This window comes from Styela clava, chromosome 12 (genome assembly GCF_964204865.1).
Source record: "Styela clava chromosome 12, kaStyClav1.hap1.2, whole genome shotgun sequence".
In the NCBI taxonomy this organism is placed as follows: Eukaryota; Metazoa; Chordata; class Ascidiacea; order Stolidobranchia; family Styelidae; genus Styela; species Styela clava.
The window spans coordinates 3,979,371-4,051,459 of NC_135261.1; the positions used below are offsets into that span (position 1 = coordinate 3,979,371).

Sequence of the window (72,089 nt, forward strand, 5' to 3'; positions counted from 1 at the left end):
TTATAGATTTTATTGCACAAATTATCTATCAATCTGAATTAAAAAATCAATGCTGATTTCACGAATGCTGTGACTGATCTCGATGCTTTTTCGGCAATATAGATCAAACCTGCGTTGCGATGTCATTGTTTTGATTCCTTTTTTTTATTACGTTTGGGTGCACAGTGATCAAAAGTTGGTCAATACTTTGAATTTTCTTACAACGACATCAATTTGCTACTTCAAGAAAAACACAATGAACTATAACTATTGGCAGAATGAAATATGGCTTCATGTTCAAATTTAGTGTGCTTGAAAAACATGTTATAAAAAGAGTCAAACTGGATTTTGGATATCTGTATCAGTTATGTTTCAGGTTTTTGAGTAATCTGCTCGAAGTCTTTTGAATACAAACTCGAATGCTTAAATTTTGCTAAATCATAACATTGAAACATTTGAATTTTAAGTTCCTTTCAAACCCCGAATTGTCAAGTCTCCAATGACAAGCTTTCTTCTGTATGGCATGAAAATAAAAGTCAAATCCATCTTCAAAAAGTTGAGCATTAGTGTAGAATTATGAGAATAAGTTGAGTGTGGTAGAATCCATGTTTTGCGATCCCCATAGGTAAAGTTACCGGGATATCCCGAAGAAGTTATGTTTCCGTGTCTTGAAGATAAAATTTCAACGTTGGCTTGCTCTAATATTACCTCATCAACAACCAGTGCTGAAATAAAAGTTAGGTCAATATAATGAAACTGGTAAACAATATAATTATGTGGCCACTTTATTCGAGGTTGGGCGTCACACCGACTATCTTGTAATAGTATTATTTGGAATGCAGTATATAAATTGTAAAAAGTCGAAGATATCCAGAAATACGTACAGTCAAGAGAACACGATGAAAATATTCTGAAAACTTACCGATGGTAAAGGATAAGAAGACAAACTTCAGAAAGGTATTCATCATCAAAGCTAGGTTACATCAAGCATATGGTGCCAAAGATTGACAGTTAAGTAATAAAGCAACCCATCTCAAAAGTAAACTAAATTTGACTGTTAAATGTAAAAATAAGTTAGAAATACAATTAGTCAAATATTGCAAAACTTCAATTTAAAACAACTTCAAAATGTCTGAGCAGGTCAAAGCTACAAATTCCGATCACTGCTTTGTCGCAATTATGTGCAAATGAGCAATGAATATTGCCTACTGTTCCCAAAGTTTTACCAAGTATACCAACATTGTTAAATGAAGTATATTAGATAAAATATCACACAGTTAAAATAATATGTAATAAAAATTTAATATGCATAAGATGAGTACTGATGCAACTTCTGGTACAATACACAAGGAGCTATATTTGGCTGGAATTAATATAAGACGACTTCGTTTGTCCTGCTCTGCACTGTGCTTGCGACATATGGATATGACAAATGCCTGTACCTAATACACGGCATTGCTTACTGCTAATAAAACACGTTAATTTACTGTGAGCCTATATGTCTACGACTTCCTTGTTTAAATGCTTATTAGACGGCTCTAGGTCTAGTGTTTTCCTAACTTTATTATACCCCGCATTACGTCAAGGGAAACATTGATGGGGTTGGGTATGTGCGAAGGCTTATAATAAAAACATTTTTACATAACTCGGTTTCCTTGTTCAGAGATTGGTCCCAACTTCATGTATGTCGTTTTCAAATATTGTAATTTTTCAAAATTTATATTTTATTTATACGAGGCCTATTCACCCCGTTTATTCCGAAAAAGTGTGGAAAGAGTCATTGATGTCTACAATAGGAACTATCATTTATTAAAAGGGAGCTAGGATTTGAATCAGAGGTAGCTAATGAGAGAACTATTACGTTTAACCACTGGGTCATCGGACCTACATTTATAGGTATAGGAACATTGATAATGTCACAATAATCATATCACTGCTAGACCAACTATGTTCCACATATTCACTTAGATTTAATTCCATTATGAATTTTAGTATCTATATTAACTTACTAAAATTGTTGCTTTTAGCATGTGTATGTGTGTGCAGTGTAAAATGTGTGTGATGAAGGACAGAACGCCAGTTCAATAATGGCTCTTCCTCATATGACTATGCTCAAGATGTGCAACAATTAATCAGGAACATTGCTTACAAAAAGCATGTCACGAATGCATTACTAAAAAGAAGTTGCCCACTCAAAACACGCTGACGCCGATATCGACTGCAGTCATACCAATCGAAATAGTATTAAAATATGTGATGTGAAAGGCATAAATTGATTAGATTATAGGAGTATTAGTGGGGACAATCAGTAACAAACCTATGAATAGACCTTATTCATTAAAAACCCATCCTACGCGCAAAAAGAAAAGTGATGTAAAAAAAACAATTTTAACATTAGCTCTTATGGGGATTGTGATCACCAGAGCAGAAATTTGCATTTTTTGTAATTTTCTAGATTTCTTTCATTGTATACGTGAGCAGTTTTGAAGATAGAATATTTTTTACATCTTTTTTGATATTTTTATCATGATAGACATGGTCAAGATTTTTGATAATCGTTCATTGAAATTTTAATGAGCGTTGTGTTTCCGATGACGTCATTCTCACTAGACCATGAGATTCTGCCAACGCGCCGTGCTCTGTGGGATATGCGCTCCAACTGCTTGTGATAACAGAATACTGGAATACCGCTACCGGGACCACAACTGGCGTTCAACGAAAGACCTATTTTGGTTTTTATCGGATGTTATATATTTCATGAATTCCATGTAACTATGTACATTTCTGGTACACCTTTCAAAATCCAATGGCCTAACTCAGTTCATATGTTGACACCATGTACCTATCTCAAAATTGGTGATGTTGAGGGCTGTATTTAGACTATGAGAGGCCCCTTCATATTTTTGAGCTCATAATTTCTCTCTAAACAACACTACATGTCATTGCTTAAAATTTAAAAATATGAGTGCATTAAATTTTTCATTCTTCCCAAAAGAATAAAAATTTACTTGAGACAGTTTTGCTTTCAATTTCTTTGATCAAACAACTGCTTCAGCCATACTTTAACACAGAAACTTCCAGCAGAATGCGCATAATAATAATTTCCTTCATTATGATGCAAACGACGCAATAATGGCTGTTTACAATGTGGTTGAAACCAGTTGTGTACAGAATTTTCTACTCTGAAAAGCTTGATATATATATACTTGTCGTAGGGTTTAAACTTGTCATGTTTTCAAAAGAATTACAAAATTCGAAACCGAATTTCGAGGTTCTAGGTTTCAACCTGCCTAGCCTGTTGGTAAACCCAGCCCTGGTGATGGTCCCAACTGCAAATTTCTGGCCCTAATCACTCAGCAGATTGAAATAAATGGTTTTCAACATTTATTAGCAAAGATAGATATTTTAATTAAAACTCTCTTCCAGCGGCTAAACTCATATGAGAGAATATTCATACTTAATTTTGTGATCGGCAAACTACTGTTAATATCGCTCTTAGCTCTTTGTTGACGTTATGCCCTGATATGAGAGAAGTACGGTGGCCCATCGTTGTCACGCGTAAAATTTAAAAATAAATGAAAACATAAAATGAAAAAGCGAAAATAAAAAAATAGTTGTGAAAAAACATAAAACTATTTGAAAAAAAGAAATAAAAAAAAAATTGAAATTAAAAAAAAAATTAAAAAAAAAAAAAAAAAAAAAAAAATTAAATAAAAAATTAAAAAAAAAAAAAAAAAGATTAAAAAAAAAAAAATTAATAAAAAATTTGGATAAAAATAAAATAAAAAGGTTGACAACGATGGTCCGCCTCGTGGCCCATCGTTGTCACGCGTTTTTATTTTTGAAAAATCTGATGCTGCTTGGGACCAACGTTGTCAGGCTTAATCCTACACGCACAAATGTGTTTCCTGGGTTTCTAACTCACTACTGATTTTTATGAGCAATATCCAATAAATTCAACATGAAAATGTTCTATAAATTCTCCATGCTACAAGTTCAACCACAAGCAATATATTTATAATAATGATAATATAATAATGAATATAGAATTGGATACGAAAATTTGTTTTTACGTGTAGAAGGTAATTTAATTGGAAAATGCTGCTTAACTGCTCAGTTGTCTAGACACTCGTGCGATGCCGGTACGGTACCGTCTGACCGTACCGGTACCCATGCAATCACTCGTGAAAGACTGGGAGATACGGATAGTCTCGTAGAATATAGTCTACTGAAACACTCTCTGCGCCTGCCCCATACCGTACAGCCGTAACGTACCGATCCAGACAAATGATAAATCGACCGTGCTCAACCATTTATTTCAATTCATACCTTGACTCACTATATTCTACTAGGATAGGAGATTTTTTGTATGTAAAAAAACGTAAAATTAATGGCAATTTTAACGCGTAAATGCGCGTATGGAATTGTTTACGTCGTTCTACGCGCATTTCCGTCAAAAACATTTAATTTTTTTGCATTGGGGGTGGTCTGTGCAGTAATAATAAGAGCTGTGACGTCATCAAAATCGGTAATTTTAGCGTTGAACTTGATACAACTGTAATACAATTGGGAAATTCAGAGTAATAACCATTTACGCTATAATAGTCTTTCGGTGCTGTTGTGTTAGGAAAAACTTGACGAAAACGTTGAAGAAAAAATTAATTAATTAGTAATTAATTATTAACCCCCTACTGTACACAGAATTTCTCAAGGTCCAATTTTTGTTTAGAAATTTTTTAGATTTTTTTTGCACAAAAATTTTCTTTTTCGGAGGAGTGTGTTTTAAAGATATATTGCTGAATAGAACTCTAGCACACGCTTTTAAAAAGCCATGAGTGAAGCTTTAGGGCTTAATGGTTGACAAAAAAAAACAATTTTAAAAATACCCATGTCAAATAAAATGGTCCACAGCTGGAAGAGAGACAATGATAATATAAATATATGTCCCATTATTACTGCATTGTGAGAAGGCTTTCCACACTATCAAGCCTATAAGGTTTTAGCGTCTTCCAATGTCTCAAATGGAAACTTCAGTCTTCATTTCACATATTCTTTTCATTAATGCCATTAGCATTTGAAGCTTGACTGATTCCAATGTACCTTTTCCATTGTTGTTTAATGTAATATCCTAAACGTGACTTCAAATTTTTTTCTGACTTCAATCATCACATGTTTGAATACCCGAGCTGACTTACTCCTACTGATTTGTTATTAATTTACAATTTTTTTTATAAATTAAATGTCGTACTCGCTAAGTGTCCACTAAGTGAAAATCTACAAAAAAGCAGTGGTTTAATAATGGACTACATTTTTAACCGAATCCAAAAATATTCCGTAACTTATAGTACCGGTACCGTACCCAAAGCGACATTAGAGCCACATTTGCAGCGCATATCCCACTCCCACAGAGCACGGCGCGTTGGCAGAATCTCATGGTCTAGTGAGAATGACGTCATCGGAAACACCACGCTCATTAAAATTTCAATGAACGATTATCAAAAATCTTGACCATGTTTATCATGATAAAAATTTCAGAAAAGGATGTGGAAAATATTCTGTCTTCAAAACTGCTCACGTATACAATGAAAGATATCTAGAAAATTACAAAAAATGCAAATTTCTGCTCTGGTGATCACAATCCCCATAAGAGCTAATGTTAAAATTGTTTTTTTTACATCACTTTTCTTTTTGCGCGTAGGATGGGTTTTTAATGAATAAGGGGTATTATTGCAACTTTCTGATAATATGCAATAGTAATCATGTATTATCCTTCCATATCGTTTCTTATCGCACATATACTTTAAGTGCACATACGGTTTCAGTGCGCCAATTAAAGTAATAAAAAAACAATGAATTTTGTGTTAATTGTGTTAAAACGCAAAGCGCGACGACGCTGAAACAAACAAATTTAATTCTTCAAATATTCTCCCGTAGTCCATTATTTGACGATTGACATCCAGAACACAAAAATTTTGTAAAAGCAATGAAACATTTATTGGAGATTCACGAATCTTATTGAAATAACATTAACTTCATTGTTTCTGAATCCATATGAGCTCATATGAGTATTCTTTGTACAGTTACAGATTGGAATGAATAATTATGAAACTATGAAATTATGAAGCTGGGTCAGTTTTTGATGTCATTGTAATTTGAATTTTAACATTTTCCCATCGACACAAATTTGCAGATAATCTGTGCAGTAATTTCTTGTTTACCAATGAGTTCGCTATATTTACAAGTACAGATCACCGTATAAATGCTCCTATTCAGCTCTAATATAGGCAATAATATTAAAAAAAAAGTATATATAATGAATTTGAACGCATATAAAATCTACATTGTGCTCGACATGTCGTGAGGTACTTGCCTAAGATGACCGTGTTGTGAGCATTTACTTCATTTCATTTACTTCAAAATCAGTTCTGGATTTACACGACGTCGCCAAATGATTAATAATATGACGTTGCAAATTTTACGCGGTTTCGAAAATATGTTTTATTACACTAGTTCGCCGGTTTCGATGTTATCAATGTGGACAGCTGCAGAGGTTTTGAATTGTGTGAAGGTTCGTAACTTACCTTTTTTACATCACATCATGTGTACTGATAAATATTGCATTAGGCTGCTTCATAATTTTAATCCCAATATGGCCTTACCTAACCATAAACATTTTTGTTTCGTTTAGAAATCTGAAAAGCACTTGTATATGTCCTACTTCCTGCACATTCTACTTAATTTATTACTCTCTGGTCAAGGGTATGAAATAGATTTTAAACTAGCGACCTGAATTAGGTCGTGGTGTTAATCACATATTCACATAACTAATCACATAACTCGACGAACAACGACTTTATTTGTATTTTTGGTTAGGTCACGGATAAAAGATCTTAGTGAAAGTGAAATAGTGAAATAAAAGTGAAATAAAAATGGGAAAAGACAACGCCGGCAAAAATAGCAATAAAGTAATATAAAGAAGTAAATATGAACTTGGATTACGTCAATGCCAACTGAAAAGTAGGGAGTCATAAATTAATATTTCGGTAAACATTGCTTTCGAAAACAACAAGGTATGCTGGATAAACTACACTGCGGTTGAATGTAATTGTAATGAATTTAAAAAATGATTAAGTGTTATACAATTATGGCTAATCACAATTATGTCAAGAAAATTTCCCGCGTGATTATTAATTGAAAGAATAACCTTGAAACATTTCTCACCAGAGTATGACGTCATTTACCCCTGCTGCATATCGACGGGCATCTACAATGAAATTTTAATCGCTCGTAATGTATATATACGCTCGTAATGACCAAAAGTTATAGAGTTATCAGGCACATTTAGAACATAGTTTACTGTTCTCAGAGATGAATCAAATAACGAAAGGAAAATATATGAAAGCGAATATAATACTGAGAACACTAGTTTCGAAAACAACTAGATCTGCTAGATAAACTACACTGCGTTCAGGAGTAATTGCAGAAAAGATAAAGAAAGATTCGGTGTTATCGGGTTCTTATGACTAAGCACAATTTCGCCAAGAAAATTCCCCGCGTGATTTTTAATTGAACGAATGACCTTGAAACGAATGATCACTTCTCAACAGGTTATGACGTCATTTACCTTGCGGTCATATCGACCGACATCTTTATATCCCTAACACGAACATTGTTGTGAAAGCACTAAAACATTTTTTGGAAATTCACGAAGGATATTGAAAGAATAGTTTTCAGCGCCAATTTAGGCAATAACATATATAAATATAATTAATATAATAATAAATAAAATCTATTTTGTGCTCTGCACGTCGTAAGGTTGTCGTAACTTGTATCATATGGTCGTTTTGTGAGCATTTTTTCTCATGGCCACATCCGCTTGAACATATGTTTTTTAAGAATGAGAGCGAACTCTTCGCATTTACTATACTGCGGGATAAAAATAGACGGACGACTGGGCCGAAGGCGACATCAACCTAGATTAGAAATTTGTTATTAGTCGAAAAAATGACGTATTGTACACGCATTACGTAAGCTGTGGAAATCAGTTCTGGATTTGCACGACGTCACCAAATGGCCGTGGTCCTACACGACCATAAACGTACGTGTTTTGTATCGAAATCTGGGAAACACCTGTATATATTATACTTCCACTTTCTGCTTCCACACTCTAGCCGATTTATTACACACTGGTCAAGAATGTGGGTAGGAAATAGATTTTAAACCAGCGATGCCAACTTGGCCATGGTCCTACATGACCATAAACGCACGTGTTTTTCACAGAAATCTGGAAAGCACCTGTATATATTATACTTCCACTTTCTACTTCCACACTCTACCCGATTTATTATACACTAGCAAAGAATGTGGGTATGAAATAGATTTTAAACCAGCGATTCTAATTTGGCCGTGGTGCTAATACGTTTGACCAAATAAATACTTTGAATTTTTGGTGGTACGACTTAGTGGTCATTGACTAACGAACTTATGTTTCATACCATGTCCAGGTTCATACCTACCCCATCACCAGGGTGAAATAAAAATTGAAAAATGCAACGCCGGCAAATATTGTTTCAAAGTAATATAAAGAGGTAAATATGAACTTGAACAACGTTAATGCCAACTGAAAAGTAGGGAGTCATAAATCATTATTTCGGTGAATATTGGTTTCGAAAACAATAAGGTATGCTGGATAAACTACACTGCGGTTGATTGTAACTGAAATCAATTTAAAAAAGGATTATCTGTTATACAATTATTTCTAATCACGATTATGTCAAGAAAATTCCCCGCGTGATTTTTAATAGTAAAAATGACCTTGAAACATGTGATCATTTCTCAACAGACTGTGACGCCATTTACCCCTGCGGTCATATCCACAATGAAATTTTAATCGCTAGAAATGTATATATAATGACCAAAAGTTATAGAGTTATCAGGTAGATTTAGAACAATATTTACTGAAAATTGGATGAAAGCGAATATAAGACTAAGATCTATAGATGGTATCACTTTTATGTTTGCAACAGTATACTATATTTTTATAAATGAATAGCAGAAATTTACCTTAATGGAACTGCAAACTATCAGCGCTTCAAGAGTGTAAAAATATCGGTCAATGTCCCTATTCGAGCAATTTTTAAAAAGATCTTGCGCTATTTATTTTCTAGGTAAATGATTATAAATAATATTTTATGCAACAAATCGTCGTTTTTTTTTGTAAAATTACATTTTACTCCTTTTTTGTTTTCAGAAAATATAACCGTTTTCATTTAATAAATACTTACGCCAAGATGAAATCGATAACTGCATGCGTTACTCTACTTTTATACATCATATTCTTTTTTTCACAAGTTAGTTCCTTCAAAGATTGTAAGTATACTTAATTCATGTTATTCTTTTATATATATCGAAGCTTAAGGATGTCATCAACGTTTTCCGAATTACACTAGTAGAATAATAAAAGTAAAATGAAAAATTGGCAAATGGGGAGAACATTGTACATTGATCATCACCGAATAATATAGATCCTTGGAGTTTTTAAACATCTTCAAAACTAATATTGTAATAGGATTTTTTCGTGTGATTTTGCCCCTACATACCTTTCTATAACTTGTTGTGATTAAGCGTAATAATTTCTTCAATTGAATGCGGTACGTAGTTGTCTTGTGGCACGTTTGCAGTTTGTCGGGTTGCGTTTTTGTGCTAAGCACGTTTGCTTACGTTGGGGTTTATATGTTTGGTCGATTTTTGCTGTTTTTATAATGTAGTTGCGATCGTGCCTTGAGATTTACTGATTTCATCGTATTAGACTGTGTTTGAAATGTGAAGAGGGAAAAAAACGCGGAAATGTTAATAAAAATTATACAAATATATCTGAAAAAATTAATAAGAAATCTTTTTTACTTATACTTACTTATATTATTTGTGTATGAGAAATTAAATTTTTACTCATTCTGTATTTCAGATGTACTTCGAGATCTTGGCTGTTGGCAAGACAAAGGTGCCAGAGCGATTCCCAGCATTGAAACAAAATTACACGGTTCTTATAAATCACGTTTGAATGCCATTCAGCAATGCGCGTACGCAGCTAAAATTTTAGGATATTCTGTATTTGCTATCCAAGACGGAGGATGGTGTGCTTCAGGACCAGCTGCCTTTGAAAATTACACAAAGTATGGACCTTCGGATAAATGTAAAAGCGACGGAAAAGGAGGACCATGGGCCAATCAAGTTTACGAAATTGATACTGTTTTAAAAGGTTAGTTATGTTAAAAAAAAAATTTGTTACATTAAACCAGGGTTTTCCAATCGGGGATGAATGTAATTGGATTACGAGTGGAAATTCAAACTGCTATTTATTAAACGCTTATGTATACACATTATTAACTATTCAAACTCTACAACAGCGAGATTGCGAGTTGTGCCTGTTACTAGCTGATGACACAATATTGAATATCGCGTAAAAAATGCTAGAAAGCCCAGACTCAAACTATTTGTTTTCACAGTTCAATACAGGTCTGTGGGCTGCTTTAAAGACACTTCAAAAAGAGCGATTGATACCGTTGAGAAACGTTATGTTGATCTTCATGATATTTATCCACTTCGATTAGACGCAATAGGAAAGTGTGCGAGAATCGCGGCTTCTCTTGGAAACAATGTTTTTGCGCTTCAAAACGGGGGATGGTGTGCTACCTCGTCTTCTGCGTCTTCAACATACAATAAATACGGTTACTCGCAAGATTGCCAGGATCACGGCAAAGGAGGTCCTTGGGCAAATGCCGTTTATGAGATTACTTCTGTTGAAAAAAGTAAGATACTTTATTGATGAATTTATTTAATTAAATATCCTTCAATTTTATTGCCAAACTAACATAATTGTGGCAACTTGTTCATAATTTAATTGACACTACCAAATTGCACATCTCAAATACTAAAAAACTAAAGGTAAGCATCAAATTTAATTTTATGAGGAAAATTTGTTATAAATTACTAAATACATTTCGTGACTTAATAATTCGTACTACTTTAGGTGCCTTAGTTTCTCATTGCTGAATATAATTTATCCATCGGTGTGCTCAGTAGTAACGCTGCTTTTAAACCATTAAACAGTATTATAATTAATATATTATATAGTTTTGTGGAATATAGTTATTTTATTTTCACAGTCGCACTTCAACGCCTTGGCTGTTTCGCCGACAAAGCAAGTCAAGCGCTATCTTCCTTGGAAAGGCCAGAAGTATTGGGCGGTGAATACCAGAAGAGACCTCAAGCCATTGAACAATGCGTTAGATACGCTTCGGGTTTGGGACATCTCATCGTTGGAATACAAAATGGCGGTTCTTGCATGGCAGGAATTGATTATGCAAAATATGGAACATCCACGAATTGCAAATCAAACTCGAAAGGCGGAACATTGGCAAATGAAGTTTTCAGAATAGATGTTAAAGAGCTTGGTAAGATTTCACTACTTGACCCAATGAATAAGTTAATTTTTTTATTTATTTGATATGGATTGTTTCGCTATATATTTGCTGTTGTTATTACGCTTGTTAGTTATGGTTATATCTTACTGATATTAAAAAATATTTAATATCTTCACTAATTGATTAACCAATTTTAAATCTTAAGATGGAAGGGGGTCATACTATAACTATTTTATTTCTAATTTTTCTAGTCCTAGTTAGATGATGACTGACTCAAGTGACCGCATTGTCGTTTCGTTGTACCCCCAGTCTGTGCCGAGATTTTATTGATTTCAAATAATTATGTCCCTTTGTGTATATGTTTTCTGGTGGACAAAGCAAAACAAACTCTCTTATGTTCCTATAAGGCTTCATTCAGAAATGTGCTTTTTTTATTTATCGGATCGTTTCTCCCAATGCATTCAAGTTTCCACGAATACTTGAGTAGAATAGGCACACTTCATATTTCGTTTTGCTCGACCGTCTATGTATTGCTTTTTTATGACCATCATTTACGCGTACCCGACTCAATAATCCAGTACCAATTCACGACTCGTGCAATATTATAGCAAAGTTTCTTGTGTGGAAGATGTGCATTGGCTTACTTCCATTATCTTATGACAGACAAATATTTTTTAAAACAATATTTATTTAATTTTGCAGAAACCGGACTTCCAAGACTTCCTAAACATGAAGGTGCGTTTTTTATCGATGTAATAATTATATCGGATATAATATTAGATAACAAAAAAAAGAGTGAATGTTAGAGCTTTCACCCAAAACACAACATGCGAGTTTGGCCAAATCTTAATTTAATATTATATTCAGATGTCAACAATACTGATTTAATGGTCCAAAAGTTTTTGTTATTGAGTTTAAAAAGTTGAATCAAAAATAAATGCTAAAATAATTTTTTTTTGGACAGATTATTATTTGAACAACCTGGGTTGTTGGTATGACAAAGAAGATCGCGCCATTCCCGTTGGTTTAGAAGGAACCAATTCTATTTTGATTGGTGAATACCAGATAAGAAAAGATGCTATCCGAAGGTAAATTGACACTGAAAGTTAATCATTACATCATAGACAATGTTGATGTAACTTAGTGTCTCATTAGCAACAATTTGTTTCAGATGTGCTCAAGCAGCTATGGCTCGCGGATATAACATTATAGGAATACAAAATGGAGGACAATGCTGGACTGGAGTAAATGCTCGAAACACTTATAGAAAATACGGGCTTTCGAATAAATGCTCAAATGGCAAAGGTGGGAACTGGGCAAATGAAGTCTATGAAATTAACACAATATGGGATCGTAAGTCTTGTAATGTTATGAAACGTTGTTTCCACAAGGAGTTGACACAAAATAAAAATAATCATTTGTCGAATTTTTCAGCAAACATCACCGGTCTCGGATGTTTCAAAAGTATGTTATCGAAAGCTATTCCCGCCATTGAAAAGCTGAACCCATTACTGAATGGAGTATTCAAAAAAAGATCCGATCCTGTACGAAAATGCGCCAGAGTTTCGGCTAGTTTTGGTCACACTGTATTTGCCGTCCAACTTGGAGGATATTGTCAGAGTTCAGCAAACGCTGGTTCCACGTACATGAAGTTTGGCCGAGCGGATAACTGCGCGAGAGGAAAGGGCGGTTTATGGGCAATGTCAGTCTACAAGATATCTGATGCGATGGACTGTAAGTTTTGTTTCATAAAATCTATAATGACTCCATAAACCTAGTTGTAAATGTTTTGTTAATGCAAAATTGCAATTGTAAGCAAGATATGTACTCTTATCAGGCAAGTATATTCGGTAATAACTTAAATTTCAAATTTTAATAAGCCTAAAATCGTAATAAAACGTCATGGTAATAAAACCAGACGTCATAATACCTAATTTCGACAAGCGGAGCAGTAAGCATTAATCAACGTGCCTCCTTCTTCAGTGTGCTAGTTGTTGTATCAATGTTATAACTATCTATTGTCTAACTTTACAGTTTATATCGAAAGTCGAGGATGTTGGGCAGATGATGCTTTCCGTACTATTCCTACAGTCGAAAGCGATGGACCAGAATTTATGAGCGAACCTATTATGGGCAATGAGAAAGCTTATAAGAAAAGAGAAGATGCTTTAGGCAAATGCGCTCGTTATGCTCGTTCCAGGGGGTTTAGATTTTTTGCCCTCCAAGATGGTGGATATTGTTCAGCCTCAATCGACGCGGAAAATACATACAGGCGAATTGGACCTTCTCAAAAATGCAGAAATGACGGTAAAGGTGGACCTTGGTCTAATCAAGTCTACGAAATTATGTAAGTTTGTACGAACATTGAGGTTAAATATTCTTTGCCACCTTAGACATTTAAATACTAATTTCGTTTCTTCCGCAGGCCACAGAAGTTAGCATGAACGGATTTATGAAATCCGAACGAAGACATATGAAGAATTCCGTTGTCGGCAACTATTCACTTATTGCTATGTCAGTTTAAAGCATGATTTATGATTTTCTAAGCTCTTTAAAACCTAAATTATTGTTTACGTTAAAGTGTGTAAAAAGTATGTGCATTAAAATAAAAAAAATCATGTAATATTTAATATGTCTCAATGTTATTCGAATTCATAGTTCTGGGAATTTCTTTGATGTCGTGCGCTATTGTCATATGATCTTATCACACGTTGGAGGGGTTCGAGAATTGGTTGGATTTTGAGGAATCGAGCGAACACTTTTTTGGAATTGTGTGATGATAAACGAACTCGTTCTTGAGCCGGCGATTAGCCTTATTGGAAGCGTGACTTTTTAAAGCTAGCCTGCGTAGTAACATAAAGATAGACTATAGTGAATATGACGTACATTTATAGACGTAATTTTTTGAGATTCGAGATCTCAAAGTCAATCAAAAATATCGAAATAGAACGATAAAATAATTATCAATCATTATATTTGAAGAATGGAACTATTTTCTATCGATTTTTGTATATATAGCGAACAATTCCACATTGCAAAATTGTTTTCTGAAATGAGGGAACTTGTTGTAAGTTTGATACGAAAGAAAACCTCGTATTAACATTTTGAATTCCACTACTGCTTAACTTGCCACTTATTCTCTCAAATCTCGCCTATATCCAACCCCCTGAAATCTCTAATTTCATCAATCTACCTCCGTCACCAAAACCTAAGCCATTTCTACTACCCCGTGTCACAGAAACTCGTCTACCTAACTGGTATCATCACTACCCTCAAATCAATCTCCTTGTCATCCAATTATGACTACAGCCCCAAACCTCGCCAGATTTCTAACCACTCCTTTCGTCTAAAACTTTGATGAACCTAATTGCCTTTCTGATCATCAATAACCATACAGAATTAGGCCTGGCTCCAATTCTAACTCTCTAAATATCTCACCTTAAATATTACTTCAAACTTAACATGACTCCATAACTTATTCGCCAGCTGATAATTGATGATTTTCCAGTTATCGACTAGTTAGATTATTTTTGTAAAATGGGGTATTGGGAAATAACCTGACGTTGAAACAACAATCTGGGGTTTAGCAACCGCTCAGACACCCTTTTTGTGAGCATGGTGATAACTCCTTTTCTGGCTTTGACAACATTTGTGAATTTTTAATCAAGTGTCATAAATGTAGGTGTGATCAAAAGATGGGAGAATTTAAGTTTGATCCATTTAATTAACCATAGATGCAAAATCGCACTATTGCTAGCTACATGACAAAAAAACACAAATTGGGTATTTTGACTCTATTGAAAAGTTTAGTTTGATATATGTTTAATGCATTTGAGCATAAAACGATTTCCATTTATCAAATCCTTCAATTTGGCACACCAATCTAACGTCTAGATCAGCGTTCCCCAAACTGTGTTCCGCGGAACACTATTATTTCGCGAGCGTCTTCCGGGTGATCCGTGGGAAAGGGATAATCGACGTCGTAAAGTTGTCGCCCAACTGGTGACCGTTCAATATTGTTTCACCATCTACCTAAAGCGGACTAACGATTTGCGGGTAGTGGCATTTTCGTAACCGTCGGCAAAGAAAGGTAAATGAAATTTATCGATTCTTATACACAGCATTTAAAATCAGAAACAAGGAAACAACATAATAAATACAATATGTACACTATTCAATCATATTTTAGTTATGTTTAACACAATTCTGTTAGTTTTCGCAGCACATTTATCAACCCCCAACGGCGCACTAGTAGGCCGCGGCGCCCACTTTGAAAATCGCTGTATTACACCATTTTTTTTTATCAATTTTACCCCTTTATTCTTTGTTGTTACGCGGAGCGAGATAAAATTCGTAAGTGTTCAGTGGCCAAAAAAGTTTGGGAAACGCTGGTATAGATAGTAGCGGAAATATCTACACAATACTATAATATATAAGCAATTAAGTCTATAAATAGGAAACGATTAAGTGTTCAACAAGCAGTATCGGATTCTTGATAACTAAAAAGTTTTGAAGCACCAACAAATTTTGGATAAAAATATTTATTACTTTGTTTTAAAGTCTGTTAAACGTATTTTACAAAAATCTCACAATAATCATCAAACGTGAGACAGAACTTGACTTTACATATCAATTCAGCTCAGATCTTACTACATTTTGTTATCGAATTTTAGAATGTGTTCATGACAACCTTCGTCGATGCATTGCAGGATCTGATTTAACTGTCTCACTATCTTAATTGGGCTATAATATTCACTTACATAAAACTCTTAAACCACACGTAAAAATTTTTTTTACTAGTTTTGCGATATTGCTGGCATTTATGTGGCCCCTATCATACACTATCATTTCCCGATCGCACTCAATGTGGTATATATATAGAGCAGCGGTTCCCAACCTATGGGTCGCGACCCACTATTGGGTCGCAAAAGTACAAAATTGCAAACATTTATTTGTTATTTAATATCATATCTGGTATAAATATTACATCGATAAAACACGCTCCTTCGTGTTTAGGAAGTCTTGGAAGTCCGGTTTCTGCAAAATTAAATAAATATGGTTTCAAAAAATATATGTCTGTTATAAGATAATGGAAGTAATAATGGAAGTTTCGATGCCACAATCAGTTTTTTTAATTTTATCGTTCCGTGCCAAGGTGAAAATGAGAGAGTTCTCTCCTATTTATTCTTTCTCGTATTTAGTTTTTAATTCAGCGTTCAAATTCCGTTGTGTTTGGTTTTATTGCTTCTTCACACGAACGGTTGCAATAAACGCAATCGGAATTTCGCGCAGTTACGCGTCCGTAAGCAGAGTCGATTTTTTTAATGTATAATGGCTTCATCTATCGCACTATATTCAATCCATGACAACGACGAGAATTTAAAATGTCTTTCTATTTTAATTGTGTTCCTGGTAATTCGCCGTTGAGTCGACTTACGACAATGCCATTGCAATCTGCTAACATATTGCCCGATTATATTTAGTTTTGATACATATTCTTAGAGATCTTGCAAATTTATTATCGTCGTTAGAAAAATCCTACTATCTGCTATAAATTTCCAGAAAGTACAACATGATTTAGTTCTTATTAAAAATATATTTAAAGTATATTTGTAAATAAAAAATACCGCCTCACTTTATTATTAATTTAATGGTAATCATTTTTATCTGTGGTTGTGTTGACGAAATAAAAGCAATACCAATCAGAAAATATCATGACAATACGTGGACACAAAAATGCGTGGTAATGTGCCCGATTATATTTTGTTTTGATTCGTATTTTTGTGAATTCAACAAAACTGAGCTGTTCGTACAACACTTATGGCGCTCCAGTACTGTACGTACCAATGTGGAAGCCTAAGGGAAAACGCCCTGGTACACATAATACTACAGTATCACCCGAAATTTTGCGATTTGCAATGTCTAAAGAAGCGTTTTCAATCGATCGCGTACACTTATAAAACAAAAGCTATGGTGTTCTCCGTTTTATTTTCAGTTTTTTGTATTGCCGCTTTTCAATTTAGAAAATTTGGGTTGCCACCATTACCACCTACTAAAAAAAAATTATTTCTCGTTTTTCGAACTCGCGAGAAATACCACGTGTGTGCTCGGGTTTTCGTCGCCGTCGAAAATTCGCAAGTGAGTTGTGAAATCCAATCGTTTCGACCTGTCGTGTCACCTGTTACCAAATTTTCGAATAGTGAATTGCTATTCTAATAGTTGAATATTCGAATATATGCCCAGCCATACTCAGTAACTCGTAATAATTGACTTGAATAATGTTATGTGAATAAACTTGCTTTTTATGTTTTATGTGAATTTTGACGTAAATCGTAACTTGGCTGATAGTTACCTTTTGCAAAAACGTTTGCGGCCCGCAGTGAATTTCTGGCTCGTTGCGGACTCATTCAAACGCTTCGCGGACTCATTTGAGACCGCGGACTCGGGTTGGGAAACACTGTTTTAATTGATCGTGAGGGGGCGAACCTAGTGGTGTCATGAGTTTTCGTTCATTCCGACACATCAGTCGTAGGTGAAAGGACCCACCTACGCATGCGTATCTTGTCGGAATTGCTCTCTCATGCTAAATTTTCTCGGAGCCCTATCAATAATCAATAATACAACAAATATTTCGAATATATTTATTTACATTGCGTGACATTTGAAATAAAATAGAATGCTATCGTGCATTCAGATATAGTTTACATTACATAGCCACATATTAAATCGATAATATACCTGGATGATTTAAATGTCTTTCTATGGACACTTTCGCAACGATTGTATGATGAGCCATTCAAATCTTATAGCCAAATATATTTGATTTTTTGTAGCTTTGACTGCGTCGCTACGTCAACCTGACGTTTTCGTCGGCGAAATGCTTCGTCACGTCACGCACGCTATTACGTTTATCACGCAGGTGCAACAGAGCGTATTGATATTTGCAAACACGTAACGCCGAGATGTTGTCATTCAAATTGTCCGTGCAAGATCATTATTTAACCCGATGTTACGTATTATATGTGTGTAGCGTTAAATTTGACTGTCAGCTCAAACCTCATAGAAAACAGAAGACAAAAAAAAAAAAACTCAAGCCCCATAAACTCGTATCAGCACCAAAAGGACATAAAACAAATACTGGTTTATCAGTACATAACAAAACAATAAAGAATATGAGACTATAATGGACGTCCTATCATGTTGTGCATGTTATATAGTTCTTTCTATTCACAACGCGGTAGGAGTTGCAGGCTGCTTGCATGAAAATCTGCCTTCTAGATTAGGGATAGCTGAAGTCATTCACATTCTTTAATCCAAATAATAAAGATTGCCAAGTCCTAGTGAATCTTACAAGACAAACTCTATAATTTTTATATACAGAAATTGAATAGTAAGCGATAACGAGATTGCTACGTACAGATACAACGAGAATCGAAAAACACCGAAACATGTGTAATACATTTCAGGTGCGTTTGTATCACAGTATTACTCTTGAGTTTTCGTCAGGCGAGATTTCAGATTTGATTTTCAGTCAGTAAACGATGAAATTCAAAGTCTTTACTTGCCTAGGCTAACATTTCATACAATCTGATATTTTTTGCAAGTTGATATTTAAACGAATATTGGCGTGCAAACGAACCATTTCCAAGTGTAATTTCTACATTCATTTTACGCATTCGGTGTTTCAAAGATGACATGGTAAAAATGGTTAAAGTTTTATCGAATCTCGTCAGTTGATTTCCTGTCGAGAACGTGAACACACAATTTTCCGTGATTGTTATCTTACGCAATTTTCGACGCAACTCGTCTCGGCTGCACGTAATCCCGTCTTCGTGACGCCAATCACGTAATCGCTATTGCGTAGCTACGTAATCGGTACGTCATGGCCGCTTATTGAACTTGTGCATCCGACACAAAAATGCAGGATTGCATATTTTGCTATAATTATGGTTATACAATAGCTACGGATGTAATTCAAGTATCAGCTGACAGCATACGAGAAGCTCTGTGTTATTGGTAATATATTTCCCACAAAAAAATATATCTCGGATCATATCTCACTGACAAGTAGAAAAAAATATGTTCCGACTAAAATCAATTTCTCACTTTTTGGCAAACCTTTTATCCAAACTGTAACATTTTATTTACCTCCCAGGACGACAAAATTTGCTTCCGTTTTAGATGTCCGTCAATTCGTTTCCCAAAATTGTTAAAAAGTTATAAACGTTCAAAAATACCAAAATTTCAAATTATTCTACCGTCCTGCCGATAGAGAGAGCAACTTCGCTCAAAGACGTCAATCATCAATCAATCATCATCATCAGGTATCAAAAAGTTGAACATTTTATAAATCATTTACTTATGATATGCGCAACTTGTACTCTGTTTTTTAAACAATTTGAATAGATTATCATGCATGAATTACAATAATGCTAAACATGCATATACAAACATTCAAATTCTTTCCCGGTTTAGTAACGTTGGACTGCGTCATGTTTTTCTACATCTTCGTAACATGCTTGATAACATGATCTCTTACACCTTTCAATCATTTCATCGGAAAAAGTTGAAACCAGGTGTGTTGGCGTCAATCGGTCTCATACAAATTTTCGATCATTATTTGCAGTTAATAGGTACATCGGTCATGCTAAGCAAGTTGATAATTTACTTAATGGCAGACGCTCCTTCCTTCGTGGTATTTTTTGAATGGCGCGATTACCTGACGACGTCATTCTTTCCCCCCAACTTGGCAACAAGAGAGGAGAGAGAGAAGAGAAAAAGATGACAAATACCTGAACTCGACCTTCTTCTATCTATTAAACTATTTCTTTTTTGAATGACGTATAGATACGTCCTTGGCATCGAAAGTGTTATGTAGACAGGTTAGAACCTCTGAGCGCATCGATAGACTAGACTGAAACACCGAGTGCCCACCACAATGACGAGTGTGTTTTGATCAACTTAGAATCATCGATAAGTCATGGCATCAACGAATTGACCAGAAAAAATAAAGTCAAATAACATTGAAACATTTTAAGTGTTACATGTTTTATTTTTGTTAATTCACATACTTCGTAATGTGTTATTCACAAATAAGACGTTTACAATAATTTAAAATTTTAGACGTAATTCCGAGATAATACATCAACAATTATGCTCTAAACTGCCATAATAAGATTGAACAGTTGTCGGTGATGAAATTTTCTTGCTTTCTTTGTCAATATTATATTGATCAATTCAAGCTAACTTCTGCGGCCTGTGGAAAAAAAAGAAATAACTTTTAATTGATAAGTTTAAAAAAAAAAAAAAACTTAATGCTTGAGCCAACTTACACAATTTCGTACACTTGATTAGCCCAAGGTCCTCCTTTACCATCATTTCTGCATTTTTGAGAAGGTCCAATTCGCCTGTATGTATTTTCAGCGTCAATTGAGGCTGAACAATATCCGCCATCTTGAAGAGCAAAATATCTAAATCCCCTGGAACGAGCATAACGAGCGCATTTCCCTAAAGCATCTTCTCTTTTCTTATAATCAGGTTGACTCATGAATTCTGGTCCATTGCTCTCGACTGTTGGAATAGTACGGAAAGCATCATCTGCCCAACATCCTCGACTTTTGATGTAAACTGTAAAGTTAGACAAAAGAATAGTTACAGCATTGATAAAACAACTAGCACACTGAGGAAGAAGGCTCTAGTTATGGAAACTAGGTAATATGAAGTCAAATTTTGTTATCATGACGGTTTATTACGGCTTTTACCTTCTTAACTTTTAAATCTTAAATTATTACTGAATATACTTGTCTGATGGGAGTACATATCTTGCTTACAATTGCAAATTTGCATTTAACATTACACTTACAATTAAGTTTGCAGTGCAGTGCTAGATTTTATGAAACCAAACTTACAGTCCATTGCATCTGAAATCTTGTAGACTGACATCGCCCATGAACCGCCCTTTCCTCTTCCACAGTTATCCGCTCGGCCGAACCTCGCGTACGTCGAACCAGCGTTTGCTGAACTCTGACAATATCCTCCATTTTGGATGGCAAATACAGTGTGACCAAAACTAGCCGAAACTCTGGCGCATTTTCGTACAGAATCGGATCTTTTTTGATACTCTCCATTCAGTAATGGGTTCATAGTTTCAATGGTGGAAATAGCTCTCGCTGATGTATCTCTAAAACATCCGAGCCCGCTGAAATTTGCTGTAAAATTCAACAAATGATTTTTTTTGTGTCAACTCCACGGAATCAATGTTTTTTAACATCACAATACTTACGATCCCATATTGTGTTGATTTCATAAACTTCATTTGCCCAGTTCCCACCTTTGCCATTTGAGCATTTATTAGAAAGTCCATATTTTCTATAAGTGTTTCGAGCGTTTACTCCAGTCCAACATTGGCCCCCATTCTGTACTCCGATAATGTTATATCCGCGCGCCATAGCTGCTTGAGCACATCTGAAACAAATTATTGCACATGAGACACTAAGTTACATCTACATCGTCCATGATGTTATTATAAACTTTCAGTATCAATTTACCTTCTAATAGCATCCTTTCTTTTCTGGTATTCACCGATCAAAATAGAATTGGTTCCTTCTAAACCAACTGGAATAGCACGATTTTCTTTGTCAGTCCAGCAACCCAGATTGTTCAGGTAATATTCTGTCCAAAGAAATATTTCTGGTATTTTTGATGCAACTTTTTAAATTTTAATAACGAAAACTTTAGACCACTAAATGAGTCTTGTTAACATCTGAGTATGATATCCAGCTATGAGACGCTGATTTGGCCATATTCGCATGTTGTGTTTTGACTGAAAGATTTAGCATTCACTCTTTTTAATCGAATTCGTAATATTCATATATTGGTAAAGTACATACCTTCATGTCTAGGAAGTCTTGGAAATCCGGTTTCTGCAAAAATAAATCATTTTGAAAATTATTTTTCTGTTATAAGAAATGACGTAGATCATGCCATAAGGCAAAGCAAATCTACATTTATAAAAAACAATGCTAAAGCTAAAATATGCGAATAAAATTGTAATGCATCGGTGCTGGTTCGGTCATGCCAGAGAGCACCGAATTTGATGAAAAGATTGTTGGATAAGAAATACGGAGTTGGTCTAGAAATATGATGTTGCTCTTCATACAAAATAAAACAACAAATTTCTGACAGAAATATTGGTTCTCAAAGAATCAGTAAAATTTGAAAATAATAGTATTGGTTTAGCGAATTTTTCCAAATTTATGTAATGTAAAGCTGAGAAACATTGGGCATAACAACTCCAAGAATTATTGTTATCGTTATCGAAACTATCCCTATGCTCACTCCGTGTTCAATCATACAATAAAAAGGCCAATAAAAAAACGGTGCAAAGAAGTGACTGGAATCATCTAGCGCCCATCAACAGACAGCCTAAACCTAAAAAAACGGTTATTTATGGTTGGATTAAATAGTATATCTTACCGAGCTTTTTAATATCTATTTTGAAAACTTCATTTGCCCATGATCCACCTTTCGAATTCGATTTACAATTCGTTGATGCTCCATACTTTGCATAATGAGTTCCTGCCATGCAAGAACCGCCATTTTGAATTCCAACGATGAGATGTCCCAATCCCGAAGCATATCTTACGCATTGTTCAATGGCTTGAGGTCTTTTCTGGTATTCACCGCCTAATATTTCAGGCCTTTCCAAGAAAGGTAGCGATCGACTTTCTTTGTCGGCGAAACAGCCGAGACGTTCAAGTGTGACTGAAAAATTAAAAGAAAATAATTAGGATTTTTATACAATAATATGTAATTAATATATAATTTTATAATAGGCTACTGTGTAATATCAGCGTTAGTACTGTGCATACCGCTAGATAAATTATATTTAGCAGTAGCAGACACATCCAGTACAGTACGGAATAAGGCAGGAGATGCAATCAGTAACTTATAAGAAATTTGAAAATGAAACTTCGATGCTTGCCATTTGGTTATTATATTTTGGATGTGGATTGAGTTTGGAAAGCGCCAATTAAATTATGAACAAGTTATTCGTGAATATTGTATACTGTGTTAGAATAGGATTTTTAATTCGAATTGATCAAAAGACTACTGAAGTTATTAGCGCCATAAAACGACAACAACAACAACAACGAGTTGCCACAATTATTTTACTTTGGCAATGAAATTAAGAAGTATTTGCTTAAATAACTCCATCAATTAAGTATCTTACTTTTTTCAACAGAAGTAATCTCATAAACGGCATTTGCCCAAGGACCTCCCTTTCCGTGATCCTGACAGTCTTGCGAGTAACCGTATTTATTGTGAGTGGAAGACGCAGAAGACGAGGTAGCACACCATCCCCCGTTTTGCAGCGCGAAAACACTGTTTCCAAGAGAAGCCGCGATTCTCGCACATTTTCCTATTGCATCCTGTCGATGTTGATAATTATCATGAAGATCAACATAACGTTTCTCAACAGTAGCAATCGCTCTTTTCCCAGTGTCTTTGAAGCAGCCAACCGGCCTATATTGCACTGCAAAAAAAATTGTTCAAGTCAGTTATTACAAACTAAGTTTATCACATATATCTCTCATTAGGATAGATAGGAACTCTACAGTCACCCATCACTATGTATAAATCTCCGATTCCGTTTTTTTCCCAATATCTAATGGATCATTAGATAGTGATGCACACAACTAATAATCTAGCGTTTGTACAGATTGAATATTTTATAATGTGTGTGAGCATACGTGGTAAATGAATACAGATATCAAATTACAAGCAAAACCTCCTCGATTGGGGAACCCTGGTTTAAACAAAAAAGGGGATTTTTAACAAAAATGCGTTCAACTAACCTTTCAAAACAGTATCAATTTCGTAAACTTGATTGGCCCATGGTCCTCCTTTTCCGTCGCTTTTACATTTATCTGAAGGTCCATACTTTGTGTAAGTTTTGAAAGCAGCTGATCCTGAAGCACACCATCCTCCATCTTGGATAGCAAATACAGAATATCCTAAAATTTCAGCTGCGTGCGCGCATTGCTGAATAGCATTCACACGTGATTTATAAGAACCGTGTAGTTTTGTTTCAATGCTGGGAATCGCTCTGGCACCTTTGTCTTGCCAACAGCCAAGATCTCGAAGTACATCTAAAATATAAAATAAGGGAAAATTGAATTTCTGTTTAATTAACAAAGAATATATCTTTAAAATTGTATTGATACCACTTTTAATAAATTCAAAAGCACTGAAAATAAATAGCTTTAATGGATTTTTACAGTACAGTGCATTTCTATCAGAAAATTTTCACTTTGCAATTATCAATCAACTAATGATTTCGACAAATTTTGCGAAAATCGTTACGTTACGAAACATAGGAACCGGTCGCACAAATTAAGCTTACGTACAATTTAAATTTAAAAATTAAATTTCTATCGCGCAATATATTTATTAATATAAATTTTGATAAATTTTAAATACACGGAAAACAAATTTTTTATTCATTTTCATGTGTTTCGTGTGTAATTTCTACTACTAGTGTTATTATTCCATACTGATATTCATGTAACGTTGCTAAATTCATTCAATTTTAAAAATATAAAAGAGGAACATAGACAAATTTCACTTACAATCTTTGAAGGAGCTAACTTGTGAAATGAAGAATAAGTAATACAGTAGAAGAGTAACGCATGCCGTCATCGATTTCATCGTCGAGTAAGTATTTAATAATTGTAAACGCCTATATTTTCTGAAAGTGAAGAGGTGATTAGAAAAATGTGTAAAAATACACTGAAATAATAATATTTTTGATTAAAACCCATGGGTAATGGTCCGTGATATTGCATATTCGTGTATAAAGCAACAAGTTATTGTATGGAATATTATTTATACACAAAATAAAAAGTGCACAATATTTAAAAAAAAAAACAGCTTGAATTGGAAAATTGACCGATATTGTTGTAACGCTATGCGCACAGTATTGAATATTTTATTTTACACTCTTCACGCGCTGATAGTCCGCAGTTCTGTTTTAAGATAGGTCTCTGCTATTTACCTAAAAAAATATAAGATACAGAAATTAAATTCATTCATAGATCTTAGTATAATCTTTACATTCATTCAATTCCCTTTTGTCATTTTATACGTTTCTGACAATAGTAAATATTGTTTGCCTATCTGAAATCTGTTTAATAACTCTCATTCTGGTTGTCATTATATATACATTTCGAGCGATTAAAATTTTATTGTAGATGCCGTCCGATATTACCGCAAGGTAAATGACGTCATAGTCTGTTGAGAAGTGATCAGTCGTTTCAAGGTCAATCGATCAATCAAAAATGAGGCGGGGAATTTACGTGACGTAATAGTGCTTAGTCAAAACCGGATAACACCTAATCTTTTACTATTTTGCAACTACTGCTAAATTTAGTGTAGTTTATCTATCAGACCTAGTTGTTTTCGAAACCAATATTCACTAAAAATTGAATTATGGCCGCCCTACTTTTTAGTCGGTTTTAACGTAATCCAAGTTTATATTTATTTCTCTGTATTATATTGTATCAATCTGTGCCCAGTAATATCTCACGGTGGCGTGGTAGAAATGCTATGATACCTAAGTTCTTAAGTCAGTGACCTAACTACTTATTCTTACCAACGAAAACACAAATAATATCTTTTTCCTTTAAGTTAATATGATCAGTGATCACTGAATTGACATGGTTTAGAATAGGGGTGTGCAACCGTCCCAAATGCAGCTCACAAAGGCCCGCGGTTTAACTCAGTTCTTTGTGTCTGGCCATCCTGTATTAAAGAATGAACACCCCTGGTTTAAAATCTATTTCATACCCACAGTCTTGACCAGAGAGTAATAAATTGAGTATAATGTGCAGGGAGTAGGATATAGAACGGTGCTTTCCAGATTTCTATACGAATCATATACGTTTATGGTTATGTAATACCATATTGGGATCGAAAGTATGAAACAGCAATTTCAATATTTATGCGGACACATGATGTGGTGTTTATAAAAGTAAATCACGAATCTTCACACAATTCAATAGGTTTGCAGATATCAACATTGATAACATCGAAACCGGTGAACGAAAATAATAAAAACATATTTTCGAAACCGCATAAAATTTACAACGTCATATTATTAATCATAAAGTGACGTCGTGTAAATCAAGAAGTGATTTTCATACCTTGCGTAATGCGTGCGTCATTATTTCGCCTAATAACAGAAATATAATCTTAGTTTGATGTCGCCTTCGGCCCAGTCGTTCGACTATTTTTATCCCGCAATATAGTTAATGAGAAGAGTTCGCTCTTAATCTCAAAACATATGTTAAAGAGGATGTGGACATAAAAAGAAATGCTCAAGACATAGTCATCTGATACAAGTACCTTACGACATGTCAAGCACAAAGGAGATTCTATATATTCTTATGTTCATTATACTTTATTTATATATTATTTCCTAAATTAGCGCTGGGTGAAACTTAAAATTACTATACAGTTTATCTACAAATTTATGTCGATGAGAAAAAAATAAAAATATAACAAAATTTAACACTGACTCAGCTTAATAATCTCATAGTTTCATAATTATTCATTTAAATCTGTAACTGTACGAGAAAAAATGAACCCATATGGACTCACAAACAATAAAGTTATTATTATTTCAATATCATTCGTGAATTTTAAACAAATGTATTAGTGCTTTTACTAAATATTTGTGTTCGGGAATGGTCACATAATGGACAATAGGAGAATATTTGAAGATTGAACTTTGTTTGTTTAAGCGTTAATGAGGTGTTGAAATTGGCACACTAAAACCGTATGTGCACTTAAGTATGTGTAGTGCATAAAAACGAAGGATAATATATGTATGATTACTATATCATATTTTCTGATGGTTGCTAAACTCATTACTAATTGTCCCCACTAATACTCCTTAAATCCAATCAATATATGGCCTTCACATCACATATTTTATTTACTATTTCGCTTGGTATGACTACAGTCGTTATCAGCCAGCGTGTTTGGAGTGGGCAACCTTATTTTTGGTAATACATTCATGACACACTGTTTGTAGGCAATGCTACTGTTTAACCATTGTTCAGCTTAGTCGTATCATATGAGTTTACTGGGCAGACATATTACAAACTACAAATATCATAGTTGTCATACACCACACACTATTTATACCGACACTAAGGCAAATAATATTTTTGACAATATCATAGTTCGCACCAAACGCTTTACTTTACTCCATTATACACGAATTTAATTTTTTATTTTTGACTTGTATTGAAATACATATGTATATAACCGAAATTGTAGAATTCTTTGCGCTTAAGTCAATTTTTTTTTCAGTTTTGTTCTCCCTCTGATTTGAATGTTCAATCTCAAAAAAATAAAGCAAGCTATGCAAAGCAATGTTTTCATTACAAGCCTTAGTACATAACCACCGCTGCCAGAGTTTCCGTTGACGTAATGCGGGGTATAATGATGTTAGGAAAACACTAGAGACGTATTATAATAGGTAAACAAGTTAGTTAGGAAAACACTTAGAGACGTCGAATATTAATTTAACAAAAGAATTCGTGGGTATATAAGCTCACAGTAAATTATCGTGTTCAATTTGCAGTAAGCAATGCCATATAATGAATACATGCATCTGCCATTTCGATATGTCGCAACGTGTCTGGAAAATTCGCCGTAGGAAATGTCGCAATCGTAGAGCAGATGAGCAAAATAGTCGTCTTATTTTAAATCGAGCCGAATATAGCATGCTGTGTATTTTACCAAAAGTTGTATCAGTACTCATTCTATTCCCTATAAATATTTGTTACCTATTTCTTTTAACGTTGGGATATTGTATCCAATGAATTTCATTTAGCAGTGTTGTTATATCAGAAAAACTCAGGGAGCAGCCATAAATTTTTTTTACGCATTTGCATATAATTGTGACAAAACGGTGATCGGAATTTGTAGCTTTGACCTGATCTGACATTTTGAATCTATTACAACTTGAAGGTTCTCAATATTTGCCTAAATTAATTTTAACCTAATTTTATATTTCACAGTAAAATTTAGTTTACTCCTAGGATGGGTTGCTTCATTACTTAACTGTCAATCTTTGACAACATATGCTTGATGTGACCTAGCTTTGATGATGAATAACTTTCAGAAGTTTGTCTACTTATCCTTTACCATCGGTAAGTTTTTAGATTATTCTCATCGTGTTCTCTAGACTTTACGTATTTCTGGATATCTCCGACTTTTTATAATTTATAATGTATTCCAAATAATACTATTATGAGATAGTTGGCGTGGCAATAAGACGGTCAACAGCCCAACTTTGAATGAAGTGGACACATACTCATTAAATACCCATTTCATTATATTGAACTAACTTTCATTTCAGCACTGGTTGTTTATGAAGTCATATTAGAGCAAGTCAACGTTGAAATTTTAATTTCACGACATGGAAACATAACTTCTCCGGGATATCCCGGTAACTTCACGGGTAACAATTCCGAAACATGGATTCTACCACACCCAATTTATTCCCATAATTCCTCATTGGTGCTTCGCTTTTTGGAGATGGATATGATTTTTATTTTTCACAGAAGAAAGTTTGTCCTGGGAGACTTGACAATTCAAGGTTTGAAACTGAAGTTAAATTTTTATTGTTTTAATTTAGCAAAATTTAAGCGTTCGAGTTTTTATTCAAATGACTTCGAACAGATTACTCTTTAAAATAAAAATTTAAATATAAACGCTACCAATATCACTGATTCAGTTTTGCTCTTTTTTATAGAGTTTCTCCCAGCACACAGATTTAGAACATGAAGTTGGCCTACATATAATTTTGTTAATAGTTATCGTTTGTTATGTTTTTGTTGAAGGAGCAAGTTGATGTTGTCTTAAGAAAATTTAAAGTATTTGACCAATTCTTGAATTTTTCATCAGTTAATTGAATTCCTCCATGATATTCATTTACACAATAGTCACACAATATTTTCATCATGCTAAACTGAGGTCACTGTTCACCCAAGAATCATAAAAAAAATTCAAATTACATCTCAACACAAGTTTGATCTATATTGCTCAACGAACATCCAATGTCCATAGCCACGGCATTGGTAAAATAAACATAGGCTTTTTAATTTAGACCAGTGGTTCTCAAACGGGGGAGCACGCCCCATTCCCATTTATTTTGGATATTTACGTTCCACCCACATATTTTCCACGTGTTTTTTCAAATTAACATTCTTTTGCCTTAGTACATGTTATTTGCAGTTTATTCTTAGTTATTGTTGAGGTTGGGCGCGAGACTTGACAAATTCTAAAGGGGGCGCGGCTTAAAAAGTTTGAGAACCACTGAATTAGATTAATAGATGATTTGTGCAATGAAACATATGAGTAATCTACTGAGATTATTTAGGACTTGAATCTATTATTAGGGCAAAATTTAGCACTTATGGAAAGTGGAAGCTGCGTGATACTTGAGAAGGAACACTGCCGAATTCAAACGTCACAAATCTACGAAAACTGCATTGTTTTAGGCAACTTGAACAGGTATGCAACTTTGAAGGAAAATTTAACGATGAATTTCGTAGCAAACGGCTTCAATAAACACATGAAAGACAAAAGATTTAAAATGGGATACGAATATGTGGAATGTCCAGAAATTGAAACAAGTGAGTTTTTTATCAATATGTATTGATATTCTAATTTGATATTGCTGCCTTTATAACAATTTTCTCTTCCATAAGTGATTTGAGAGTCCTCCTGCACACTTTTATATTCACACTGCAACACAATTATATTCCTGTAACGTTTGGTCTGGCCAAGGTCAGGAGTTATGTCTGAGGAAGTCTGACCGTTGTCAGACGGAAGGTTACAAAAATATATTTGTGTAAGTGTGCAAGCAGAAGAAGGATGAGTATTTAGTTTCGCAGAAACCAAATATTTTGTCTTATATGTCTTTGTTCTCTCTCTCTCTATCTCTCTCTCTCTCTCTTCCTAATATTTTTATCAATTCTCTACTCGGCTAATTTTCTAGTTTCTTCGTCACTAACTACTTATCTCCAAAGCTTTGGTTACATTGGAATCGTATGTGTATATTGAAAGAATGCTATAGGAAGTTTGAAGATAACTATCCTAAGTGATCCAAGAGTGTTCCTGCTCCCTAACACAAATTTATTTCTGTAATTCGCTAGGTCAGTCTGATTAGGGTCAGACGAAACGTTACAGAAATATAGGGTGTCCATAAGTTCTATTTTTTTAATTGCAAAGGAAATTTATCGATACCAAACACCGTTTCGGCCCTCACAGATGTATTTAATAAGATGAAAATACTTAAACAATTACTGAATAAATACAACAAACTTGGCTAAGATATACTGAGAACTGACTTTATAACAAAATTGAAATCGCTGAGGGACTTTGTGAACCTTCTGTATATTTGTGCCTTTCCTTTTCATCACTCTAATTTCCTTTATCTCCTTATCTATTTTCTCTTTCTCGTTTCAAGCCCCGTCTTTCTCTCTCTCACTCTCATTTTTATCTCGCTTCTTCTTTTCCTAATTCTCTCATTTCCCGTTCTCTCCCTTCTTTATTTTTCTTTAACTCTTTTTTATATTCATTGACGCGCTCTTCTCTCCTTCTCCTTTCAGTCAGAACAGGACAGTCAGTGCTAGTGCTATACCACGCTATGTATGGCGCTACTGTTATTAGAAAGTAACGGAATCATTCTAGTTCGTAATTGTCGACACAATTTATTACACCCTGAGGTATAGGGGGAATGTGAATTTAACCCTAGATGTTTTAACAGCGATGCAACAAAGTTCTAACGTATCAATAGCTGTTTCATTCGTCTTTTCTAATTTCAGCTACCGAAGCAAATAATACGCCTACAGAAAAAAGTATTCTTCTTTCTTTGACAATAATTTTTGGAGTTGTGGCAGTCACTGCGATTATATGCTTAATAAGGTAATTCTTCTGCTCCGGTATCATTATTATTTATACATACATTCCTCAAATCATTATACAGACTTTGAAGAGATTAATATAGATTGAAAACGTTTTCTGCTACAAATTGATTTACCAAAAGTTGTGTACGTTTCATTATATATATGTATATATACATGGTGTCCATTAAGGCCCTTCACAATTTTAATTTTGTTATGAAGTCAGTTCTCAATATATTCTAACCAGGTTAGGTGTATTTTATTCAATAATTATTTAAGTAATTCTACCTCATTTAATACATCCGTTAGGCTCAAAACAATATTTGGTATCGACAAAAATTCCTTTTGTATTTTTCAAAAATTAAGCCTTAAATTTAAGCCATCCTGGGCACTCTATAAATATGTTACAGACTACTTCTCACCTTAACTTTGATCCAACGTTTCAAAGTTATGTAGATCTAATTCAGTAACTAATGTTTTATGCATTTTTGTTTCTAAAAATATCAAAGTTTTTATGATTTCAATGAGTTAAACCCCAAAAGCCTAATTTATAGCTACTAACAGAATAAGTATTTGTATTTATAAACTTCTCAATATTCATTCTGTAACCTTTAATAATTTATCACAGGTTAAAAGTTAAAAACAATCTACACCAAGACGGCCAAAATTGCCAAACTGAAGAGATGAACCCGGAATTGCGCCCGGAAGTGTACGCCTATGAAAATATGGAGACAACAAGGCAATATGAAGTAGTTGGACCTAAACAAGATGAACTAGAATCTAATTTAGCAACTAATGCAGCAGGTTACACAAAAATGAATCCGGATCTGTCAAAATTAGAAAACAATGATCAACTGAAAAAGGATCAAAAAATCCTCCCAGTAGAAGAGTTTGATGCAACCGACATCGTAAAAAATAAAGCTGTTTCTAGTGTCACAAACCCGGAACTAAATCCAGAAATTGTCAGCAAATGCATGAATGTAAACGAGGAGAAAAAAATCGATCCGGACGCAAACTCAGATGCAAGCGGAAACACAGACCTGCCAATGTACAGTGTTGTTAATAAAAAGTCTGATACGGGAGTCACAAGCCCGGGGGGACTCGCCACAGAGGTACACGGTTTGGCTAAAGAACAGCACTATGATGACTTAGGACAAATTAACGTCGCAATAGAAGAAGACGATCGCCATGTTGACGATATATACTCCGTCGCTACTGAGTTTCACCGTAACGATAACCATGGGACTCAGGAGGTAATTGAGAATCCGTACGACTTTGCCGACAGACCTTAACTAACGATTCCAAAATTAACTCACTAAATTGTAACGAAAGAAACGATGGGCAACACAGCTTTAGAATACATCATCATACCGTCCTGAGCGGTGGGACAAAATGACACTCTTTTTTGTTACAACTGATGAATTTTTGTAGAAGGCCGCCGGCATGGAACACTCCCGCAAACGCTCCAAATAAAATAAAATTATTTAAGGTTTAGGGCTAGGATTACAGATTGCGCTAGAAATTCAGATTTTTAAATCATTTTTACTCGAATCCTAAACGAATAAAAGCTAATCTTTCGTATTAAAACTGGGGTGTAATTTTGCATAAGTTGCGGGGGGGGTCTACAAAATATTCAAACTTATAGCTGAGTACGGGATTACCAAACTTGCTATCTCCCTGTTCAAAACCACCACAGTACCCATCGATTTTGGAGGTCACTCATTCCTTTTATGAAGTGTTTATGTATATGTACAAAACCTAAGATGGCACATGGCCTTGAATTTTTTTGTCTATATTTTGCGTAATTCAAATGTTCAAGTTCCCGCGTGCTAAGTGTGACATGATATGATTACTCAATCGAGTGCGACAAGTCTTAATTGCTGCATCGCATCTATCTGTCTAGTATCCATCATCGCATCTTTCTCGCTACCACTCAGTCGTTGTAAACTCGTGCTATCATGTAGATTTGTCTATATTTTAACGATTTGTTTACTGTTTCCGTTTAAGTTATATTGCCAAGTTCTTCCGTTGTTCTCAATGAACTAAGTTCGGTATCAAGCCAGTTTTTACTCTGAATAGATAACGTTTGGGTGACGAAACTCCAGGTGACTCGCTTTTATACTACTTAAGAAATTGGAATCTTCAACTCAACAACAAACCTTTCAAATCCGAGAACTAAAACAGAGACTTTGCTTCAGCATTGGCTCGTATTGTACGCGTTATTTGTTATAATTATACTTTTACTCTCGCTTCGATGGAAATTATGCATTTTCAGCCTTGCTATGTTTTAACAACCTTCCTTCGCAGTATACTAAATCCCGGATGAGCCAATAAACACGGTACCTGAAGGGATCGGGGGGCACTAAAGCCAACCAACCGGCAGAACTTCTTCCCAGGAAATAACTTTTTCGTTCCTAGGGGAGGGGTTTTGCATTATTTGCTGTAGTAATACTGCTATTTTATTATAACTATAATACTTAATATATGAACACATATAGACTACTTAAGCCAGGGGCCGGCGAACTACGGCCCACGGAGCAATATAATGCGGCCCGCGACGCTTCACTGAATTATATTAACAAAACAACTGTATTGACGATTATATTCTTTACGTGACAGAATTTGTTTTGAAACACTAAATTATATTATGACCTAACAAGTATATAATTCACAATCACTCGTTTAATGAGTCTATAAATTAATTATAATTAGACAAATGGCAACAGAACGTAAAAAAGTTGATGCTCAGTGCAAATGGTTTAATGACGCAGAATATATTCAAATGATCAGTCTTCGAACGCTGCTTGAAATTTAACTGAAATATGTGTAAAAAAATGGGATTCATTGGCCATTCCCTCTATTTTTAACTTTCTAAATTCTATTTCTAAAAATATGTGGGCCTGCCAACGACTTGCAACCTTTAACTTTGGCCCGCTAATGACAAAGTTTGCCGACCCCTGACTTAAGCTGTGCCCCTTTGCTTATAGGCGTCCGTCCCTTCACACAACTTGATGTAAAGTAGGCGACCAAAATTAGTTACCTCCATATTGGTACACACACTTCTCGAGCGCCGACATTTTTGTGTGAAGAGAGGATGGATTTAAGTGGAATTTAATTAACAAAAAAGATTGGAAACAACCTACGCCATGGACGAAGTGTTTTCTGAAAACTAGTTCGACGAAGTTGCAACTACTAATCCTAAAAGCTATTCATAAATTTAAATCATTTTGTATGAATAGATTTTACAAATTTAAATGTATACATGTACTCTTACATATATATTATGATTGTCATTTCTGTTTTACATATATATATATATATTATCCTTCGCATATAATAAAATAGGACTCTGAATTTATAATGAAAAATTTGTTATTTGTTAGTTTTGCAAATTAACGTTTCAACCCTCTTACGCAATTAGCCAGCAATCAGCAATAGCTCTCATACGTTTGGTATCGCTATACGTTTTGAACAAATACAGTTTACAACATTTATGTGAAGTTTCATGTCATGGCATGTCCGTTTCCTGCCTATCTTTATTTAGACTAGGTAGGGGTGGGTAATTACTTATCCGAGCGGGCCAGTTACAAATAAAATACTTAGTTTCTGAGCCGGGGCCTCAAACTTCGATATGAAAACTATGAGTAAAACAGTTTATTTGCAAAAGCTAGTTCAACAGCTAGGCTAGGCTAACGTTTATATAATAATAAGAAGCACAATATAACAATCGGTGTCATTATGAAGGTAATTTTATCGATATTTTAAACGGGAATTTTTATCCATAAAAACGTAATTCCAGCGGGCACATGTGGGCCGGGTAAAACACTTTTGTGGGTCGGACCCGGCCCGCGGGCCGTAATTTGCCCACCCCTGCCTAGGCTTTGCCATGTTTTATAACAATCGCCATAGTTACGTCAAAACGGCTGTGCATTTCTCTTTTCTCTTCAACTGCTGAGCCAATTGCTTCAGGATTTTGAGTGGTTGAAGATTGTTGCTGTCGCTTACAGGCTGTATATTTATTTTAAATGTTCTAGGGGCTTTATGGAATTCATTTTTTATGTACGGTGACGGAATCAAAATTATATATGGCGCTTCTTGTGGAAGTTCCAAGTTCGCGTTTGCGCTCGTTCGTTTTGGGGGTCAGTCAAAGTCGTAAAGACTACCGTTCCGGTACTGCGAAAGTTTGCATACCCATACTATTTCGCTTCGAGATCACATCTTTGACCATTACTCTCTTGTTTATCAATGTATTTTAGTAATATGGAAAATTCTCACAAGAACAGTGAGTTAGTTGAACTAAATTGCAATTTAATTGTGAATTAAACATTGATTTTAAAAAATTCATAACATTTAGAATTTAGATCGCAAAAGTTACAAGTTACAACAAGGTTAAATTTTTGTCGTTTTTATTTTGAGACACCAGGCTTGTCTCACATGCTGTGCAAGTTTTTAATATGCAAAATATTTTAAAGATTTTTTTTTATAATTTCAATTTTTCATGACAACTTAATAAACACGGTTGCGTCGTGGTCAATCGTTATTCTGAATTATGTACGAAAGTTGACAAGTTAAAGACGACAGAATAAAACCCGTGCCCATCACCTCTCCCATAGTGTAATAAATTTGCCTGGGGTTCGCTGAATCGAAAAAGATTAATCATTCCAAACAATATTAGCTTCGGAATGTTACCATTTTATACTATCTAAGTGGCCGCGCCTACACAGCTTTGTTCAAAAGTGAAAATTGCAAAAACGTTAAAATAAAAACTTTTCTTGTGCTTTTGAAGCTAGAGAGAGTTTTTCATCCGTCCAACATTTGCCACGGAAGTTGCAATGGTTTCTTATTATTATTCAAAGTAGAATTATATTCAATCGTCTTTTGCTTTAAAAATGTCCGTATACACGTCACGGGTGTGACGTCGTAGGTGACGTCAAATTTGTTCACAAACATTTGAGGTACTTTCATGATCCAGGGTAGGTCACCCGCTCCAAGAACGCAAACTCCTCGAACCCAGTAACCTGGAACACAATAACGGAAACTTTATTTGCTTGGTGTTTCAATAGATGACAAATAAACATGATTTTGCGCGCAAGTTTGATCAAAGATGGAAATCAGCCCCATTAGCGTAGCCAGGAGAAGGGGGAAGAGAGGGATTGTGGACCGAGACCTGCATTTTAAAAATTCCGGGTTGGGCCCCTGGCCATCCCAACCAATAGCTTACCGGCAATGTAATGATTAACGAAACGCAGTCTATGATGCTTTAATAAATACGGATTGATTTTTTTATAACAATATAACTATCTTGACACTATATAGATGTATGGACGCGAAAGCAATTTGAGTGGTCTCCTATTTTTTAGGCCAGGCGAGCTACAAGAGGGATTATTTTCGCATAAACTAATATTACGCATAGATTGGCACTAAATTGATGGATTTCAGACAATAATAGGGAACCAGCTTAGAAGTGATTTCCAAAAAGTGGAAAAACTACTGACAAGAACTTGCGTAGAAATATTGCTAGGCGGAAGGAATAGTGCCTGAATAGGTATATGACTCCAGCTCATATAATCTGTTTCTTAGAAGTATAGTACGTTGCCATATGGACAGCAGGTTTGAAATAGGAATATATCACCCCTATCGCCATTTGGGGGCTTTCTCCTCAGAGATTGATATTGAATCCCATTCATTACATAAGTGGGCTCTGCTGTTGGACTGCATATATAGAAAGGATTGGAAACAGAGTTTTGGACATTTGAATGGTCTTCTATATACGATGCTATTGAGTCGCTATGCAGAGATATATGCAGCAGGCTAGCAAAAAGAATACATATTAGATACTAATCTTATTATGAATATCATTTTCTGTAGAGGGCATATTGGGCACATAGACAGTTGATTAGGAATATGAATTGATATACATAGATATATATATATGAACCAACCGCTACCTGACTTGCCCCGTAATGTGCAAATTGGGTTGCCATGTACACCACAACACAACAATAGTACTAAGAGACAATTTGAAACTTAAATTGAAACAATTAGATTTCAAAATAAAAATAGAAATATATAGTACCATGGCATATATCATTTGCTTTGTTATTCTTCCACATGACTGCACGGGCTACTTGCCACCAGGAAACATAACTTGAACCACCCGGGGCTCCTGGATATGCATTAAGCATTCCCCAGAAATGCTCATCCGGTGTGTGGGTCACTGAAGACCAATTTAAAAGATCAGCACCTGAGGTAAAAACAAAGAATATATAAGAAGGCAAAATAGTGAAATATGTAAACGAAATGTTTTGTAAATACATGTTCTTAAAGATGCTTTCTCCAAAATTTTGATTAATTTTACCAGTGAGTAATTCTTCCTTTCTCACACACAGAAAGATTATTTTTTATTTAATTGATAAATATGAAATTGAACCACAATAAATCAACAATGAGCAACCATGGCATGAAAGAGTGATGTAAGTAAAATCATAAATAATGGCATTCCAGCTAAGCCAGTTTTTCAATAGACTACATTATAAATAATGCCGATCGGATGCACAGTTGGTATTTTATCCATTGGGGATAGTTTATCTGGGTGATACTAGCTTATTATAGTTAGTTTATCCGCGGACCAGGAAACATTCGGATACGAAGTGGTGGTGTCAATAGGAATCCGTAGGTATGACAGAAAATGTGAGAAAAATTAGCACAAAAATCCATATGAATACCTAGCGTCTAACAAGGAAAACGGTAGAAGGAGACCATTTATATTACCTTCTTTGCTATCCACTAGCGCCCACTGGAGGAATTTTCTCGTTAGGGTGTTATATGCGAGATTCTTGATCACAGTCATGTTATAAGGAGGTGGCCGATGCTTCTCGAACGTTTTAGAGTCGACTTCAATCGTTTCGTTCCGTTCATTTGTGACATTTATGACCCTGAATAAATGGATTCATGAAACTTTAAATTATAAACTTATTTGTTTATATATCGTCACGCTAATAACCGAATTGCGTAAGTCATTTTTGACGATTTTGAGTTTTTTATAAAATAGGTATTTATGTAATGCTGCGCACCTGTCTGTTCACTCAGATTTTATTTTAAGAATTCCGAAACCCATAAAAATGGAGATTTAGTATGACATGCACATTTGTGCAATTGTTTCGTCATAATGAATTATCATTGTTATCGCAGGACTATTGTGACGTCACAAAGGTAAAATAACCTCGGCGAAGAATTTTCGAGTTTTTGCATCTTGGATTCTAGCTTAGCACGTATTAATTTGAATTTATACTACAGTATAGGAAGACGTGCGCTTGTGATATTCTCCGTCCGAGTCTAATTCACCTTGGTTGGTTTTTATATTGGGTGCATTGCTGTTTTATTCTTTATATTTAATCTAAGTCTTATTTCTGGAGGGGGGGGGGAGGTGTTGTATTGATGAAATATATATTTTTACACATAAAAAATAATGTAATTGGAACTGATTAGCTATTTTGGAGATTAGACATAGTAGATACTGAGAATTACATTCGTTTTTGGAATGTTTAGTTTCCAGGACTGGTGCATATAGTGAAGTTGCAAAATTGCGTATGTCTCAAAGTCATAGACACATTTCTGCCTAAGTCACAGTGCGCCATTATGACGTCACCTAACTGCGTCATACGAATTAACTTAAATCCGGCCACGATCAATTATTGACTCTCAATGGCATAACAATATCATTAGGGAGTTTTTTACGTTTTTCTCAAAACTGCTAAAAATGACTTACGCAATTCGGTTATTAGCGTGACGATATTAGCGTGACGCTGGTGGTATTTGTCAACGCACTAGGTAAAAATCAAAGGCTTAGACGACTGACCTGACAGCCGAACCTAAACTAGAATGGTTACGGAAATGAATTATGTATATGAATTCTTAAAATTAAAATTAGAAAGTTATTTATTCATAATGGTTGCATTTGCTAGTAATAAGGGATCAGACCAACTCTGTGTCACCAGGTCTGTGGCATAGGGGACGCTGATCGATAACCATCACTGGTTTATAGCGTCTCGCTTCACACTGTATTTTTTTTAGTTTTCTCAATTATGTTTGTACAATGTGTACTTTCGACATGAAATAAAATAAACTACTGACTGACTAGGAATGACCTGAATTAAGTGAGTGAAATTAATCTTTTAATTCGTTAAATCAATCTTTTCATCTCAAAATATATATGATAAAGATAGAGTCGAGTCAGACAGTCTGTTATTCAAATTCCATGTTAAGTAATTTACGACAAATAATCGGGTTAAAGATTAGGTAAAAAGTTATCGATGTTTTTCTATACCATTGTACAAATACTACAAGATAGAGTTGAAGTGAACTGAAACTAGGTTATTCTTACGCTACTCCCGCAAATTTCTTGTACCTGTAAACAAAGTCGGTTCTCAATCTTGCAATGTCGTTCAACTCCCTTGTTCCTGCAACAGTGTTCTTTCCTTTCAATGCTTTCAGTTGTTGAACTATTTCATAGTTAGTACTGACCGGAAAATCCTAAAAATCATTATAATTTATTGTAAGGAAACTTGATCTAGGCAAGGTCCCGCGCACTCACCCAGAAGTAGAATAGAATCAGAATGGAAATCTTTGACGTGAAGAGTTTTCTCAAAGCAAGGCTACGCACTCACTCAGAATAGAATCAGTAGTAATTTGGATTTTTTCATTGTAATAGGTCATTACGAACAATAAATCACGGAAAACATCGAATCTATCACTTAATTAGTTTGCTGACATTTTGATGACCTTCTCGACAGATATGTATGATACCATACAGATAGCAGGTTTAATTTTTTGGCAGCCGCACAAGAAGTGCCCAATCTGTACAGTTAACCCTAATATACTTTTGAGTGCCTGTTTTTGTTCCTCGCGGGGAAATTTCATGCATATAAAGCAATTATCTGGATGAATATTTTTATTCCTAACAGGGGAGCAGACGAAAAACCGCGGTGCTTTATATGATTTAGTTTTTTCCCCCGCGAAATAAGTATGATTATCGAATCCTCTGCTTCCCATATTATTTGGAAATAAAGGGTTACGTATCAGCACCATCATTTAGGTATGCATCTTTCCATTCAAATTTCAGATTCTCTTTCATGCCACGACCTAGCAGCTAAATTGTTCTCGGGTTCAAAGTTCACCCTGCATCGCATCTCGGGTTCATTTCACCACGTTTCAGGGTGTGGTTGAATAAGAGGAAAATGCCGAACCAGAATAATTAAGGTTTTTCCATACTATAATAGTAAAAGTACATATATATTGTTAAATAATGGCAGTGGTGCTCGTACATAGCCTCCTATAGGGCGGAAGGTGAATAAGCGGTATATAACTATAAACAATTACCTGACCACACAGGTTTATACAGTGATTCCAATTGTACATAGATTTGGGAACTGCCAATAGATCTCTCATACAGTTGACATCAGCCTGAAGCCTACTGAACGATGCATAAATGACCCTTTCAGTTTTTGATGACAAAAATATATTAGGAAAGCATTGAGATATAAGTTTTACACCATTTCTTAAAGTTTGATTAGATTTTGCATCAACATGTATACAGTACAAATTTTGAGTCCGGTAGATAGCACCAAGGAGCATAGAAAGTTGATTCAATTGGCGGTGAGTCACGATAGAGTAAGCGATTGGATAATTCCTTTCTTCTTTAGTGACGTATTGAAAGTTTTCTTCCGAGGTCATGAAGAAAAACCTGAAAACAAATAAAATATCACAAAAACGAGAGAATAACGCCGAGAGGGGGGTTCAGGAGATTTTATGTCATATGGCCCAGTTATTCAGGCAACTCACAGTAAATTTTCTTCAAATCAATTTAGTCATCCCAAATCGTAGCGAGTGCAGACTTTCCCCGTCGCCCACAAAGAATAACAAGGCCCAGATTAGGAAACGCTGTAATAAAATATCTATTTAAGTATCGAGATACCATAGGAACAGTTGCTGGGCAGGCTTACTGTAGTTCCAGCGTATATGAAACCATCTAAACTAACGGGCCATGTAAATAGGACTTGAAAGTGACATTTTATGTCACTAAGTTCCTTGAGGTATATTTAACTAAACCATCAAAATTTTGTTTCTAGTATTGTTGTGGCAGCATTAAGCGGCACAGATGGATTTAATCGACGGGCCAGACTTCCCGCCTGGCGTAGTTTGTCAGTGTCAGTGTTAAAGGCAACTATCTTTGGAAGTGAGGGAAACCTTCTGGTTTGGCATTGCTTACCCAATTTATTCCACCTGTTTGCACAAATACACTAAATTCAATAAAATTGGAAAACGTTTTTAAACCACAAATACTTTGAAAAAAAAAGACAATATTTTGTACAATGTATAGCAACCCGAGTTTCTCTAATAACAGCCCCGGTAAACAAGTTATCATATAACAACTGATACCTGCTTTCACAAAATTTGAAATTTTTATATTTGATGCTTTAAAGATTTTTGTAAAGTTATAACCAAGTAATCGTTCAAGGCTGGTGAGAGCAAAATCTGCTATTATTTACGACAGGCTTGATAACATAATTATGATATTACTGTAATACCTCTTTATTCACTGATTAAAAACTACTTAAATTATTGTGTAAAAGCTGGTGTGCGGCTTGCGCATAATAACACTATACCTGAGGATCCATTAAAAAATGAATAAATAAAAAAAATTTTTGCAAAGTGATGGAGAAATAAAGTGTTTCAAAACAGTCAAAGAAAGAATTTCACGAAATAAGTTGGGAAACTAGATGACAGCTTAGATTCGGAATATTCGCATGTTGAGTAATAAATATACTGGTCCGAGCGCAGTGTGTTTTCAGCAGTGTGCCATCTTATCGTCTTGTTTGTACTGATAATAGAATAAACATTTGAACGCAAAACTATATGGTCAAAAATTATTATGGTATTATTTCCACTTGGTCGGACATGAAATGCAAGATAATTTGCTTGTACGAGTACGGGACGGTGTTAAATTAGGATATTCCGCATTTGTTTGTCCAGTTTTGGGTACTCCTGAAGTATGCGCACCAAGATGTCGCACCTCCTGAACCAAACCTGGTTCACAACCTGAGTTCAGGGTGTGCGCCATCTTGGTGCGCATACTTCAGGAGGTCCAAATTTTGTTTAATGTGTGTCTACTCGTGTGTCCACCTTTCTAAAACAATAGCGTCGAAACGCGTCGTATGAATATGGTACTTTATAAGAATGTCCCATATGTACCACAACTGCTGCTTAACACTTGAAATTCAACTTTATATAAAAAAGAAATAAATAAAATTTCAATGTACGATTATGCGAATATACTAACTGGTCTATTCGTTAAACATAAATGACCTTTTTAATTCTAATATTTAAATACAATTTAGAAAATACCGAATATGAAAGCTGCATTGTTATAAGGCCTAACGCTAGGCCACTGTGCATTTATATATAACAATATTTAGTTTAAAAGGCTCTTTCATCTGTGCACTTTGTTTTTTAAATTTGAATCAATTTTTAATCAATGGAAATAAGATAAGAGCGAATCTAATGAACAAGAAAAAAGGAATTCCTAAAGATGCAAGATGCAAAATATTTATAAATTCTAAAAGCTATCCTAAGTGATTTAATTATGAGTCTTACTTACTGCGAAATAGAATAAATATCTGACTCCTCGTACCGTGTATTTAATATCGAGGTATGTTCACCACGAAAAAATATTAAATTTTGGTTCATTTCAACGAGTAAAGTTTCAGATAGTATAAATAAAAATAAAATAGTATCTTCTTACGTCGTTAGATATCTGTGTCTGCTCGTACCGGGACATGTTTGGTTAGGCATGCTACTTATAAAAATTTTCTGGTAAACATTGCGAAATAAAACAAGAGAGCTATTTTCAAATATATAGACACAAAGGCCAGTAAATCTTCTACGGTACCCGTAGTCTGACCACCGGATCACTAGGGTGTCATCACGGAATTGTATAATTTTAAATTCTGAGAGGTCATCAAACAAATCTTCGGGGTGAAAAATGAATCCCATAGATATATAGCCCACAGATATTTTAAAAATATTTGAAATAAATGAAAGTAATAGCATTTTAGCGACAAAAACAAGCTTTAACCACTGGGAATTTCATAGCAACTGGTACAGTTTTTAGAGATAAAAACGATTTTTTTTCACAACAACAACATAATAAGATAACGACTTTAAAAATTCCAAAGTAATTGGTCCAAGAGAAAAGCATAATAACAACTACAGAAACATTTCAGTCGGACAAAAGCATTATAGTATTTTCGTTCTATTCATAAAATAGCTTGTTATTAGTATGTTGTGTATTGTACTAAAGATATTACCGTATTTATTACCAATTCCTGAACGTGGAGCCGAACAAAGACAAATACGAATTCCAAAAACTTGACAGTGCGTGTATTCGCTCATTGCTAACCGAGAGCTTCACCCAAGCTCAAACACCTCGCCCAGAGTATTGTAAAAATGAGAGTGCAAATAAGAGTCAAAGAAAGCATCTTCGCATTATCATGGCCCACAGAGCTTATTATTTGATCTGTTTCACCTATCTTTCAATAAGAAACACAAAATCATAAAAGTTGATATATAGAAAGTGTGACTAGTGCGACCAACTATGTAAATATGATTTGGAGAATAAAATATTCTGGTCCAAGAAATGCCCAGCGATCTGGCTATTAGTTTAGCTCTTGTTTACCCAAACCTTCTATCGAGTGTGCGACTTAAATAAGATGAAAACGGTTAGCCAATGTAAACAGCTTCGCAAATTTGTTTAAATTCCACTCGTTTCCCAGCAGTGCAACAAACAATGAATAATTAACTTGAATGAATAAAATTTAATGAATATTTCCTGTTATATCTCAATGAATAAAATTTAAACTTAATTATGATGGCATAAATTGGGTTGAAGATACCAAATCGGAAAGATTCCAATCCTACTAAAATAATATTGAAATGTAATTGAAATCTGAATTTTAAATCCAATTATTCTATTGCACCAATGTTTGAATTCCCTCAGGCTTTTGTTACTGACCTTGTTCAACGGTATTTTATTATTTTGTTTGCCACGTTTAATATTAAAAAGCCAACAAACAAATATAAAAGATTAAATGCAATACAGTAAGATAATCAAACAAATCACATGCAATTTACGAGATTATTTGCGTGCCGCACATAATTCCAAATTGGCACTTCGCGGGCCGCACAATATTTCCTTCTGGGGCACATTTAGCCCGCGGGGTACAGGTCACACACCCCTGAATTAAAACATAATAAACCTCCAAGTCCCCACAACCGTGTTTTTATTAATTTGTATTCTCACAATTTCTTTCATTGCTTTCAGGTTTTAACTGTGGATGCATATTCTGAAATTTGTAGTGACGTTGCTCACGGAATGAAATGCTACGCTGATTAAAAAAAATTCACAGATATATTGCATCCAGGAATCGCATGTGAGTTTGAATTTATGAAACAGGTTCGAATGTACAAAATTATCAGCTGTGTAAAGTGCTTGGGACACAAAAGAAATCAAACAGCTTCCTTTTCATTTATACAAACAAAAGATAATTTGTGTGCAACTGCCGTTGACGCCAACAGCAAACAGGTTTCTAAATTTTATTGTAACATTCGACCTTGTTTAACGAGAGAGATTGTAACATGTATCCAGCCTTGCTTACTCATTTTAAAACTTACTCAGTAACGTAGATAAAAATTGATAACTATTTTGGTCGCCATATTTTGCTATTACATATACGTTATAAGATGCCACGTATTCATTGGACATGAAATGGACATATAGATCGTTTTGGTATTACCTATCGATCTTGATCGGTAAGTAGGTTGATAGGTATTTGTCTGTTTGTTTGTCTGTCTGTCTGTTTGTCTATTAGAAACACGCGATATCTCACGAAAGCGAGGTTGAAGCTGCTCCATATTTTGCATGTGCATTCATGATATCTTGGATCAAAATCCCATTGATTTTGGATGAATTATGTCGTATAATTGGCGAGTTGCAAGGTATTGATTAATTAGTGACGGAACACACGTTGTCGCTATTGAGTCAGAGCGAAGGATACTCGCCTCTTGATCGATAAGTCGGCGGTCTCTGATCGCTATCCCGTTATATTGTTGTAAAAAAAAGATTTCCTCTTCAATTACTAGACCAATCGTTATGAAATTTGCAGTGGTTAAAGCTTGTTTTTGTTGCTAAAATGCTATTTGTCATGATAAGTGATCATGTTAGGTCAAAGGTCACTGAAGATGACCTTCACGCTAGTGATGTTCTCTGTAGACATGCCGTGTACAGGTATTCTGTGTTTGTGTTAGGCTGTGTTGGTTGTATGTTAATCTGACTGTTTCTGTTGACTGAGAAGTCATCCGTAATAAATGCTTGCTGAATAATATATAAAGCCTCTTATATATGCCTTATGTGTTTGGCTACACAACTCGTGGCACTATTAATTTTATTTAGGTTAAAATATCATCCAGTTGTGTGCTCTCTATTTTGTAACCACACTGTGAAAGATTTGATACTACTTTGTTCTGGTCTTGGTGTACAGATATTTGAGTATTGCTCTCTTGTTTTATTTCGCATTATTCACAAGCACATTCATTTAAGTAACATTCATAACCCAACATGGCCATGTTATGCCCCGAGGAAAATGCCTCACAAATTATAAATTGTTATATTCGAATATACAGTGACCTAACGTTACTTACAATGCTTTCGCAAAATAAAAATCTCTGTTTTCAAATTCGTCATATTCAAAATTGTATTTGAATAATATAATGGAAAATGTCATTTATATACAACGAACAGAGCAGTGAGTATATTCGCATAACAGTACACTGAAATGTTTTCATCATAATATCAAATCTCAAGCGTTATGAGACATATGGAACAATTCCATTAAATATCATATCCATACGACGCGTTATACTATTGTTTCAGCAGAGGTGGACACGCAAGTACACACCCATTAAACAAAAGTGAAACCAATATAGATGAGCGTTTTGTTTAACGCTGAATAACCTAATTTAACACAGTCCCTTACTCGTACAAGCAAATTCTCTTGCCTTGTTATGTCCGACCAAATATTAATTAATATAGAGTAGACTATATAGTTCTGTATTCAAATGTTCATTCAATCATTAGTACAAACAAGACGACAGGATGGCATATTGCTGAAAACACACTGCGCACGGATTAATATATTTATTCCTCAATAATAAAAGCGTTGGCACAATATTATGACCTATGTTGCTTGTATTCTAGCAGAGTGTCCCAACCTATTTTGTGAAGTTCTTTCTTTGACTATTTTGAAACACTCTATTTCTCCCTCACTTTGCATAAAAATATTTTATTGATTCATTCTTCAAACCAGCCAAATATGAGACATTAGAAAATAGTATTTTTATTTCTTTTTGGACTTTACTCGGTGAGATAAATCAAAATTTTCGACTTTTTGTGGTGAACGGTACGCGGTACGAGGAGTCAGGTATTCATTTTATTCAGTAAAATATATCAAGTCATTCATTGTATTTTACAATATTTACGATTTTTATGATTCCAAACTAAACACATAATTCAAACAAAAGATGTTTGTATAATTCAACGCGCCTCATATACATCCTTTCTTCTTGTAGTGCACCGTAAAATTTTATTGAAGGCAAAAAGATATATTTATTAAATATATATACTTTGTCTAGCCACTTATTGTCTAGCTACCAACGTGAAGGTGAAACAACCCTTCAGGAAATAGGTACATATTTTTCAAACTACATGGTCCTGCAAGCTTTCATATTGTTCACTCCTACTTTGGATAGGTCTGTTTTAATAGGAATGCTTGAACAAGATGTTGCTATAAATCTCAGTTATATCGAAACAAGTTTTCATGCAAGGTCATGCGTCTTCATTAATAATGGAATAATTACTGTATTAATGTTCCAAGCTACGAGGGACGCGCTGAAATCTAATCTTGAAGTTAGTTTATGTTTGAGAGAAATTTGACATAAGATATCGGATGAGCTAAATTCGAATCAAATCATTTGAAACAATAATTATAAAATATTTCCTAGTTGTATATTTACAGCGGAGTCTATATAATATTCATCGGCCACTTTTGAAACAAAACTGTTTATTCTAGTCATTCAAAAGTCTTTAAAATATTAAGATATCAATACCACAACAAATCCGAACAAAACTCGAACCGAACCAAATAAAAATTAACCCAGAATCCATATTAAAACCACAAAAATATATGAAATGTGCAGACCCATGTCGTAAGGAAACTAAAATGAGGAAAATCGGAATAAAATTATGGCCTAACCCTATCCTGGTATACACACTATACGGGAGTACCAAAAATTGAACCCATATTCAATTTTAAAATTTGAGTTTTTAAGACTTCAATTGAGTTTTTAAGACGACAGAATTCTTGTATAAAAGAGATGTGTCTTAAATAATTTGTTGTCTTGAAAATTGACAACAATAAATTGCAGCTGAGGAGTAGATTTGAAAGCAGAACCGTCACAAGAATTGTAATTTTTTCAATTTTGAACGTGATTATTTAGTTAGGGCTAGGAATGCAAAATGCGCTATAATTCAAATTTTCAAATTATTCCTAACCCTAACTCAAATTAGATACTTACTAATTTTATATTTCGAAAAGTTGCGGGGTGTTTTTCTCAAATCTAACATTTTTGCACTAGGGGGCGAGAGCTATATAGAAAAGATCCCTATTGAGACAAATGAGTCCGAGAGTTCCGTTTAAACTCTGGCACTTATGTTAAAACAATGGATTGGGAGCGATAGGCCTTATGCAAATTGTACAGGATTATTATGGACAACTTTGTCAGACATGCATGTTTTAATGAACATCATGTCTGAATGTTACATAAATGAACCTCCTGTGCACTCCTATAGCATAGCATATAGCACTAATAACCAGGCAATATTGTCATAATTTCCTGTGCCAATAACAGATCGTTTAAACCTAATTGCCATTGCATTGTTCAGGAGTCACACCATGATTTCAAAGTATTGCATTTTCAAAATTCATTCATGATTATACGAGATCATTATCGTTTAAAAAAAACGCGTAAGTTTACGTCAATCATTTTCTTTCGGTTCCAACAACATGACGCAAATTCAACACTAGATATATCAGTAAGATACTCTGGTTATAATTTTGATTTAATCAAAGACTTTGCCATTATATTCAAACATAAACTGACATACCACACGTAATTGCATTGAAATACCGCGATTCGTGGACATTTTCGTTTATTTTCGCCACAGTTTTCGTTTATTTTTACAATGTCAGGAATGTCGGTAAACACTGTTTAAGCACAGGCCACACTTCGGCCACTTCTTGCCAGCGATTTGTACAGTGAAAACTTCGTGTGGTATACATTGCCGCGAACCACTGTTAAGGGACCCGAGCGTATGAAAATGATGCGGTATTCCGGACATTGTAAGTAATAATTTACATGTCATATGATTATAGTTGACACTAACCGCCATAATTCTGCTATTCCAAATTTCTGTAATATTTAGCCTCGATTGACGCGCATTCCCGTATTTCGCTCCGGACAAGGCCCTGTGTTAAAGAGCTATTTATTTTTAGAATGACCGAAATCCTTGCAGTTTGTCATTGCGTACTCAATTCATCACATCCTCGGTAATATGGGGGCATGAACGTGGGGCCAAGATGTACACTTTTTCAGGGACTTAACCAAGGGGGTTTAAGGTATGGGGCGTAGACATGAGGGGAGGGTGCTGAGGGTCGACCTGGCCTGCTAGATTTTACGGTCTAACTTAGCAATTAAAAATTTCATAATCCCCTCTTTGATATGGGTATGGTTCTGTTTGAAAGCTACATGTACATGTCCTCGTTCGTAGCGACATACGTAAATAGGCGTAACAAAAAATAATCAAATTTATTCACACAGGCACATACCTTTTTCCAAATGTCTCGCATCCATCTTCGAGAAGAGCTAATATATTCTCGTCACTTGTGTGATCTGGGACGGGTTGGTATGACTTTTCTCCAAGTATGTCTGATTGCAAACCATTAACTGGGTTGCTTAAAAATCTCATGCAATATTCCAAAGAATCCTTCGGCGTTAAAGTGCTATCACTAGCAGTTTGCTCATATTTTTTTGAGTTATTATATTCGTCCGAAATGTTCTTTTTTGCCTCCGAGACTAACTTTTCTTGGTCCGAAATGTTCATAAGTTCCCCATTGCTATAACTGTTTGATGATTTCTCTGAACTACACCGTTTTTGAGTTTCATTTATCTTGGTTATTACTGTCGTAGACAGTCTATGTAGCTGAGCAAAGTTTTGTGAGATCTCAGCGTCTTTGCTCTTCACAACAGTTACAATATGTTGCTTATATGCTAATGCATTGAGTAAAACCAACACGAAAAGTGCAGGTATCCCAAAGTAAAATACAAAATATCTGAATCTTTTCATTATACTCGAAGGTCCTGATCAAATAAAATATAAAAAATATAAAGAATAAAATATAAAAATCGCATTCATTCACGCGAATTTTCGGTACACTGTAGTATGTTTGCGGCATAATTTTATTCCGATTTTGCTTACATTAGTTCCATTACGAGTTAGGGGCTGTCTTTGTTATCCAAGTCAATATATAGCCCATAGGCTTCAGTCCCTTTATACAACTTGATGTAAAGTAGGCAAACGAAATTAGTTACCTCAATATTGGTACACATACCGAATCTGGAGCGCCGATTTTTCTCTAAGTATAATCACGCAAGTTTGCTCGACGCACGATCCCCAGCTCTCAACCAAGCGTGGGAAGACCATTTATAGAAGAGATGCAAAACCACTGACTCGGTAATAGCTATTGTCGCAGTAAAACTCTAAAGTAGCTCATGTAACATTTTAAGGTATGAGAAATCGCATTATTGTATTAGTTTGGTTCCAACAGCTAAACACAAAAATGAGAGCAAGTTAATATACCTACAATCTAAAATCCATGGGTGTGCAACCTTTAATACAGTTGGACAAATAACTATAGGCAAAGCCGCGGGCTCTATTTAACATAGGCTTTTTGTAGTTGCAGGCACAAAAGTTTTCAAGCTTGCTGTTAGGGGACATTGAAACGTCATAGGCATCAGGTATAACCTTTTTAACGCTAAAAAGATTAGAATTACTTTTGCATACCAGATTAAACCAAATTAAAAACTCGTTTCGCGGGTCCCCCACTATTCAAAATTATCACTCATCCGCGTGCCGCACAATTTATCATCTGCATGTTGCTGATTCAATATAGAATGTAATTGTAACAAGCCTAATTTCTATTTACGGAAATTGCTCCTTATTAAAATCATGACTCAAGACCATTATATATCACCGTTTCCCAATGATAACATTTGTCATCGATTCGGGTTATTTGAAGCCAACTACCTACTGTTGCATATTTGTTACCTGTCTGTTAATCGGATTTAACTTCATTATAAATCTGCAGGGCGACCAGGACGAAAAAGAACAACCCTTATTTAAACTAAAACATGAACAGCTCCGAAGACAGAAGATCAAAATGTCATTTCTGAAAAATGCGACATAAGTAACTCAGGTTTTAGTGCAACAGAAATGACAAAGTTAGTTATATAAGTCTTACAATTTTACACCAGCGCTGATTCCCAAACGTCGGTTCCCGGGTTCGAATTCCGTGGGGGCAAGAAAATTTCTCGACATCTCGCCGTCACAGGATGTTTCACTTAATCACTGAACAATTACGTGTACCTCAACAATTCAATTCCATGCACCTGAAACTATTTACTTCCTATTTGTTATCACGCCTGTTATCTGCTTATTCTGCTACCCCAATGATTTTTAACCAAGGATCTGCGGAACCCCAGGTTTGCACCAGTACAATCCGCGGGTCCCGCAAGTTTCCCTTCGAATTAGAGAGTCTATAATAATATATCTATATTTTAAATATAAAATCGAACATCGACGGGGTTTTCCCTTACAATTAAAAACCTAATACTATTCGAATATAATTTTGTTTTGCCAGACATAGGTTTTTTTTATTCATCTTTTTAGTTTACTTACTGCAGATAATAGAAGACAATAAAACTATTGCACAGAGGTTCCTCGAGCGTCTGGAATGCTTCATTGGGGTTTCCCTACAATAAAAAGGTTGAAAACCAATATGTTATGCCATAAAGTCGACTTTACCTAGTGTTATGAGTGCTCAAGTTCTTATCCCAACTTGAGTTCGACACTAGTAACCATTCATCAAAGACTCAAAGTTACCTGAATATCTGAATGAAATCAATTAGACTCGTACTCAATTGACCGCCAGTGAGACTTAATAAAGTGATTGACTCGAATTCTGATTCGTACAAGACTTGAATGACTCGTGATTCAACTTGACTCCGGACGCGATGTTTAAAAACTCACAAACGACCAAAATAATTGTATGTCACTATACGTAAGCTACATTAACATAACCCTTTTTACACAAATCAATTGCATAACCTTTGAAATACCATATATAACGCTGTTTATCAGTTGCGTGCACGTTATTCATGTCCTTCCATGGTCCGCTCACGTCAAAAACAAGAATAAGTTTAATAATTATCATTGCATTCCAAGAACCAGATCGAGCAAATCCCTTGACTTGACTCCTACAAAAGATTTTATTCTCTTGGAATAATTCGGAAAACCCAAAACACTTCTATACAACAACGTATCCAAATAGAATTTGTAGCCAAAATATGTTAACTACAGGGTGGCTGCTAGAAAAGCAAAAAATTTCTCAAACAGCTATTTATTTTTATTTAACAGCTTTTACAAAGTTTTACAACAAATTTTAACAGCAAAGTTTATTAACGGCAAACAGCTTTTTTTTAGGGGCATATGTTATATTACACTTATAGATTCTAAAGGTTCTCTTTTATTCTCGTCCATGCACTTCAGAACAAGAGTCTAAACCTAGAAATCCAAGTTGGTGTAGCGTTTTGAAGGTTAACTTGTGAGATATCGTTCCGATTCAAACCAACTTATAGGCATTCTAAATTCTATTTTGCACTCACCCTGTGAACATACTAATAAATGAATCAAAATAATATTTGCTAAGACACTTGAAAAATCAGTCAGTACGCAAACAATACAATCAACGTTCCAAAATAATATGCCTTGACCAGAGCACACGAACGATATTTTCGGACATAATAACCACGCCAATGCGAACAAGCGTGAAGATATGATCAATCGTGATATTCAAGAGATTTTAGACTCTTTTATCAACCTCACTGGCAACAGTTTGGGTTTCCTTCTGTAAATATACAGGGTGGTACTGCAGGGCTGTCACTTTTGCCTGACTAAAAACTTCTAGATTGACCTCGAAAAACATCTAGAAACATTCAGATTGAAAAATAACACATCTAGAAATACATATAGAAATGAAGTCATTGAATTTAATGAGAAGTAACCATAATACAGTAATATTAGATGTCGAAGAAGCTAACATCATTGCCTAGAATTCAATTCTCACCTACAGAACTTACAAAAAGCCTTGTTCTTAACATCTGAATAGACAAACCATTTCTCAAGCCAATCTTTTCTAAATTTTTGCTGATAGTGTATACACTTTGGCATTTCGAAAGATTGAAGATAAAAGAGAGACAAATTCAATAGCACTTTTAGACTTAAATAAACATGTTTAATTCGGTATTTAAATATTTCAAGTACATATGGTGCCGGTGGACGAATACAATACAAATGAGTTTTATCTTACATCAATACTTCTAAATAAAGAAATATTGTATTTTAATAGTTTGGTTCTATCAGCCAAACCTAAAAAATTGACATCGGGCATAACCTAAAATCGAAACTAAAGCATGCACAGAACAATAAATGACCTCTATGGTCCATAATGACAAAAAATTAAAAACTTTATTTCTAAAAATGTGACTTGATTACTTTATAAGCTCACTTTCACTTTATCCCTGCATTACCAAAAAAATATCTAATTTTTCTAATTTTTCTTTTTTTCTTAACATCAGCGCTTCACGCTTTGGCAGTCGAGCGGAAAATCGACGGTAATTTCATAACTGTGGTGATTACGTGTTTTGGGTATAAAAATTGATTTCAGTGAACTAATCCTCAATTTTGGGTTTTGTATTTTGTACTCAACTTCAGCCCTCATAATTCTTATATTTGTTCATTGATTCTCATGTTGAAAAAATGATAAAGAAAGTTGATTTTTCGGGTTCTGGATTGTCTGCTCAAATTCCAGTTTGTCGTGCTAATTCTTATATTTGTTATTTATTAATATTTTTGTGTGTTTTACTCAGCAAGTTTGCTGTTACTGTGGCGTTGATTTCAATTTGGATTTATTTTAAAAATATACATCCGCCGGATAACGCGCCATTTGCCAAATAAATAGCAATAGTTCTGGTATTTTTTATTTATATTTCTCTAAGGTTCTAGCCCAGTGAAATAAGCTGTAGCATTTCTTTTTATTGATGTAAATATACTTCATTGCGTGTACAATTTCTTTCTTTTTTCAGATTAAAACCTTCATTGTATTTATTTTCATGAGCGATTTTGGTGCCCTCCTATGTGGGAGCGGCCAATTTACTGGCGGATGTACCAAGTTTGTAATAAACGTGCACAAAGTAAAAAAGTGCCATATTTCTCCATCTCGCTCTATTGAAATTTAAATATTCCAAGTCCACAAATGGGAAACCCGTATATGTTCATGATGTGAAGCTGAGCAATAGTAATATCACGCGCCTAACTTTTTTGAGTCACCTATTCCGGAAATTAGATTTAATTTCAAATAGCGGCTTCGCAAATAGTGGCTATTGAGCATGGTACATAAAAGTTCCGGACCAGACATTTAGGCCCACGCAGGCTCAAGTGAGGAAATACTTTTATCAGAAAAACACGAGGCCCAATCGCCTTGATTGAAAGTTTCGTGAATGAAATTGACAAAATATTCTTTAATATATTACTATTATTTCGGTAATGTATTTCGTTATTATTAGGCTTACAATATGTATAAAATAAAGAATAGTGAGGCTTGGACAAGCCTTGCTTTTGATTCCGCCTACTAGTAATCAAGTTATTGGGAAACGTGCGCTTTCTTATCGGCATTTTTACAAGTTAACGGCAATACAGCTAACTTAGATGTTAAATTAGCGATTTAAACATATATATAATCAATATGACATAACAATACCAAACAATTTAGAAGTAATATTGAATAGAAAAAAATATTTACGAATGCCTTACAGCATAGCCGGGGCGTTTGAGTAAATTGGGTGGGTCGACATTGATGAACATGTAGGCGAACTTGAAAGTTCCAGCAAAAACGGAACAACACGATCCGCTGCAGCAACTCGTTCTGAAAAGGAGCGTATGAACGACAACGGACTGAGAAATATAAAATAAACACGGCCATCTAAGGATTTTCTAACGTCCCACAGTTACATCAGTGGTCTTCAGCGGGGGTCTCTCGGCCACATACCGTTCCGCTTGAACAACACAGGGATTAGGCAAGTTCACATTTCAATGCTCAAGTCTGTATCAACACAGAATTTGTATACTGTTTAAAAATATTCAACTACCTTTTGGGTAGCCACTCAGATTAAACCTGTTACACTTCAAAGATCATGTTTTGCCAGTATTCAGTCTGCGCTTTTATATAGATTAATAACTCATACAGTTCTTTCTTGAGCTTCACATTATTGCACGGGGATTTCTAGAGCCTAGGAAATGTTTCATTTGAATTCCGTTTCATCAAATATCCTAAAAACCGCTGAGTCAAATCATTAAAACAATACAGAAGTAACAAGGCCCAATAGAACATTTTTGCTAAGTCAAAGTCGTTACAATAATATTCAAATATGACAAAAATATTGCCTATTGTGATTAATTCGGTAAAGTCGAAGTGTACAGTAGTAAACACCTCATATCGTCCAAGTCCACACTTCTGAAGGGTTAACTTTTTGGGGTGATTTGTATATTTTGGTAAGATTTTACTGAAACTCAGCACTACAGATATTGTTTTCTTTATAGAAAAACGAAATTAAACCAGTTCAATAAGACTTACTTAAAATAAGGAACCGCCAAAAATTGTTTTTCGATGAACGATATCAAGTTTGAAATTCCCAGGCTATATCTCAGTGACTATCCAGTTCTAATATAATTTATCCCTGTTCCACACTTGATTGGGCATTTCGTGCATTGTCAATTTATTGTTTAAACTGTTCATTATTCATTGTTTCCGAACCGTCAATAACGTTGAAGTTGCAAATTGATTACGTGATATGACGTGGCATATGTGTCACCAATTAGGTACTCGCGTAGTATGTGTACCAGGTTAGGGTTAGGTCATGATTTTATTCCGATTTTCTATATTTCAGTTCTATTACGAGTTCGGGGACTGTCTGTGTTAGCCAAGTAATATACTTCTATACCCTTCTGCCCCTTTACACAACTTGATATAAAGTAAACAAAATTAGTTACCTCCATATTGGTACACATACTTCTGGAGCGTCACAACTTGTCTCGTTGACAAGTGTTTGACAAAGTTTAGAGGTAGAGCAGAGGTGCAGTTAAGGCTCTACTATATTATTCGTCTTGTAACAACAGAAAAAAGCTTGATCTCGACAATCAACTACAAGCTGGAATATATTATTACCCAAATACTCACAGGATTTACCATACAAATATGCGCTTTGTCGACCTTCTTCACCTCAAAATTAATATAAGAATCACTTTCATGAAAAATGTCCAGTGCTGGTTTTAGCAGACTTTTTGCGTGTATTTTAAACGTTATCATCATACACTTTAAACCGCATCATCAGTAACTAACAGTAATTGTCCTAATTTAGTCGATTAAATTTCAAAATCATTTTAGTATGATCACACCTAACATTGTCGGTATGCAGACGAATCGGGCCGTGGACGTTTCGGACCACGGTGGATCGAGTATACGACGCAATAGAAGACGAGGCACGGGTATGAAATATCAAAATATTATCACAATATTACTTGGGTTCCATATTTAAATCATAAAGACTTGTCTTCTATCGCATCGCGCATTGCTGAAAAACGTCTGTTCGAAACGTCCGTGGCCGAAACTTCTGTAAGCCTCTGCCGACGCCATTTTTGTAAACATCCATAAATGACTTAAAATATTCTATATAATTGATTAGAATTATTCTCCCCTGTTGTACTAATCTATACACCTGAGCAGTTAAAACTCACAGACTTCTATTGTAGAGATAGTTCGTTGTTTGTCGTGCAATTGAGCCACTTCAACGACTCCCGTCTCGTCGAGATAAATATAAAACCGTATTTGTAAAAAATGGTATTGTCATTTCACACCGATTAATTTCTCTGTAATGATAATGCAACTACACTAATCTTGTGTAAATAATGATAATGCAACTACAATCCCATTCACAATAACCTTAAAGTAATTTAACATACTCTACTAATTCCGACTTTTTCATCCGTACTTCATCATCCTAATAATGCCGTGAGTAATACACAACTGTCGTCATTTTTTAATTTTGATCGAAACTCTTTAGCGACGTTAGTGGCTAGAAAATATGTCGTTAATATAGTCCACATAGAATTCAACACTATTGATTATTTTGCTATTATTTTTCTGAATCTTGTTAAATATCATACCAATGTATATTCAAACTATCGATTATTTTGAGAACAATACCTTAACGAAGCAATAAATAAAAACATAGCATTTTGAGCAAACTAAGCTTGAATATGATTTATCCATTATTTTAAAATTTTATACACGCGCTAGCTCACCAATAGCGTTCGTCAAATACTTCATAATAGTCATAATACACTAAATACAAATATTTATTTACTATTTCCTCCCCGGCAACGTCAAAAGTCCTCCCCGATTGGGAAACGATGAGATACTCATATACGATGTCTCATACTTGGTGAAGCTAGGTAAATTACGAAGCAATTGTGTTATCTACCTCAGCAGAATACATCCCAATAAACATATTGTTATCACAAATATTTCAACACGGATATTGTTGTTCGCGTGCCGCCACGTGCCAATTCAAATTGGAGCGATTATCTTCAAGTCTGAGGCTTCGTGGTAAGGAACTCACTGATAACAAGCAGAGGAAGACTAACGATAGCGTATATAATATATATACCTAATCATAAATAGATGAATAGTTATAGTCAGAAATGCATTTGAATTTCGGTCAAAACAGTGGGGAAGGGTATGAATTTTGCTTAGTGTTTTCTGCTCTATAATATTCTATTAATATTGTTTAGTTCATTATTACTATATTACCTATTTATGCACAACTATTCAAACTGTAAAAAGTTGGAGTAGGATTTGCGCGTAGCTAGCTAGGGTGGCATTTGGGATAAATAAAGTAGTTTTTATGCCTAAAGAGAGAGGAATGAAGAGTTACACTACAGAATAGACGAATGAGGAATTGAAAAAGAGTTGGTTTGAAACACTCATATTGAGATTTCCTAGATGCCCCAGGTCCTGCTAAGCCGAGATACTCGGAAACCTGGACGTGGGTGGGAAAAAAAAGAAGCTGACAAGAATGCTTTATCATAGAGCAAACCTCAATATCTCTGAACTGATTACCATTACAGGTCAGATATGCTAACAGCTGAGCATTTTAATTTATTACAGAAGCGAAAGTATAACGAACCAATAAGAATGTGAACAGTCCTATCAGCCCAGAAACCCTCGTGAAATATGACTGTGTTTCACTGTTTAGTAGAAAAATAAAAGGGCTCTAATAAAAACTATACTGAATATAAGTATTACCAAGTTTGCACACAATGTTTTATGTTGGTATAGTGAGAGACGCTTTGAAGTACCCAATTCAAATATTTTCGACCTAAAGATTCAAAATGGAGAAAGTGTGAAATCTCAGCATCCTGTAGCCTCCTCCCTTGGCCCAAAATCAATTTGTAAAATCCTAATTGGCCGAGGTTACACGGAGTTTACCTTCATCTTGCTAAAATCATTGAAAGTAAGTGTAAATCTGACAATATTACAAAATTGTATCTAAATCGCGCAAGCTGAAAAAAAAACTCAAATTTATCATTCAATTTGACGATTACTGCCAAAGTTGCACTTATCAATAATAACTGCACTCTAGAAACTGCAATCGACGACCTTATATTTTTTACAAACGGTAATAGGATATCGTGCAATATCAGAGTAAAAACTGCTTTTTCAAATTCTGGTCAAGACACTAGGTTTAGAGCATTCCGATTTAAAACTCTACCAATATTTCGTTCTCTGAATAGTGGAAAATATAGGTAGAAGGTCTGAATTCCCTTGTCGGCCATTGCCATTCCTGGGGAATTGTCCCATCAATTATATTTTATATTTGTGCGCATCATTATATTCACCTCAAAATCGAGAAAAATTGCCAAAATTTACTGGGGAATCTGAAGTCGTGAAATTGCTGGAATTTAATAATATTACCAAAATTTACCAAAAATTTGGGCAAAAACACTTTTAAATTGGGCAAGATGTCTGAAATTAATCTATAATCCGCCAAAATCACCGGAATTTACCTGTAAGTTGGAAAATATCACTATAATTTATCTGTAAGTTTAGAAAGATCACTAGAATTTACCACAATAGTCTTTATCCTCCCATACACAGGTGATTTGCAAATCAAGTGCTGAATGAAATTTGCAACAAAAACACTAAGTATGTCTGTGGTCCAGACAGCCACAGAAAAATGCAATATTCAGGGAGTATCATATTAGTTTCAAAACTTCGTCAGGTCAAGAACATTAAGTTATATTCTAAACGAAGTCACAATGTCTTTTTTTTTTTTTTTGTGAGTTTATAGAGAAATTATCTGACAATTTTGGTCTCCATAGCGAGAACAGGGTATGATCAAGATGTCGGTACAACTTTTGTAGTCATATAAGGGTTGAGCAAAAAAAAAAGATCTCTCGTAATTTAGAACATATTAGAGAATAAATATTCAAAACGTCCTAGATGAAACTTAATGGCACAGTCGCAAACAAACAGCAGTTCAATTGATAGATAAAATATTTTAATTTTGTAGAAGTAATTGAAAAAATTACAGATTATGTTTTTATATCAACCTGTATTTGAGTCTTTCTCTCTAATTTTTACTATGGCATTCTACCCTTTTATCAAGCATTGTTTTCATTGCAGCTTGTTGGAACACGATGTAATATATTTAATTCGTTTTATTAGTATTATAAAAACATTGGATTAACTGATGACTCGCTATTGAAAATGGAAAACGGTGAATCTCGTAATAGTGACCTAAAGAAATAATTGAGGGCAATCGCGCGATAGCTATATTTTTCCCATCCAGGTTGCAACTTGAACATTGAAATTTACTGGTGTCAGAAATAAACGCAAAAGACATGAGTTGTTTTCAGTTATTCTGTATTCATAGGCAAATTTCACAATCAAAAATCCTGTCATACAAAAGATAAAATATACGAAAAAGATTAGAAATTAAGATAAGCAAAACATATTTTTAATCCTAATTTTCTATATCTGCTTCGGATCTAACTCCGGTTATTGGCATCAATAATTATTAAATTTGTTTCTATGGGAATGTCAATTACCTGATAAGATGATTAGTATATTATCTCAATTAGGTACTGTGATAAGATAAGCCTTAATATTGATATTGGTATAATTTTAAAATAATGAGCCACTGATAAAAATTGTGTTTTGAAATATAGTCAATAAAGCTATGGAAAATGTTTTGGGGAAACTGATATTAAATTTATAAATGATTGAATTAAAAATTAAAATTGATAAAATTGACATGTTAAATTATTATTTATCACCAATAAGAGCGATTCCATTTGTATTCGTATTCAGTAATTTGTTTTAGGAAATGATCAGATATACAAACTTAATATTGCTTAGAATATTTTTATTCATAATTTTCAGCTTTATAATCTCTTTCGGATGTCAGCCTTCGGTGAAAAAGTGAAAAATTCTCTGTTTGCTTGTTTTTTATGATAATATCAATGAATGTTATATTTCGACTAGAAATGTCAAGATGCTGATTATTAATTCCAAATATTATCTTATCTTATTTAGGTATTGCAAATTGATAAGCTTGATATCTTTGCGATTTATTAAGTATTTTAAATAACGGGAAACTCAGAATGCATAATATACACTCAGCAGGAATATCAACATACTAATAAGACTAAAATAATCTAATCTCAATTTGGTATTGTAAGTTGATAAGCCTGATGTATTTTCCGATTAAATATGTATTTTAAGCAAATGGAAATGTAGAATGCATATCATACACTCGGCATGGAAATGAACATATTGATAAGGCTTATAATATCATATCTTAATTTGGTGTTGCAAGTTGGCCTGAAGATAGGCCTGATGTATTTTTCGATTGATTATGTATTCAAAATAAGGAAACGCAGAATTCACTCGACAGGGTCATGAAAATACTGATAAGGCTTATATTATTTTATCTTAATTAGGTATTGCAAGCCTGGTCTATTTTAAATAAAAGGAAATGTAGAATACATATTATACACTCGGCAGGCATATCAATTTACTGATAAGGCGAATGTGATCTTATCTAAATTAGGCATACTATTGAAATACAACTTCCAATTCATTGCCTATCTATTATAGGTTTATTTGACAGGAAATGTAGTTTGTGTATTATAACCTTTATCACAGTATTTCTTATCTTATGTTGATAACCTGCATAATATAGCAAGCCCGCTTAATTGTAATCGCCATTAATAATGTAATCGTGAATGCATAGCTAGTTGTAGAACTTTCGACGTTATTCGAGTTGAAGAATAAGTAATATGAAAGAAGTAAGGAATGGGAATTGACGAGTAATTGTTTACGTTCACTTCCTCAGTAGAGAGACGCCAATAAGGAGGAGGCTCAGTTATATTAGGCATATTGACCAAGGCTCTCATTCATCCAGATTTATTTATTTAACGGTTTACTGATTGATTTGTATAAACTTGGAAAATGTTAATAGATAATTATAATATATATATAGTTCTTATAAGAAACCCTTTAATCTAGTTTCAAAGCAAAAGGTATTAACATGCTCAATAATGACCAATAACTAGTACTCACAATTAGAGTTTGCCATAAAAGTAAAAACGTCACATCAATTTCATAAGACGTTTTTTTAAAACTTACAAGTTACCGACAATTGCCTTCTATATTTATCAATTATGAAAGGTAGGAAGAATATATTGCTTTTGCGCATAACTATAAAACATAAAGTGATAGAAACGGTCATATATTATCCTGTGTATAGATAGAGTTGTGATATTGAGAAGTGTTCTCCGGAATTTTTGGTTCAATTTATACACACGGCATTCTATATTCAAAGTATACCTTTTTCAGCAAGTACGACTGAAGATTTATGAAGCGTTCGACACATAGTTAGCATAGTCATATGTAGTGAAATTCGCGGTAAAATTAATAGTTCACAAAAAAGTTTTTCTCGAAAAAGACAACGATCCAATCGACCAATCTTCTTATAATGGGCGTATAAAACACGTCGCGCATACGAAACTGTATATTCAATTCAAAATTGTTTATAAATCACGACGATACGTGGGCGTTTAAGAGGGGGCATCAACATGTATTCCGACAAAAAGAGAAAGTATTTATTGTGTAAACAGGCTCTTAATGGCACTTATAGGCACACTTATATGTAAGTCAAGCAGCCTAAAATATGGCGGCAATTTTTAAACTATATATTGTGACATAACAATAGGTTATGATGACCCATAAGTACTGTTTTTACACAGTAACATATTGCTCTATTGAGGTTAACGATTAACCCTCTAAGCGCAAATCAAGAAGTCTTATTTCGGACTTCTAAATTATACTCTTGTAAATTAAACATTGATTCTAAAAATTTAACCAGTGTATTTAGGTATTCTTACGTTATTTACTCGGGTAAATATATTTTGAGACTAAAAAATAAAATATAGAAATCGGGCATTGAAAGTTATTTGTTTTATAAATATATATTGCACAAAACAAAAAAATGCGTTTGTATTGGTAAAAAATACATTTTGGGGTTTGAAAATCTCTTACTGGCTAAGCTTATCTTATTATTGCAACTCAACAAACAATTTACCAATCTATATAGTATGGGTTAACGTGGGGGATTTTGTATTGAGCTCTCTGCCCACTCCAGATCGTAGAGCACTGAAGAGTTGCAGCACACGCCGTGGCTTTAGGATAGTTCGCAATTTGCTGGGATAATGGAACAAAAGACAAACAATGTCTGGGAATTCCGACAGTTTTGTTAGTATTTGAGTTGTTTCAGTATATCTGAGTTTTTCAAACTAGGAGTCAAGTCTTTTTAGTAAATATGGAATATAAGAGCGTTTGGTAAAGCATGAACAGTTTGTAAGAAGTAAACAGCTTATCCAACATTCCGAATGTCCGGTCAGTCATACCTTATCAAGACAATGTAACCAGTTTTACATGCATAATCGTTATCCGACGTTATGATTATGAAATATTTTCTTCGCCGTCAGAAATTTTTGATAGCCAATCGCACGCCAAAGAAAATAGTTGTATGCATTTCTCTCGATATAAGAAATAATTCTTAATATTCATAAAAATACAAAATTTGCTATTTGATGAACATGCCATTAAAAATTTGGTCATAACTTCACGCAGAGTGACTGGTTCGTCTTGTCGTGACTCGACAGACTACCTCGCTAGGCAGCATTAAAAGTGCGACACTTTGCTCGGTACGCCCATCTCTTATCACTTGCGAAAGACAAAGATAAAGTGTGAAAAGCCTAATCAGACGACACGTGGTATTGCCAAATATAGTGAGATAATTAAAAGCGAACGTGTCAAAATTCAGCAATTACAAAAAACGCCTTTTGCCAAATTACGCAAAACCCAATACTTGAATATCTAGTAAGAACGGGACTACAAAATTCTAAAGGTAGAAAGGGGTCCATTTTTACGAAATAAACAATTTTTACATATGTTCGAATGACTTTTGCCAAGTTACACCGAACTCAATATATGAAAGTCTGGTTAAACCCGGATTTAGTTTTTCTAAATTATAGCAAATTCACAGAAGAACAAGAAGTATCGAATTTTTAAAAAATTTCAAATATTCCAATATTTCCATCGCCTCTGTTTGTGATGTGTTATAGACGAAAGATCGAGATAAAATCACATTTCTTTGTTTTGTGATATGCTTAACTCTCCAAACTTGTTCATTTGTTTTATATACTTCTTTTCAAAGAAAAAGGCAGAATCTAATTTCCGAATTCGAATCGAAGTTAAATATATTCAATATTTTTAATACTTGATTTCTACATAAAGTTTGTTTTATATTCTTTCATGATACACGCGCAGCTCTTATCACTCATATTACATACTTCACAAGAAAGTGAAGGGTAGAATCAAATATCCGAATTCGGATCGGAATTAGATATAATTAATATTTTGAATACTTGATTTTCATATATTGTTTCAAGAATAAAAAGAAAGAATATAATCGAATATTCAAATTCGAATCGAAACTGAATATATTCAATTGTTTGACTTCTTGTATCATACTTGCATGTATCATATGCATACTCAAAAAATTGTAACAAGACATGAAGTCCGTTTCATATCCAATCGATATTATATTGACAGTAAGTCGGAAACGTAACGATTCAATGAACATCTCGTTCCCCGTGTCTATCAAGTGTAACCCGAAAACTTGTAAATCTATTTTTTTGTATAAACTGTCATGTATGGCCATAAAGTAATATCTAAATGAAATCATAGTTATGTATTCCCCCACGCTTGCTCAGTGATGCAACTCTCCCATGACACAAACCTGAACTTTGGGATTTGAATATTAATTAGTTAATTTTTTTCTGTAATTCGCTGGACAATGCAGTAAGGCGGCGTAGCAACAGCATTGTTTGAAACGGTAAAAAGAAATATGTAATTGAGGTAGCAAGTCCTCAGTCGATGGAGCTATTTAAAATTATTTAGTGCATTTGTATTATGATAATATTTATTAAAGTACCGGCGTGTGCAAAAGTGTTTTACACAGAATTACAGGGTATTGCGATGTTCTTATGCTTAGGCTCATTTTAGTTCTTGTAGTTCTCCATAGCTGAAGCAGCGATAAAATAGACAGTCATAGTAGAGACAGATTGGGTGCCCAGTTTTTTAGATATAATTTACATGCATTACATTCGTAAGAAACATCGATTATTTGGCCACTTCGGTAAACTATGTTGTATTTTATTTTGAAAGGAAATGGCAATGGTATATTCTCTTTTGTTTGTTATACATCAGGTTAAATTATTTCGTTTCAAATCTTAGCTATTTCTTAAAAACTTCAATTTGTTAATAAAAATGTGGAAAACATTGTACTGTGCAACCTGGTTTGAATCTGAAATAAATATAGTTTCCAATTTGTTAAGAATATTAATAAAAATTCCTATTGTCACATGTAGATGAAGTTACCTACCGCATAGTGAAAATATAATTTTTTGAAGACGAAACAAAAATAAACAATGTTGCTCGTGAGAGACCTTGGCCTATTTTCCAATTTTAAATAAAGTCCATTTTGTTGAGACATAATAAGCAACATAATACAGCAATTGACCTCTCTTGTAATGTCATATTTTGAACGATGTCATAATGGGCGAACGGCGCGAAAAATGATATCACTGAAGTCTCGATTGTGATGTCATAATCCTTCTTCGTGAACGCGCGATGTCGAATTTTTCGTACGAGCTCGGCGGGGAGGAAAATCTTTCGCTCGATGTTCTTTTTTTCGCTATACATCTATCTGGTCTTTACCGTTGCTAGACCGACTTATATCTTTAGGCGAATACAAGCAATTACTATTCAATCTTAACGAGTCGTCTTATAGAGCAGTTGAGGATACTTGACCCGCAGTTAGTATTGTATTCAGACTTCCGACAGTAAATGCCTTTGATATTTGAGAACATATGCTATTTAGTTGCCCACACAATAACGACGGAAATTATTTGTTTCCTCAGTTACATATGTCATATACCTTCAGTTCATCTTTGTTTATTTTTTTTAAATCAACTATCAAAAAAGATTATGATAAGAGTACAGATTAGTTTGAAGTTGGCACTGGAAGGATCCAGTTATGTAGAATTCCAAAGATATATTTTTGCATTTTTTCAAACAATATATATATGTTTTAAAAAATCGAGTGAATAAGGATATAGTACTTTATCGGCGACGAGCAATTAGAAAAGAAGCTTCATATATGTTTGTAGCAAAACTAAGAATAGTTATGTATGAATAGTTCAATTATATGATTTAGGAAAAACACTTATGTAAATATACATACGTGTATATCTTAAGAAAAACTGTTATGATACTTATCTGTATGTATACTGGTATGCTACGTTAGGTGAATTAAGATTATATTGTTCGTTTATCTGTACGCGTGCCGTCAATTATGATATCATTATCGTTAATGTGATTATTATCAAATCATGTTAAAGCAAAGTTGTCGTTAATTGTGACAACATAAACAACTTTCGATTGTTTGTTGTTGTTACGTAATTAAATCAAACAAGGGAATCAATTGTTTGATTTAACAGGATTTATGACAAAACAAAAAGGGTTTCGCCAGAATGTGAATATATAATAGTACTAAGAAGTATTTGAAGAATAAGGGTATTTTTAAATATCGAAAATACAAAAGGAATTTGTCATTCTATTTTTAACTCTTTTTACGTATTTGTACTATTATATAGCAACTAGTACAAATTTAAGTCAGTAATTATCATTTATTATTATAAGCTTATAAATATAAATTCTCAATGCGAATCTATATAATTAATTAATTAAAGCTTTATACTAATTTATCAAAGGCCTTTTGGTATTTTATTATAAGTCGGCAACAGCTTATCATTAGCTAAGGCGGGCCATTTCCTTTGATTCCGAAACCAGCTTTTATAACTGCGTTTGACAAGTTTTTCGTGTCTTGGTGAAGAAAAACAAATTTGGTTGCAACATGGCAGATATAATATAAAAAAAATGATGTAAATTTGATTTGATTTTTTGTATTTATAGTTTCCAGATTCCTTATATTAATGTTTAATTTGTTCTGTAATTTCTACGAAAATTTTGTTAAACTTAACATTTTTGATTTAAAGTATGGGCATCTCAATAGCCTATTAGACAAGTAGCCATTATGCAGCATTTTCACGATATACTGGACAAGATGAGAAGCCAAAACGTTAAAATTATACAGGGAAGTTATGTACTCTTACCGGGCTGTTAAAAATTACTACTTTCTCTGCCTCGACGCGTGGATTATTGTATAATTATACCTTGTTAACTATACCTAAGGCTTTTCCAATAGTTGCAAACCTTTGGTAATGGAATTGCAACCAAGAATTGAGTGAAGCTGTCAGATTAGTTTTTGAATTTATTCCAAGTGCAGTATAGAAAATTTGGGCCAATTTGAGAGAATGAATTAGTTTATTTATATTGATATATTTTAATTCAATTGAGTTTTGTAGAATTTAGATGTCTTTGACATTTCACCAAACATCCAGCTAATTTATATGCTGTTCTCCGTTATAAACCGATTATATTCAAAATAAGTAATTTTCGTTTTTTAATGACTAGAAAGCCTTAGAATATTTTCTTCGAGACGCCATTGCACAAAATAAGAAATACCTCAGTTTGTCAAGATTGCTTTCATAGAAATCTATGTCATTTGATATATTGCGCCCTGACATTCTAATATTTCTCTGTTTTGACTTCAATTTCATTTGAATACGAGCAATTTAAAACATCTTCTATTACTTAGTAATCGCCATTCCTCAGGGTCAATTGAGTTTAACATCTACAGACAATTATTGGATTGAATTGAGACCATGAAATTCAAAAAAGATTTGCTAAATCAACTTGAATTTAAAGTAAATCAATTTGTAATTAATTCATTTATATAATATAGCACCGACAACTCCTATATTCTCCCTATTTTCCGACTTTAATCATATCGTACTTGAAAACCAACTTCTCATAATGTTTGTTAAAACCTTGTCGATTTGATATTTTCCACAGCACTTTTTTGTAGCCTCAAACTTAGAGACACTGTTTTTAAGTGCATATAAATTGCGGTAATGTTAGTAATCTCTATTCGTGATTTACTTTCATTTAAATACATTTTTACTATAGATATTTGTATCATACCAAGACAGTACTAGCAACAAAAAATTATGTTAAAATCAGTTCTCAGTGCTTCAGTTCAAATTTACACCGAACAAAGTGGCAGAAAGTTGAAACATTATTACAGAAGCAGCATTTTTTAGCTTTAACCATACAATATCTCACGCTTTTAAAACGATCTTTTTTGCACTATGAAACCTTTAATTATTGGTTTTCGAAGCTGACTAATTATTGTGATCTACACTTAAATCATGCCTTGATAATGCGAGGCTACGACTAGGACAGGAAATTGAATTTTTAGATTTGAGAATAAATGTTAAAATTTGTATTTAAAATTTTTAAAATTTGTATGAAATACATGATATAATTTCTTAATTTTTGATATCGATGTCTGTGAGCAAGATAAGTCAGAAACCAAAGAAAGATAAAATAAAAATCAATAAAATTGTTTAATGAAAAGTTATGTAGAGTAGTCATTCATATGAGTTGTTGAGAGAGATCCTTGTCCCAATGAAAAAAACAATTCTGCTATAACTGTAACAGATTGCCTTGGCCACATGAAAAGTAGTTTACCCCTTTTTGAGTAGCATGAACTGCACTATTACACCAAGCAAATATTAATTAGCAATAATGTATTTTATATTTCTTTCACAGTTATGAATATAATGAATACCAATACTTCAAAACAAACCATGGCATCAATACATTCATATTCTGAATTATGTCATCACAAGTCAAAATATCGGGAAATGGGATATACGTCAGATGATGACGTCATATTGCAAAATATTTCAAGACGTTCAAACATGCAACGCTTTATATCCGACAACGAAAAATTGGAATTATTGCATCATCAATGCAACAATGGACAAAAATCTTCAAAAACAAAAACTATAATGACGTCACATAAGAAAACAATATTTCACAAGAGAACGTCACAATCGTTTTTAAATAAACTGTCCAAAACACTACTCCCGTCATCGTCTTTTTTAAAAATCGTTTTATTCGCGCATATTTTCTTCCTATTTCTGCAATTCAACTCATGTAGAGCAAGTCCAAAATGGTGGTAAGTTGATATTTTTATTGTGGTTTGTTGCATTGTGTAGAATCATAACTCGTTTTCATAGTGTATTTTTGTTTCGTTTCATTGATTTTGATATGATCGTTTTGATTCTTACTAAAATAGACTGCAAACTATAGTTTTGGCAAAAAATTGTACATTGTACGATTGCATGTCAATTTAAAAAAGATATTATTTTCGAAAATTGCTTAAAACACCAACAACGCCGCAATGTTGTCTTATTGGTATCATCTCTAGCTTAATTGGGCCTTTTCAATTACATTTTAAAATGCCATGGCAATTACATCCAAGCAGAAACGATAATTTGGCTTCTCTCACAAAAATTGTTTGTTTTGCGACATTTTAATTGCTCAATTTAAAGCTGTTTTGCATCATTTTTACATGAACAAAAAATATGAAATTACGTAAATTTCATGGACGACAAAGATAGGTATGATGCAATTAAGTTACGTTGCATTAAGACGTAAAACCGATTATCAATTGTTTGTTTATTGTTACGTGATAATTCTATGAATAATAGCAATCACTTATGTATTGTGATTGCATAAACCGCGTCGCGTGCCCACTATTACGGAACAATGATAACTATGACGCGTGACCCGCGTGGTTTTGTGTTGCGATTTAATTTATTTTTGAATAAATTTATGCAAATGAGTATGAATAAAATAGGATTTTTGATAATCTTCATATTATATATTCTAGTATAATTGAAATAACGTTATAAATGACAATTCCGTCGAAAAAAAAAATTAAATTCCTTGTAAGCGTTGGTTGGGTCTTTTTTTATTCAGGGATACCAAAATTGAGATTCGAAAATATCAGATGATGTGAAATAAAATTGAATTACAAACCCAGTGAATGATGCTAAACAGAGCATCAAACTTTAAAATGATTGCAATAAGATTTCAAAGTTTCTTGATTAAAATTTTATCACAAAAATACTACCTGCTGTGTGACTGCTTCCGCACCTTATGTTCGCCCTATGTCATTATTAGGTGATAACAACTTTCTATCGCACATGCGGAACGCATGCGCACTTCAAACGCGCCAAAATTATTACAGTTGATGACCTTCCGCCTTCGCACATTAGCTATTGTTTCCGAACAATTGTCAAAACAATCGGAGCAATAAATGAAATCAATAACAATGGGTCGACCTTCAAAGCAAATACGTCGAAAGCTATGTTATCACAATCCCAAAAATAAAATGAATACTACGATACGAAATGAATTTTAGAGTAACCCGTATTTATATCATAGGTGTTGTTTGTTTATCCATGAGTATTTTAACAAATTAAATTATTTTCATTTCAGGAGTATTGTGAACACGCCTGCAGCCAAACCAACGGACACCCACACACGACGACAAATTCTAAGATACCCGTCAACACCATCAAGAATACAATCAGGTAGCAGTAATTTATATAAAACATCAAAAGACAGTAAACCAAAAGACTTCGATGATATTTTATCGGAGGAAAGAATAAAAGAGATACTTAGCAACGACGACGTAGAAAGTATTCCAAAATCAGGCGGTTTCGGGAGTTTTCAAAATTCAAATCAAAACAAACGTGACGTCACAAACAATCGAATTGATGACGCCACACAGTTAGCAACAAGAAGAAGACAGAATACGTTTCACACAAATGTTGGAGGAAATGCACTTACGGCAAACTTGCGCCCACCAGTCCTTGTCGACCAAAGAGTGCAGCTTTTGAACAGAAAGCAACGAAGACTCTTGCGTCGGAATCCTGGTGCTCTCCAAGAGATTATTAATGGTCTTCGAAGAGCTGTGAAAGAATGTAAGTTTCAATTCCGAAACAGAAGATGGACCTGTCCTACTGATATTCGCGATAGCTCTCTGTTTGGAAAAGTTTTGAACAGAGGTAAGCTAAAATTTTTTACCAAATTCACGGTGTACAGGATGACTATAAAAGAACGGAGCCCAGGTCGTGTAGAACATATTTTAAGGGGAACATAACATATGTGCAAAATTTCCGAGATTACTGAAACGTTTGGGTACAATTATACGCAACCAGAACTGTTCAAGTGATAAATAAATTTCTTCATTTCTGTAATAGTAATTGATTGAGAAATTTATAGATTTTTTTTGGGGTCGTTCTGTAATTGAATCCTCTAATCACTTTTTAATAGGAACATTTCCTTCAATTTTAAGTCGCTGATAGCCGAGTTAGAAATATTTGACAAATGAACTCCGAGTCGAAAATTCACAATAAAACTTTAATTAAATTCCTTCAATAAACTTTGTTTTGTCACCCAAGTTCAAGGTCAGACTCTAAATTAAAATATCTTTGCCAATGTCATTGGTCAAGGATACTTGTCTTGTCTATTGACGTAACAATTGCATTGTTACGACACACAATCTTGTAACTGAATTGATGTTGTAATGGCGGTAAACTCGTGTTGAGCACGTGTGTATTTATTGGATAATTTATTCGATGGATGACCTCAATGTAAAAACAGAGTGAAAAATAAACAATAGCATATATAGTAAATATCTGCTATTATTTAATAGCATCAATTTACAGTACGACGGTTCCAATATATCTTCAGTAAACAGAGAAAAATAAAGTTCATTTGGAAAATATTTCTATTGCATAAATACTTGTATATCTTTTATCGATTTCAATTTTTGTTCCTCGCTGTCGACAAATTCACTTTGAATAAACTTTGATTAAATAAGCAATAAGCCAATTTCCATTTCCAATAATCTTTTCTTACTTTTTCAGGATTCAAAGAAACTGCATTTATCTATGCTGTCGCGAGTGCTGCTGTAGCTCATGCAATCGCAAGGGGATGTAGTGAAGGTTAGTCGACTGAATTTATTTTCACTGAAAATTCAAGTCCGGAACCAAAATGTATCGATACTTCTAATTAAGCTGTGTTTTTGTCATGTTTTTCTTACACAAAAACCATAAAAAATGTTGAAAATGTAATGAAATGGTCAAATTTTTTAGGCAGATAACTTATTTCAAATAATAAGGGTTTTTCATGATTTAAGTCGCATTTTCTAGCAAGTCCAGAATAAAAATACATTGTTATATTTTAAATGTTTCCTAATTGTGGGTTATGTTTTGCTGTGTCAGAAAAATGAAAAGGAAAGGTTAAAATTTTAAATAAAGTTTTCACATATTGGAAGTTTAATAGATTAAATTAAAATCTAAATATAATTTTTCACAATTTTTCATTTTTTTCATTCTGTTTACTTTCAATCAATTTTTCAGGAACTATCACAACTTGTGGATGTGACGAAAAATCTGGAGAAGGCGGCCCAGGTTGGCACTGGGGCGGTTGCAGCGATAATTTCAAATTTGGTAGAAAATTTGCAA

General features: G+C 34.2%; 6 protein-coding genes across 8 annotated transcripts in view; 3 read left to right on the plus strand and 3 right to left on the minus strand.

The window, feature by feature from the left end:
• Nucleotides 1-1,035, minus strand: part of LOC120330263 (uncharacterized) — a 3,008-nt gene extending 1,973 nt beyond the window's left edge. The window contains exons 1-2 of the mRNA XM_039397139.2: nt 902-1,035; nt 459-704 (exon numbers count right to left, since the gene is read on the minus strand). Coding sequence (XP_039253073.2) covers nt 459-704; nt 902-947 — 292 coding nt within the window. The 5' untranslated portion in view covers nt 948-1,035. The remainder of the gene's footprint in view (nt 1-458; nt 705-901) is intronic.
• Nucleotides 1,036-8,975: 7,940 nt separating this feature from the next.
• Nucleotides 8,976-14,032, plus strand: LOC120330271 (uncharacterized). Of its 2 annotated transcripts, XR_013479727.1 has the most exons (12): nt 8,976-9,146; nt 9,230-9,348; nt 9,944-10,237; nt 10,485-10,787; nt 11,145-11,432; nt 12,105-12,137; nt 12,367-12,490; nt 12,574-12,755; nt 12,837-13,136; nt 13,437-13,749; nt 13,828-13,940; nt 13,972-14,032. XR_013479727.1 is itself a non-coding variant. In XM_039397152.2 (11 exons), the coding sequence occupies exons 2-11, from the start codon at nt 9,270-9,272 to the stop codon at nt 13,844-13,846; spliced, it is 1,935 nt and encodes a 644-aa protein (XP_039253086.2). In that variant the 5' UTR covers nt 8,977-9,146; nt 9,230-9,269; the 3' UTR covers nt 13,847-14,032. The 2 variants fall into 2 exon arrangements, 1 of the variants encoding a protein (XP_039253086.2); XM_039397152.2 differs by having other exon boundaries at nt 8,977-9,146; nt 13,828-14,032.
• A 6,401-nt stretch (nt 14,033-20,433) lies between these two features.
• LOC120329867 (uncharacterized) lies at nt 20,434-25,192 on the minus strand. Its single transcript, XM_039396659.2, has 10 exons — nt 25,034-25,192; nt 24,260-24,553; nt 23,635-23,937; nt 22,878-23,165; nt 22,292-22,324; nt 21,950-22,073; nt 21,685-21,866; nt 21,311-21,610; nt 20,735-21,029; nt 20,434-20,658 (listed from the first exon to the last, which is right to left on the minus strand). The coding sequence occupies exons 1-10, from the start codon at nt 25,110-25,112 to the stop codon at nt 20,640-20,642; spliced, it is 1,917 nt and encodes a 638-aa protein (XP_039252593.2). The 5' UTR covers nt 25,113-25,192; the 3' UTR covers nt 20,434-20,639.
• Nucleotides 25,193-28,494: 3,302 nt separating this feature from the next.
• LOC120329645 (uncharacterized) lies at nt 28,495-34,786 on the plus strand. 2 transcript variants are annotated; one of them, XM_039396364.2, is made up of 5 exons: nt 28,495-28,624; nt 28,834-29,073; nt 29,978-30,112; nt 31,307-31,406; nt 32,013-34,786. In XM_039396364.2, exons 1-5 carry the CDS (start codon nt 28,579-28,581, stop codon nt 32,674-32,676), a joined length of 1,185 nt encoding a protein of 394 aa, XP_039252298.2. In that variant the 5' UTR covers nt 28,495-28,578; the 3' UTR covers nt 32,677-34,786. The 2 variants fall into 2 exon arrangements, with proteins under 2 accessions (XP_039252298.2, XP_039252297.2); XM_039396363.2 differs by having other exon boundaries at nt 29,876-30,112; nt 32,013-34,783.
• An 838-nt stretch (nt 34,787-35,624) lies between these two features.
• LOC120330007 (N-acetyllactosaminide beta-1,6-N-acetylglucosaminyl-transferase-like) lies at nt 35,625-49,912 on the minus strand. The gene is made up of 6 exons (XM_039396821.2): nt 49,381-49,912; nt 40,763-41,126; nt 39,792-39,916; nt 38,156-38,319; nt 37,461-37,628; nt 35,625-36,402 (listed from the first exon to the last, which is right to left on the minus strand). The coding sequence occupies exons 1-6, from the start codon at nt 49,896-49,898 to the stop codon at nt 36,185-36,187; spliced, it is 1,557 nt and encodes a 518-aa protein (XP_039252755.2). The 5' UTR covers nt 49,899-49,912; the 3' UTR covers nt 35,625-36,184.
• An 18,055-nt stretch (nt 49,913-67,967) lies between these two features.
• Nucleotides 67,968-72,089, plus strand: part of LOC120330262 (protein Wnt-1-like) — a 5,994-nt gene continuing 1,872 nt past the window's right edge. Inside the window, exons 1-4 of the mRNA XM_039397138.2 lie at nt 67,968-68,725; nt 70,054-70,625; nt 71,490-71,567; nt 71,985-72,089. The exon at nt 71,985-72,089 is cut by the window's right edge and continues 80 nt beyond it. Coding sequence (XP_039253072.2) covers nt 68,316-68,725; nt 70,054-70,625; nt 71,490-71,567; nt 71,985-72,089 — 1,165 coding nt within the window. The 5' untranslated portion in view covers nt 67,968-68,315. The remainder of the gene's footprint in view (nt 68,726-70,053; nt 70,626-71,489; nt 71,568-71,984) is intronic.

What these genes read in the sequence shown, in the direction of transcription:
- LOC120329867 (XM_039396659.2), bottom strand. Translation starts at nt 25,112, where the DNA reads ATGAAATCGATGACGGCATGCGTTACTCTTCTACTGTATTACTTATTC. An exon ending in AATCAACACAATATGGGATC is followed by an intron (nt 21,611 to 21,684) that starts GTAAGTATTGTG and finishes TGAATTTTACAG; the next exon opens with CAAATTTCAGCGGGCTCGGA. An exon ending in GATTTCAGATGCAATGGACT is followed by an intron (nt 21,030 to 21,310) that starts GTAAGTTTGGTT and finishes CTAACTTTACAG; the next exon opens with TTTACATCAAAAGTCGAGGA.
- LOC120329645 (XM_039396363.2), top strand. Translation starts at nt 28,579, where the DNA reads ATGATGAATAACTTTCAGAAGTTTGTCTACTTATCCTTTACCATCG. An exon ending in GGGAGACTTGACAATTCAAG is followed by an intron (nt 29,074 to 29,875) that starts GTTTGAAACTGA and finishes ATCTATTATTAG; the next exon opens with GGCAAAATTTAGCACTTATG. An exon ending in ATGTCCAGAAATTGAAACAA is followed by an intron (nt 30,113 to 31,306) that starts GTGAGTTTTTTA and finishes TTCTAATTTCAG; the next exon opens with CTACCGAAGCAAATAATACG.
- LOC120330271 (XM_039397152.2), top strand. Translation starts at nt 9,270, where the DNA reads ATGAAATCGATAACTGCATGCGTTACTCTACTTTTATACATCATATTC. An exon ending in AGTTAGTTCCTTCAAAGATT is followed by an intron (nt 9,349 to 9,943) that starts GTAAGTATACTT and finishes TCTGTATTTCAG; the next exon opens with ATGTACTTCGAGATCTTGGC. An exon ending in AAGACTTCCTAAACATGAAG is followed by an intron (nt 12,138 to 12,366) that starts GTGCGTTTTTTA and finishes TTTTTTGGACAG; the next exon opens with ATTATTATTTGAACAACCTG.
- LOC120330007 (XM_039396821.2), bottom strand. Translation starts at nt 49,898, where the DNA reads ATGAAAAGATTCAGATATTTTGTATTTTACTTTGGGATACCTGCACTT. An exon ending in AGAACCGACTTTGTTTACAG is followed by an intron (nt 38,320 to 39,791) that starts GTACAAGAAATT and finishes CCATTTATTCAG; the next exon opens with GGTCATAAATGTCACAAATG. An exon ending in AGCAAATGATATATGCCATG is followed by an intron (nt 36,403 to 37,460) that starts GTACTATATATT and finishes ATTGTGTTCCAG; the next exon opens with GTTACTGGGTTCGAGGAGTT.